The sequence below is a fragment of the Protobothrops mucrosquamatus genome, unplaced genomic scaffold (assembly GCF_001527695.2).
Source record: "Protobothrops mucrosquamatus isolate PMUCROS unplaced genomic scaffold, P.Mucros_1.0 scaffold778, whole genome shotgun sequence".
In the NCBI taxonomy this organism is placed as follows: Eukaryota; Metazoa; Chordata; class Lepidosauria; order Squamata; family Viperidae; genus Protobothrops; species Protobothrops mucrosquamatus.
This window is the reverse complement of record NW_015387046.1, coordinates 363372-424319: the sequence shown is the minus strand read 5'-3', so window position 1 is coordinate 424319 and position 60948 is coordinate 363372. Positions and strand designations below refer to the sequence as shown.

General features: G+C 40.1%; 1 protein-coding gene across 1 annotated transcript; it reads left to right on the top strand.

Annotated features, from left to right (window-relative positions):
- Positions 1 to 1336: 1336 nt before the first annotated feature.
- COG6 (component of oligomeric golgi complex 6) lies at positions 1337 to 36786 on the top strand. The gene is made up of 18 exons (XM_015818696.1): positions 1337 to 1524; positions 5718 to 5861; positions 7678 to 7749; positions 8207 to 8265; positions 11151 to 11285; positions 13048 to 13118; positions 14475 to 14568; positions 19101 to 19229; positions 19320 to 19411; positions 20537 to 20601; positions 20917 to 21008; positions 22301 to 22418; positions 23247 to 23378; positions 25536 to 25703; positions 28498 to 28605; positions 33337 to 33390; positions 34928 to 35007; positions 36621 to 36786. The coding sequence occupies exons 1-18, from the start codon at positions 1351 to 1353 to the stop codon at positions 36766 to 36768; spliced, it is 1935 nt and encodes a 644-aa protein (XP_015674182.1). The 5' UTR covers positions 1337 to 1350; the 3' UTR covers positions 36769 to 36786.
- The last annotated feature ends 24162 nt before the right edge of the window (positions 36787 to 60948 follow it).

Genomic DNA, 60948 nt, shown 5'->3' with positions numbered 1-60948 from the left:
CATTTCAAATAATCTATGCATTTCCAATTAACCAAAATAGCATTGCTTTTGTATAAGAGACTGGGTTTTAGATTTCTAAAACCAGTGTTTATTTATTTATTCCTTCTTCTGCGCAACTGTCCCAGTTGTACAATTTGTATAACTGAACTTAGTTTTGCAATTTTGGAGACTGTTTATCTTCATCAAATAATATAATCTTCTCACAAACATAGCTCGTAACCTACCATAGATAAGATAGATATAGCTCATCTTTCTCCATCTCCCACAAAGTTTTTGGCGTTGAGAAGTCATGTATCTTCTTTGAGTAAAAAGATCCTGAGAACTTGAAAAATTGTGGCTGGCCCAAAAAAGGCATTGCAAAAATATAGATCCCATTATAAGTCACTAAGTCACTGCAGAATTAAGTGTTATGACAAATTATTGCTATAAAATTGCTTGCCAGAGCACAGCAGATGGCAGCACCTGGCCAACTTTAGTTAAGCAGGAAAAAAGAACTACTAATAAAGGAGAATATTTGTAGCTCAGGGTTGACATAAGGGGTCCTTGGTGCTCTCTGAGCTTGCTTTTTTTCCTGCAGACGTTTCATTACCCAAACTAGGTAACAACCTCAGTGCACTGATATGATGTTACCTAGTTTGGGTAATGAAACGCCTGCAAAAAACGACAACCAAGTTCAGAGTACCAAGGACACCTCAGAAAAAAAAAAGCTAAACATCATTTGGTCTACATCTACACGGGAAACTACCAGGAAATTTCAGAGCTATATACTGGGGAACGAAAAAGCATCCCAGAAAATTATGACAAACCGCAAGAAAATTACATGCGGCCATTGAATCACCGGGAATTCCGATCAACTCGGAATGTTGTCAACTAGAAGTCACATTTCTCAGTTGTGTCACACATTTCTGTTTTAAGAGTTAATTGTTTTATGCATGTAATCTAATTACCGAATTTTGAAGAAGACAGCGAGAAAATCACACAAAGGAGGAAAAACTGAGTCCAGTCTCACCAAAAATTAAAGCTAAATATCTCCTGCATGCAAGACCCCTATTAAGGTAATAATTCATTATTGCGATTAAAGTTAGAAGCGTGAGTTGCGCTTTAATTGTCGCAATCGCGAAAAAGCAAAGCCTCCCTCCGACTCCTATGAGGCGCCTCATCGGAATCTGCCGGTCTTGCAGAGACAAAAGGCTTTCAGATCCGAGGGAGGGTCTCGCGCTCGGGGAGAACGAAAACAGGCGGAACTACAGTTCTCGGGAAGAGGAGAGAAGGGAATCTGTGCGCCGACGCACCTTGTCCGGGGCCCGGCGCTGCGTTTGCCACCACGGCAGTTTCGGGACAGGGAAGAAAATGGCGGCAATATCCGAAGAACACCTGCCGCAGCGCCCATTTACGGCTGGGGCTGCTACTTCGGCTACCCCGACGACGGGGAGTTTATCTCAGGGGCCGTCCGGCGGGGCCGGGGCCAACCCGCTGTCACGCAAGCTCCGCAAAGTGCTAGATACGCGGTTGGAGGCGGACAAAGTAAGTCAGGTTGATTCGTCGCCTCCCTCTTCTCCTTATCCTTCCACTTTTCTGCAAAATAGCGCCTAGTCATGTCTGAGGCCGGCTCTGCCTCGGCTAGACTAGAAGACAAGAGGACAGAAAACAGCACCCAGCCGGCTATATTGAGCTTCCATCATCCCCAGCGACTTAGCTGCAGGGCATGATGGGTGCTGTAACTGAACACACTGGAAAGGGCAAGTTGGCGAAGGATTCCCTATGATTCATCCCGGATGAAGGTAGAAATGTAAGATTTTCACTCCAAAAACCATGATGGATCCCCCCTCAACCCTGTAATTTGACACCCGGAAATTGCTACCTAAATGCCCTGTATCCAGTTTCTGAAAGGACTAGATGTGAGAATTGAATCTCAGAGTGATTTTAAATTTGTGACTTTGTTCATGGCATAGCTGCAGTTTAAACACAGCATCATGTGTTGGGAAAGTGAAATGTGCAGGTGAGGAACCTGCTGTTCTTAAAAACATGTTCTGAAAGTGATATTTCCATTGGATTATATCTATGATAACATATTCACAGGATGTGTAGTTAAAATTTGATGTTGCATTTATCAAGTGCTTTTCTCAGGACCACTGTGCAATGTATTAATAAGTCAAATGCAATATGCAGAATTAGTAGTCATATGATAATATATGAGATGGTCAGATTGTTATTGTAAAGTAATACTGAGGTTCTTGCTTACTGAAAATTTGGGCAGTCTGTTCCCCAGATTGATATTTACCTTCCATAGAACATTTCCTCTCAGATTACATTGCAAAATTTGTTACTAAAATGCTGAAATATGGATATGTGCTTCCTGAGTTGGGTGAGGAAGGACTGAAGAAGCTAAATCTATATGTTATGTTTCTAGAAGGTTTGACATACTTTTTAAAAGTTTAGATCATCCTACAAATTAGAAATTTCCATCTCACTTCCTCACATAACTGCCACATCAGCTGTAGCCTGAAGAATGATTAAAAAAAATTCAATAAATGTGGTTGTTTGGTCTAGTACAGTGGTGGTGAACCTATGGCACACGTGCCAGAGGCAGCACTCACAGCCCTCTCTGTGGGCACACAGGCCATGCCCCCACAGCCGCCCGCTGACTCGCCAAGGTCCCACATGGCCGGATGCATCCCAGCACCCATGTGCTCGCTGGCCTCTGTGTGCAGAGGTCGATGGTGTCAGGCAGCCGCCGCCCCTGCCCCTACTTGCCCTGTGACAATGGCACCCCCGCCCTGCCTCGCCTTGCTTCGCCTCACCCCGCAGGATGAGCCTCCTGCCCACCGCCCCACCTGGCAGAGACCCCCTGGATCTCCCCCAACCCTGCCCAGCCCCCACAGCCGTCCCTCCCCACGAGCAACATCGAGGTGATCACGCCCACCTTGGCCACTCCCACCCAATCTGCCATGACCACCACAGCCACGCCCACCCAGCGGGCCATGCCCAACTGGCACCCGGCGATAAATAAGTGGGTTTTGGGTTGCAGTTTGGGCACTCGGTCTCTAAAAGGTTCGCCATCACTGGTCTAGTAGTTGAAGTACCAAGCTAGAAACCTGGAGACTATGAGTTCTAGTCCCGCTTTAGCCATGAAAGTCATCTGGGTGATCTTGGACCAGTCACTCTCTTTCAGCCCAAGTCACCTTTCAGAATTGTTATTGTGGGAAAAATAGGAGGAAGGAGTATTATACAGGTAGTCCTTAACTTACAACAGTTCATTAGTGACCATTCAAAGTTACAACAACACTGAAAAAAGTTACGATAGTTTTTCAACTTACAACTATTGCAACATCCCCACAGTCACATGATCAAAATTCAGACCTTGGCAACTAACTCATATTTATGATGGTTGCAGTGTTCCAGTGTCATGTGATCACCTTTTGTGACGTTCTGACAAGCAAAGTCAATGGGGAAGCCAGATTCACTTAACAACCATGTTACTAGCTTAGCTGTAGTGATTCACTTAACTGTGGCAAGAAAAGTCATAAAATGGGGCAAAACTCACTTAACAAATGTCTCATGTAGCAACAGAATTTTTGAGCTCAATTGTCATAAGTTGAGGACTAGCTGTATATGTTTGCCACCTTGAGTTGTATAAAAAAATAATAAGGGTAGAATATGAATTAAATAAAATTGCCCACAAAACTCTAACCTATCTCTTTTATATTGTGAGGACATTGAAGCATTAGATTCATGGTGTTTATAATGTAATGTTCTGGCAAAATTTGTTTGTGGGCTTGTATCACATTGGATATCAGAGAATCACTGTTACATATTGCTCTCCAAAAATAATTGCAAATAGATGGATATGAATTAAGTCTATCCTCCACTCACAGCTCTTCTGTGTGATATGTGTACAGTATAACAAAAATGAACTATCTGTTTCATGGTGTTGTTTTGATAAATCCAAGGCACAAATCCTTAACAGATCCCAATGTTTTTATATATAAATTCTGTAGTGCTGTAAAGTTTATGTTAATGGTTGTTATAAAATCCTCAATGTAGTGTTTTGAGTAGCAAAATTATGGATCTAAGGCACAGGTGTCAAACTCGACCTCATCATGTGACATATCGTGATGTATTGCCACTTTTTTGCCTTTGCAGAGCTGGGGGTGGGCATGGCCTGTGCGTGATGCATCCGGTCACCAGTTTGACACCCCTGATTTAAGGCATGCATTATGGATTGGGGGGGGGGAGTTAACATAGACACTCGTAGTTTATAACCAAAGTTTGTGGCATCAGATTACAGTGAGAAAAGTTCCCTGGGTCTACTATAGAGCCAAAACCACACATTTAAGGCATGAATCTCATAATATGTACCCCTAGGCTTTAAAATTCCATTCTTTGTTTACAGTTCTTATTAAACATATTATAGAATAATAGATTTTTTTTCTTAATACTGACCAAAAAAAACACCCTCAAATTTATTTCAACATCGGCTGATTAGTGCAAAAATATAAAGAAGAAAAATCTTTAGGTATTCTTAAATGTATACAGATATTTTACAAAAGAAACTCACCTCTCTACAAACAGGTGGCATTATCAGCCTTGAATTTGCTTCATAAAAGATGTACAAAAAGCTGTATTTTGTGAGGCATGGATTCTCACAATTGGTATGCACAGTCACAAAAATATTTCCAACTGCTGGTCTATTTCATGCTCACAGACTTATTGATGCTGCTGTGCTACCAGAATTAGGTGTGAAGCATACACCCAGTATTTATAGCAACAGATAAGAAATCTATTATTTAATCATAACTCACATGTGTGAGTACAAACTGCATTGTGAAATCACAGATCTTGTGATGTATATGGTTTCTTAGCAAGAGAGATCTATATGAGAGAGCAGGTTTTAAGTTATGAAACTGCCTTCGTATCAGATTTGTATCATTGTAACAGAATAATAGAGTTGGAAGGGATCTTGGAGGTCTTCTAGTCCAACTCCCTGCTCAGGCAGGAATCCCATTTCAGACAAATGGCTGTCCAATCCCTTCTTAAGAACCTCCAGTGATGGAGCACCCACAATTCTGGAGGCAAGTTATTCCACTGATTAATTGTTCTCACTGTCAGGAAATGTCTCCTTAGTTCTAGATTGCTTCTCCCCTTGATTAGTTTCCATCCATTACTTTTTGTCTTGCTCTCAGGACAATTCTGTGTGTACTCTTTGTGTGCTTCTAAGTGCTTCTTTTGAAATAGAAAGGAATGGGTGCTGTTATCTGCCACTTGAGGGGCACTAAAGCTTTTCTCTACAGCAAAGTTTCCCCTGTATAATCCATGGAACCAGAAGGCCTGCAGATATTGCCTCAGTGCGTACCATAGATTTCTGTCATACCTGATATTTTTTTGTGTGTGACAGGTTAGAGCCATGTTTCAAATGACCAAAAATTGCTACCATGGCAAATATAATGCCTACAACATGCTCTGTTAATTAAGATGTGTTAACAAGCCAAACTATTTTAATACTAATACTGTACACTATGCTACACTACACTATACTAAATAGTCTATGGTTAGAAGTGATTGAATATGGGATAACGGGTGCATTTTATATTTATATTAAATATTTTGCATCATTTAACATGAACAAGTGCAGTGACTGAAAACCCAGAACTAGGTATCTCTTAGGGTACTTTTTATGCCTGAATTGTCAACATTGTCTTTATTACATTTTTTTGTAGGAAATGTTAGAAGCGCTCAAGACTCTTTCCGACTTTTTTGTGGAAAACAGCTTGCGCACTAGAAGAAATCTCCGTGGGGATATTGAGCATCGTAGTTTAGCTATCAATGAAGAATTTGTCTACATTTTCAAACAAGTGAAAGAGGTATAGAAAAAATGGAAAAAAAATGAATCGTTCTCCAGATAAACTCATCTGGTAGCTGCTGTGCTGCAGGTTGTTATACAATCTACTGTTTTTCTTATGCATAATTTAATATTTTCGTCAAGTTTTTTTTATTGTTTGTTTAGAAAATACAGTTTAATGAAACAATGTGTACATTATTTGACATATTTATTCATATAATCAAATTAAAAGATATAAGATGAAATTATGTTTGAGCAGGAGCTCTCTTTTCTCTAATAGGACACCCATCTCTTTTTCTCCTCCCATAATTTCTCCCACTTGTTCTGGAGGTTCCCCAACTTTCTGGAGCAAGTTTCAAGGGCTTTAGATGGCAAGGGAAACTTCAATTCTGCTGACAGAAGTAATCTGGGATTTGTGGAGAGAAATAGTTAATGCACCGAAAATAGTACTGAGTTGAATCCAAAATACTAATGGCTCTTATTATTTATTGATTTAAACAAATGTATTATATTTTTTCTAAAATCTTGTTTTAAGGTATAAAAGGAAAATTTCTCTCAGTAACTAATCCCAGTATATGTTATATGAACAGATAGTAGGGAGGATAAAGCAGCCAGGATCTTTGGTCTTACTATCTGGGAAATAAGAGGCTGATGGCTGCCACACATCTGGAATGTATCAGGTTGGGGAAATCTGGCTTCAGATTAACTGTGGCACTAGCCTAAACTTTTAGGCTGATAGCTCATAGCCCAACACTTACAACTCGTATGCTGACATACAAAAATCCAAATAAAGAGGACACCAGGAGAATAAATTATAGAGAGAGTTGTACTAATAATTCATATTCTAAAATAGAAAAAATGTGCCAGTGAAACAGAAAATTGCTAGTATGATCCCACACATTCATGGATGGGGAGAATGAAAATGGTTAGAGAGAATAAAAAAAGTAGAGAGTAAGAAAGGGACAGGCTGATAGAGTTCTGAAATCTAAAGAACACCAGAAAAATATTTAGTATTCTTTTTTCATTGGACAGTTTTATTTTGTTCAGCTTCCATTAACATTATTACAATGTCCACCAAAAGCTGCATTTTCAAAGATTTTTGAAGCCTGCAGTGTTCTTATTTCAGGCTGCAAAGTCTGTATAAGATAGAAAAACATTTCTACAGTTATATATTTGAATATCCAGGGGTTGTTGCACCAACATGGGAATCCAAAAGTCATACTTCATTGGGAAAAAATTAAGCAAACTGCTGATTGCTGATTATTGTTTCTTATTAACGTACAGTAGAACTGTAGGAAATGTGCTGGTTGAAAAAACTGTCAAAATAATTTGAGGAGATGGGTTCAGGAAAAAGTATGCAAAATCCAAATATAATATTGGCCCATCCCACTCATTCTGGCAGATGGGACCCCATCAGCCAAGGAATTTTGGCTGGAGGAGTCCAGGAGAAGAGGCTTTTTTTGCCACGACCCCTGCCCTTTGGAACATCTTGCCACTTGAGGTGAGATCCGGCCCTACTTTTCTGGCCTTCAGGAAGAGCCTTAAAACCTGGCCATGCCGGTTGGCATGGGGCTCTGATGGAGAAGCTGTAGGCGGTTGGTGCAGTGTCAAAGGAGGCCTTGTTGCTGCTCTGTTCAAAACCCATGGTCTTTTATTCTGTATTTAATCTTTAGTTATTTTAATCTGTTTTTTACATTCATAATTTTTCATATCTTTATATTTTATTATATTGCAAGCTGCCTAGAGTCACCTCAAATGGGTGAAATGGGCGGCATATAAATTTAATAAATAAATATTTTAGGCCACCTGTTATAATGTCTATTTCCATGCAATTTCAGGAGCTTGAAAACATAAATGAAGATGTGCAGTTCATGAGCAATTGCTGCCAGGATATGACTAATCACTTGAAGGTATTGTGCATGTGATGGGGAAAGTGCAGATTTTTTCTTCTGGAAATGTTACTTACTTACAAGCAATACGACACCACACAGCATTTTTTTTATGGCACTGTAAAGGTTGTTCATGAACAGAGGTGCTAAAACATTTGCGTGAAAAGAAATATTGATGAATTTTTTGAAGCAGATCTGCAATGTATCTGGGTCTGTCCCAGAGTAGTCCTCTCTTTAGCCTGGCAATATTGAATTTGTTCCCAGTTCAAATGTTAAGAAAGCAATATACGTGCAATAATTGTTTTTTTTAAAAATGCTGCAGCCTGTGTCCCAGTCAGTGAGAAGAAACAGGAAATTTTAGACTCTTTAAATTGCTCTTCTATTCATTCTTACGTATTTAAGTAATATATAGTATATTTAAGAGTAAAACTATGTCCTTAATAGCAACTCATTTTAATTATCCATATATGTCTTCCAGGCCACTAAGGAGCAAACTCAGGATTTAATTGTCAAAACGACAAAGCTTCAAGCAGAGAGGTAAACGTTTTCCCCTTAAGATAAATGAGAATTGTTTTGTGGATTCCATCGTTCACTTTTATTCTGAATAATAATCTTAGAGCTACTTTACTGTGCTTTATTAGGTACAGCTTTCTCTATTCCTAGAAAAATAATTTCCACTGTATGCTTTGGTAAGAAGTTAGTGCATCCTGAAAATCTACTAGCTCTGTTTTTATATCTGATATTTAGGTAATAGGTTTAAAAATGGATGTCATATGAGAAGGAAATAAAAAGAACAGATTGGTTTCAAAATTTCATTTACTAACTGCATTTCAAAATTGCACAGAAGATGAACCTGCGTGAAGAATAGAGAAAAATTAATAAAATACAAGGATGTCAAATTCTAAAATTTAAAACTGGCATTAAAGCAATTCTGGAATAAACCCAAAATATAAGCCAGCAATTATGCAGTTATATAAAATATGATTTATAGCAGTGTTATTGTATATTGCAGAAGTGGCAAACCTATGGCACGGGTGCCAGAGGCGGCACTCAGAGCCCTCTCTGTGGGCACGTGCGCGGTTGCCCCAGTCCTAGGCCTTCAGCTGGGTTTTATAAAACCTTTTCGTTTTAGGCCTCCGCTGCCGTGTGCAAAAAAAAAAGGTTCACTCAATCAGTCAATTTCAACTTCTCGCGGGAAAAAAAAAGACCTTGCAAAATTGGAATTGATTGATTGAACTTTTTAGTCCCACCCAGTCTGCCATTACCACCACAGCCCCGCCCAGCCAATGGGCCACACCCCCAAAATTGGCCACACCCAGCCAATGGGTCACACCCACCCGGCATCCAACGATGCATAAGTGGGTTTTGGGTTGCAGTTTGGGCATTCGGTCTCTAAAAGGTTCGCCATCACTGGTATATAGAAAGAATAAAAATAATTTAATATTCAATGAAAAGGCCACAATGCAAGTTTCAAGTAGGCTTTTCTGGGAGAGGAATTTGATTCTATTCTGCTATAGAGTATATATAAATTGTGCTTTACTGGATTTTTTAAATCTGAAAATAATGTACAAAGTATGTTCTGATACAAAGTCCTCCATTTATTGGCCCTGACCCTTCCAATAACATGGCTTTTGCACTTTTAAGTACAAATACACGTGGTAAATGCTTGTTGTGAGTGGTTCAAAAATTGTGATTTTTTTTTAATGAAACCAGTAATTAGATATAAACTTGAGGCTGGTTGAACAATCACAAACTGTCAAGTATTTCCAGACATTTAGTTTATTAATCAGCTGCTTTCTCCTGTTTGTTCATGGATTCCTTCCTTGTTGTTCATGTGTGCTGTTCTAAGAGACATATATGTATATTCTGAATTGCTGTATACCATTTTTAAGTGGATAAAATGTCCGTATTCTGGATGCCTATGTCTCTTTTAACAAATGATAACATTAAAAGTTTTTTGGGGGGAACTTATTTCATGTTAAAAAACACTTTCGAAAACAGAAGCCATCATTTGACATCAGACCCTGATGATTTGAACTCTGCTTCTGAACCCTTGGAAGAGTTCTCTTCCGAGCCCAGAGGAGAGGTGACAGGCTCTCGTGGGGTGCAAAAATGGAGCTCGGTTCCGGATGAATTTAAATCCTGTTTCTGCACCCCTTGGGAGAAATTCCCTTCCGTACGCAAAGGAGAGGTGACATCCTTCTGCGGATTGCAGAACTCAGGCTCACATTCTGATGAGTTCTGTTTCTGTACCCCACTGTCAAGGAGAGTTCCCTCCCATAAACAATAAAGGCAGCATGATAGGTAGAGCTGCAAAAGTAAGCAGCGCAGTGTGCCTTGGGGCGGGGGAGGCCCGGTGAGGCCTGGCACAGGCCACATAAAAGTATCTCTTCCCCCACAGAAGCTAAAAAATCAGAAGCTGGGCCTCCCCTCCCCTCCCCCCCTCCCCAAGGCAGTGCATGCTTCTTATTTGGGACTTGCGCTTAACAACCTAAGGATCATTTAACAACCACAGATGGGACTGCTGGATTTGAAGTCACTGAGTGAAGCAGCCACACGGGCAGTTAAGGGAGATGACACAGACTACTTGTGTCATCTCGCTTAACAACCACTTGGCTCAACAACCAAGATTTTGGGTTCAGTTTTGGTTTCAAGTCAAAGACTACCCGTATAACCTCCTACTCTCCCTTATGTCCATCTCCTTTTTCTTCCTCTGTTCCGAAGAAGAAAGTGCACTGTCTAAGACAGGGGTAGGCAACCTTGGCTCTTTTATGACTCGTGGACTTCAACTCCCAGAATTCCTGAGCCAGCCATGCTGAGGGGAAAGGGAGAGGTTTCCAAGCTGAGCCATGGCTGACTCAGGAATTCTGGGAGTTGAAGTCCACGAGTCACAAAAGAGCCAAGGTTGCCTACCCCTGGTCTAAGACTTTCCTGCTTGAATGGCTGCCACCTCCTAAGCCAGTGGTTCTCAACCTTTTTAATGCCGCGACCCCAACTGGTCGTAAGTCGAGGACTAAACCGGTTGTAAGTCGAGGACTAAACCGGTCGTAAGTCGAGGACTAAACCGGTCGTAAGTCGAGGACTACCCAACCGGTCGTAAGTCGAGGACTTTCCCTGCCCAGGAGCGCCGCGCATGCGTGGTTCCGCCCCCTGCGCCGGCCGAGGCGTAGGTGGCAAGCGGCAGAGACGGAGCAGGCCGACCACCAGCTGGCCCAGCCCAAGGGAGGTAAGGCACCCGCCGGAAAAGGGGGGAAAAATGGCGGACAAAAAAAATGGCGGACAGCCTTGCTTGGCGACCCCCATGAAATGGTCGATCGACCCCAAATGGGGTCCCGACCCACAGGTTGAGAACCACTGTCCTAAGCCTATGCGAAATAAATTATAATGATCATGAACTGAATCAATTTTTTTTTATATTGCAGCCAAAGGTTAGAATTAAAAGCACACATAGCAGATGCCTTCATAGCAGAATTCCAACTTTCTCCAGAGGAGATGAACGTCCTTCGAAGCACCAGAGATCGGCCAGTTACTGAAGTAAGCACTCTAAAATACATACGGTGACCTCCTTTGGTATATTGAATAAAAAGACTTCCTTTTCTGATCACCATTTTCGCTTTGGATAATAGGAATAATTGTGCTACTTGCAGTAAAACGTTCCATAGCAGACATATAAGGGCGGAATTTTTTTTTTTTTTAAATCTATCCTTTACAAAGATTCTGGCTAGAAGAGCCTACATAAAAGAATCTTCTGTAATCCAGAGATGGGAGTAGTTAGGAGACAAAGAAATGTTCATAACATGAGAACTGATTATAATCATTTGTGAACAGGAGGGCCATGACTGATATTCGCAATGTCCAGTGTGGAAGTGGTGAAAATAGCTTGATACTATATAATACTGTTTAGTTGTATCCTTGGAAATCATTGTTTAGATTGTAATTGCCTACTGTGTAATTGCCCACCTGAGTGATATTGTTCCATGTTTCTTCTCTTTCCTGTTGCTAGTCCATTGTATCTAATAAAATAATCAGCTTCAAACAGAGACTGTTATCAAAACAAAGGGAAACAGCAATAAAATGCTATTGGGATGCTTAACCTTTAGTCACAGCAGCAAATGATAAGGCACAAAACAAGTATGCTGTACAGCAATCTTTATTTCACACTACAAAACTCTGGCTCCGTATAGCCTATTTTGGAATACAACACTGAATAAGTTTGGAATGGGTGAAGTCAGTTTACTTTGGTTTCTAAATTGTATGTTTTTGAATGATAGTTCTGAATTCACAGTCATCCAATATACAATGAGATGGTGTCTTCCTTAGTCCCTCATGTTTGAAGAGCCTGTTTCCAAAGGGAGCAAAACCAATGAAGACCTAATGGCATTTGCCACTCATGAGCAGATTACACTTACAGAATTTGTATAGACAATTATAATGAAATATGGGACTCTCTCATACAGAATATAATTTTTTTAAAAAATAATCATATACAGTAAATATATTAGAAACATTTACATACTTGAATATTTGCATTAGACAAATATGGATAGAATTGTAACTATTATTATATTGACATACCAATATAACAATTTTTTCTTATATTTCTTTTCCTCTTTTTGTTAAGGTTTTATTGTTCTTTATTTTCTTCCCTAATATATATATTGTCATCACTATTTTAAAAAAGAGAGCAAAACCAATATATTTTTATCACCATCTAAAGTAACATACATTAAACACAGTTCAGATCCTCTGTGTACGAAGCTGCTTCTCTCTATGCTATAAATGTACAAAATGTTTCAAGTTTAAACCCATTTTATTTTGTAATACCCTATTTTGAGTTTTATTTTATTTTTTTTTAATATTTTTTATTATTTAAACCGACAAACAAAACAAAACAAAACATAATACACATATACACACAATATATATTTTAACATCAACTTCGTGACAGTATTCTTCTATTTTTTACATTTTCCCCCTTATTCTTTTTTAAAGTATTTATCCTTATTGCCCCATTATTTCTTATTTGCATTTTTCTTCCTTCATACATTATTTTATACACATTTTCCACGTTTAACTTTTCCACAATTATTCCCTCTTATTTCTACTTTCTAGCCAGACATACCACTTGCTCCATATTAAATAATATTCTGTGTCTTCTTTTTCTTTTATCTCTTTTGTTAATTTGTCCATCTCGGCACAGTCCAGGATTTTCTTTATCACTTCTTCCTCTGATGGTATATTCTCATTTTTCNGGGCTTAGATGTTTTTGCTTCTTTTATTCACTTTTTGGTAAAGACTTTAAACATGTTAAACCTGCAGTTTGGAGATTATGGAACAGATGGCACTCCTCCAGGAGACGTCTTATGAACAGCTGTATCGTTGGGCACAAGGTATCATAATTATTTTATTTTTTTCATTTGAATATTCTTTCTTGTAGATCAGCGGCTCCCAACCTTTTCTATATCCCGCTCCCCTAAAATGCTTCTGATATATTCTCGCACCCCGTACAAAAGTTTGAAATAACTGCAACGAATTATGCATATACACTATAATTTTGAAAACCCAAGTTTTTGCACCCCCTGGAATATTATTTCACACCCCCAGGGGGTGCGAGCACCCCTGGTTGAGAACCCCTGTTGTAGATGGAGATAGGTGGCTTTTAGAAGTCTGTATAGCATGAGTAAAGGTAGCTCCTGCTTCTGCTCTATGCTCAATTACAGCAATCTCAATAGTACATTTTCTTCAAAATGGATTATTAAGGCAGTTTCTGGCAAATCAGTTCCTACTTGCTCCAAATATATGCTGAATCTGAAATCTATTTAGGAATCTCGGAAGCTACTTTTCTGTACTTAATAATCTACCTAGGTTTCAGAGTTAATCAAAGTTTAGAAACATATATTGTGTAACTTAAAAAAGATAGCAATAGCATTTAAACATGTACTGCTTCATAGTGCTTTACAGCACTCTCTGGGCAGTTTACAATGTCAGCATGTTTCCCCCCAACAATCTGGGTCCTCATTTTACCGACTTCGGAAGGATGGAAGACTGAGTCAAGCTTGAGCCAGACAGGATCGAACTGCTGGCAGTTGGCAGAGTTAGCCTACAATCCTGCATTCTAATCACTGTGCCACCGGGGCTTATTTAAAGAAGATAACATTTTGATACGCAGGGATGATTTTCTTGTTTTTAAATAACAGTAGAATTTAAAGCTGCTTTATTAGTCATGTAGTTCTTACTTTTCTGCTTTGTCAGTCATACAGTTCTCTCATCCTAAAATTGGTGGTTTTTATATTGATGGTTTGTTACTATTGCTTTTCCGCTTGAAGACAATTTGCACATGTTCTTCCCCTCTGTCTTTCTAGACATGAACAACCACTACCATTGTCTTTCCCTAAAAGTCTGATTTTGTTGCCTGTTTTTAGACAGAAAATGTCTGCATCCCCGCCTTGCTTGTTTTATATAGCCATGGCGTTTTCCACAGCTACTTTGTGGCTGTCGCTGTATTTCCCATAATAAGTACCTACGTGAAGGGTAGACAGCTACTCCTAAATATACAGAGGGCTTCTGCCAGAGTGGCAAAGTACAGTTGTATCTAACCAGACTTCACCAGGGCAGCTGAATTCAGACGTTGGCGTCTATAAAAATGCAATTTTTTTCTCTAGGGTTCAATGTCGTCGATGAAATGAGGAGAGAAACGTTGTCGAATCCTTAGTAATACTGACACGAGACTGTTGGCTTGTTTACAGGTGAATGCAGGGCTTTAACACAAGAAACCTGTGATGTTTCTCCAGTCCTAGCTCAGGGAATGGAAGCTTTGCAAGACAGGCCTGTTCTGTACAAGTAAGTTCCTGCTATAGTTAAGCACACAGTGGAGAAAATTCATACGAATATGGTCGGGATGTATGTGTTCGTTATAAAGTTGGTCTCTATTCTAAGTGACCATTTTAGATAGAATTTCTCCAGAATTAAGAAACAAGGGCTGCCCATCAAGAGTGAAAACTTGGCAGCTACGTGCCTTTATTGTTTTCCTCTTGTCATTAGCCTAAGGGAGAGGAGAGGAGGCTTCGAATGGGTTAGTTAGAGAAACGAAAGCTCTCCAGTTCTGCAGATGTTTGTTGAAACACAGATGTATGGAAGCTTTTTGAGGACATTCTAACTGCTGGGAAGAAGATAACAGAAAGGTCCTCAAAACAACGAGAAGGTGTTTGCATGAACTACATGGACATTTGGGAGGTTTGGCTGGGAATGTCATTGGTATATGCTTTGGTTAGATATCCTAGGATTTTAGAGTTAGTTTAGAGCAGGGGTAGGCAACCTTGGCTCTTTTATGACTCGTGGACTTCAACTCCCAGAATTCCTGAGCCAGCATGGCTCAGCTTGGAAACCTCTCTTTCCCCTCAGCAGGGCTGGCTCAAGGAATTCTGGGAGTTGAAGTGCACGAGTCATAAAAGAGCCAAGGTTGCCTACCCCTGGTTTAGAGTGAGAAAATGCATGAATTTGCCATAGAGCACTGGTAAATGATTTGAAAGTGGCTCAGGCAAATCACCAAAGTCAGTGGGGAAGCCAGCAGGAAATTGCAAGTCCCAGATTGGCAAGGAGGGTAGTGGCTGCTGCTAGATAGGGAGGGGAACTACCGGGTGTGTGAGGGGTGGGGATCGGGAAGGATAAGTGAGGTTGCGCAGGAGGTGCAGGTCGGAAATGCACATGAGGGTGTTGGGATGTGCGAGAAGTTTGGTCAGGGCGGGTGCACAAGGGGTGCACAAGAGGCATGGGTTGGGGAGGGTGCAGGTTGGGAAGAATGCATGGGTGTGCAAAGAGGGTATGAGGGAGGTGCAGTGAGAATCGGGGAGGACTTATTCCAAGTGACTTGGAACTTTCCCTGTCCCATTGACTATCCGGAAAAGTTGCAAGAGGAGCTCAACGTGATTGCAGGGTGCTGCATCCAGTTGCAACTGTGAACCTGTTGCCAAGTGGCCAGATTGCAATCCCATGGCTGTGGGCACGCCGAGACAGCCAGAAATCCCTAGACTGGTTGTAACCTTTGTTTGTTCAGTTCTCACTCAGTGGCTGAGTGAGTGAGTGACTGGTCATAGGTCGAAAACTATCTTTACTGTTAAAGTTGAGGAAAGACTTGAGTTTGTGGGTATTTTGTAAAATGTTTGATATTAGTCGGCATAACTTCACTAATTCCTTCAAACTTTTGAGTGCCTTGAATCTGTCTGTCTGTCTGTCTGTCTGTCTGTCTGAAAAGGGTATGAACTTTTGGCACAGGTTAGCTTTTTTTAAAAAGTAATTTTGATTGAATTTTTCCAACAAAAATAAAAGATAATAAAAAAATTAAATTAAAAGAAAAAAGATAGAGAAAAGAAAAATAGAAAATACATAAAATTTTTAAAAATAGATAATAGAAAGATATTTAAATAAGTGATTTCTAAGCTTTAGAGCTGTTACTAACAAACAAAATTCCTCCCCTTTGAAATTACATTGCATACTGTAGATCGCTTCTTCCCATCTCCAACCCTTTTCTATTGGCAAATCCAAATCATTAACTCAGTCGTTAATCCATTTTCAGCAGAAAGTCCATGAAAGGTTTCCAATATTTTATAAAAATACTTAACCTGGTCAGACAAGTTAATTTTGAATTCATTTTTCTTAGGCGGTATTCTGATATTATCAGTTCTTGATATTAAGAGGTCATAGGATAGAGATAGAGATTAGGTCCTATGACCTCTTAATATCAAGTTAAGGATTGATAATATCAGAATGATCTTTAGACCACAATAATGCTCTCTTTACAGTTTTCACCAAGTTGATCTCTAGGTACCCCTGGTCTCAAACAAGATTCTATATTTCCTAAATCCAGTAATAGTCCATTGCCTATTTTTCATCTCTTGACTTGATATTTGTATTCTCTTGCCATTATTGCTGCTTTGTTTTCCAAAATTTCCACCTTGAATTTAATTTGTTTCGCCTCTCTACTCAGTTGTCCTGCCGATTCTTCGGAATTATTTTTCGTTTCTTCTTTCAGATCTCTTCTAAATGATACAGTTATTGATACTATTATTTTGTAGCTGTAACTTTGTGTCCCAGTTCCTCAGAGATCCTTTGGAATGTCTCACGTGTAATACCTTGTTCTCTCATCTCTGTAAGTTTCACTACTTTTCTACTAGGAGCCATTCCAATTGAGAAAGGGGAAATAGAAGTAAAGTCGTTTTCTTTTCTCCTTTCTCCCTCTTTCTCCAGATCATTAAATCTTAGTCCTATTCAACGTTCCATAGTTTCATAGTCAGATGGGCTTTAGCAACTTTCCTTATCTTTTGTTTTGCAAAGCTAACCTATTCAAATAAAACTCTTTCCCAGAGAAATACATAATTCATTGTTTAATTGTTTCAAAAATACTTTGGTCAATAATTCCAGATTCAACTCTCCCCTTAGTTTTAAACTTTCTTAGTTTAAACTCTTGGCAGGCTTTTCATTTTTAATTATTTCTTATTTTATTAAAGTAATTATTTTAATTATTTTTAAATCCTTTAAACTGTTTCTTTGTTCTTATCTTTAATCCACGATAAAGGAACATTCACCTAGTAGTTTGATTACTCTGCTACTCCAAAGATACTTTAAACTTAAAAAGACAATTGTCTTCCAAATGGGTTTAAGAAAATTGTGGAGGGTACAAACCCATGTTTTTATGTAGGCGGACCTGTGGCTGTCTATCCCACAATGCCTCCTGGCAATCAAATTCATGGGATGCCTGTGGGCTTCCTTGTTGAGGAACAGTCTTTTGGGACACAAATGAGCAGTCTCCTGGATTTAATGCCAGGCTACTGGTATTTGCCATAACATTGACTCCACTGTTCATAGGGCCACGTCAATCTGCCATTTCCTCTCCCCACCACACTCTGGAAGCTGGGATGAATTAAGATTTTTTTTAATCTGGGGATCACATACCAAAGGTGACATTCCCAAAAATAGAAATGGAAGAAGAAAGAAGTGTAAAAGTCAAGAATAATTAATTTAATTTGTATTAAAATCCAACTCGTTAATTAACAATCAAATGCAGTTAATATTACTTCCCTAGTTATTTCATTCGGTTCCTCTTTGTAACCTTACTTTTTGCATTAGTGATAATTTTTAGGGGTCTTTAGGGGTCACAACGAAGGCCGTTCGTAGAAGTGGCCCAGAAGTCTAATGATGTGCTTTGCATTGCTTATTATTTAGATATTACGAGTAACACAATTGATCTTTTTCTTTTTGACATCTTGTGAGAAGAATATAGATATATTTCAGATTTACCACAAGGTGGCAATATTGTAATGTCTGTCATGTCCAGGGCAGCAGCTACCTTATCTTGATACAGTGTACCTCACTAAAATGCATAACTCACTCAACATGATATGTATATTCCTTAGGCAACTTAGAAATGAAGGTAATTTTTCCTCAAATATATTCCTTTACTTTTGTGCCCAGTTGACATTTCTTCCTGTGAAAATCTTCACTTTTAATACTGGAAAAGGATCTTGGTATTCAGGATTACAAAGGATTCCAAAGTGGTAACAAGTGCCTCACCAAAATTACAGTCACTTCTCCTTGGGTTCTCCTCATCCATTTGGCAAGAACAATAAAGCATCAGGCAATATTCACATACAACATACAGTGCAGCCATTCAAAATGATTATGCTATTTTTAAAAACTTAGAATTTTGATATTGAATCAAAGTGTAGACTGGGTTTTCCCCCCCCCCTCCAATAGATGCTTTCTGCAGAATTATAATTACAATTGGAATTATGGAATTGATACGGAATTAAAAGTGGAATTGTGTTGTTTATTAATGTAAATATTAATATTAATATATAAGAAAAGTCCTTTCTCTTTTTATAGCATACTTTCTTTTAAATGTTTCTTCTAGAATTGTCCTGGCTATTGCTAGAACAAACAACAGTTACAACTTGTTCCAGTGGGCTTATTATCCACTGCTTGAAAGCAAGTAAACAAATCATTTTACTTGTTTTCAGGCAGTTTGATAGTGACCTGAATGCCTATGTTTTTTAGTTTGTGTAATTTCTGTTACCGGTATTTCCCGTCTTACATTGAATCCTAATGAAAATGATAGTTTGAACAAAATAAATCATTTGTTTTCTTATGTTGTAAAACATAAGCCTCTGTTTGCATGCTGAAGTATGACCACAAAGTTTTCACATGATGATTTGGTGGCCATTAAAAATATGTTGGTGTTGGGCATCTGCTGGTAAATTATTTAGGAAATTGAATTTTATGCATAATCTTGCATTTCCATTCAACAAGGCATTTTGATCACTAAGGAGGGCAACTAAAATGTCCACAATTTGTAAGTGCATATTTTTTCCCCATTGTAGATACACCCTTGATGAATTTGGAACAGCCAGAAGAAGTGCTGTGGTCCGGGGCTTTATAGATGCTCTTACTAGAGGCGGTCCAGGAGGAACACCTCGACCTATTGAAATGCATTCCCATGATCCTTTGAGGTACATTACTTATGGCAATGCATATTGTGTAGCATTAATTACTACGAATAGGAAGATTTATTCTTAATAGAGTATTTTTTTTGGCTTTAGATATGTGGGAGACATGTTGGCTTGGCTGCATCAAGCTACTGCTTCCGAAAAAGAGCACCTGGAGGCTTTTTTGAAACACATAACCACAGAAGGTATTGTACAAAGCTAAGAACTCTGGGTTTGAGATTTTCTGAACCAAGATTCCAAGGAAGGGAATTTCATCTGGGAGTTTTCTATCCTATAGATCAGGGCTTTTCAACCTTTTCACCTATTGTACCACTTTTAGGATATGGCAATATCCGAGTACCACCAGTCGCCTAGCAAGGTGTCAAAAACCTGATGACTAAAAAAAAAAAAAAGGAAAAAAGTGATAAATTACAGGTAGTACTCGACTTACAACAGTTCGCTTAGTGACGGTTCAAAGTTACAATGGCACTGAAAAAAGTGCCCCCCAAGCCACAGCCGAGCAAGACACCTGCCTGCCCGCCCGCCCGGCAGCGCTCTTCCTCCTGTCTGAGGTTTTCATTGTTGTGAGCATTTCTGTTGAGGATTGGCAGCGGGGGTGGGGTGGGGGGGTGTTTGGTTTTTATTCCCCCCGTCTGCTGGGTGGTTGCAGCAGATTTTGGTCACTTCACATGACCCTGGGACACTGTGATCGTCATAAATATGATTCAGTTCCCAAGCATCTGAATGTAAATCACAAGACCCTGGAGATGCTGCAACGTTCCAGCTGATCAGCGCTTCTTCTGGGCTCAGCAGAAGCAGTAGGATCAGTGCTGCTTTCCAGCTGATTGGTACTTCTTCAGGGCTCAGCAGAAGCACCAGGATCAGCGCCGAACTCCAGCTGGAGCCTGGCGCTGATCCTGGCGCTTCCACTAAGCCCTGACAGCCCCGAAGAAGCACCGATCAGCTGGAAAGCGGCACTGATCCTGGCGCTTCCGCTGAGCCCTGACAGCCCTGCAGCTCCAGCCATCTCTCACTCAGGCTTGTGCGGTGCTGCCACCGGTTCAGTTCATTCCCCTCCCCCGCTACTTTTCTAGGATGGTCGCGTACCACCTGCCAGGTGCCAATGTACCACAGGTGGTACCCGTACCACTGGTTGAAAAGCCCTGCTATAGATTACATACGGGGTGAAGCCAAGTGCTGCAGGAGAATGGAATTTTAAGCCATTTTAGGAGAAGCACTGTTTTGGGGGAAAAGACCGTGGCTGAATTTCTTCTGTCTAAACGACAGGAACTAACATTCCTATTTTTAATATACATTGTTTTTATTTTCAGGAGTGGAAGAAAATATGCAAGAAATAGTTGGGCACATCACAGAAGGTGTTTGCCGGCCACTCAAGGTGAAATGTTTGGTTTTATGAAAGCCCTTGGTATTAAAACTGGAAAAACTGAAAAAGTAGTTTACAAATAGTAACACATATAGCATAATTACTTGCATAAAAGAGAACCTTGTGGATTGCTTATTTTCCAAGGAGATTGCATTTCTCATTATTATATGAAACAAAATTGAATCATGAATGTGCAGTATTTAAAATATATCCCTGCAGAGGTTGCTAGCCTAAAAAAGGAATACAATAATTTTAAAATCGTATATTGTTATTTTCTCGAAGATGAAGTGTGCATTTGAACAGCGTGTTCTTAAAATGTTTTCTCAGGTTCGAATTGAACAGGTGATCATAGCTGAACCCGGAGCAGTCCTTTTGTATAAAATTTCTAATCTTCTCAAATTTTATCATCACACCATTAGGTAAGCAAACGTAAAAAAAAATAAATATATGTTTTGAGAAGAACTGGTTGTGTTCAAGCGTTACATTGTAGCATAATATAGTGTCACTGTACTGCTTTGCAATGTAATATCTGGCGTTGAGAAAAGATATTCATTTGTTACATGGCGTGATGCCATCGGCACTTAGCAGCTGTTTCTGATCAGGTTGAAACAGCCAACTGTGACAATATTGAACTTTATGGAACCTCACTGGATAATTCCCATTAGCTACTGTTCACTGTTCCATATACTTCCATCTCTCATTGAACTAGAGGTAGGAATATGTGATTTGGGAAGAGGTAGCTGCTCCGTGGCCTTCTAGGAGAGGTCCCTAAGAGGAGAGCGGTGAGCCTCAGTTGATACCTTTAGCAAACGGTATAAAATGTATTCCTGTATTATTGAACAAGGCAGACTTTTAGGAAGGAGTTTTAGAGATATGTTTGACTTAGTGGTTAAGGCACCAGGCGAGAAACTAGGAGACCGTGAGTTCAAGTCCTGCCTTAGGCATGAAAGCCAGCTGAGTGACTTTGGGCCAGTCTCTCTCTCTCTCTTTCTCTCTCTCTCTCTCTCCCTCCCTCCCTCCCTCCCTCCCTCCCTCTCTCTCTCTCTCTTTCTCTCTCTCTCTCTCTCTCTCTTTCTCTCATATCCTATTATATAAGGCTTGGGTGACAAGCCAGTTGGTTAATTCCTATCACAAACAGTGGGTCAGCACTTGAAACAGCAGATCAAGATTCAGAGGAAAAAAAGAAATAAACTGCACTTCGAGGAAAATGCTAAGAAAAAAAAATTGGTCTGCCTTTTGGTACAGCTCTGAAATTCCACCCTGATTATATCCCGCTTTTCTGTTTCTGAGGAGAAAAGGAACTTTGTTTTTTACCTAATGAATTTCTGAGACGGTGGTCATTTGTCTCAGTGTCCTTTAAATCTGTTCAGTTGTGAGCAGATTTTCTTTACCTTGGAATGGAGAGGGTGCTGCTTATTGTGTTTTATCCCCCCTACAACTTTCTCCCAGCTTCAGTCACGGTCTTGCTTCATGATGAGATAGTAGTTTTCCCAGGGTGAACTTCCTTCTGGCTCTTGAGAAACATAGGAAGGAAGGACTTAGGGGAAAGACATTTTTTTTTTATTGCAAGGCATGGACATTTTTAAAATATAAATTCCCTTTTGTTTTAAAGCCTCTTCCTAAGTGGAATAGTTGCACCTGCTAATCCCTGAATCCAATAAGATCTCTTTATTTCCTCTCTCACATCCATACTTTTTATTTTCAATTTCAGTAATATTATAGGAAACAGTGCAGCCATGCTGTTAACTACGATAGAAGAGATGCACCTTTTGAGCAAAAAGATATTCTTCAATAGTTTGAGTCTCCATGCGAATAAACTGCTGGATAAGGTCTGTTTGAAAAACAGTTTACATACGTACTCTTCTGCTAAATATATAGGGCTACCAAAGGCTGACTTTAGGGCTGCATTTCTCATTTTTTAATCAGCAACAGATCCTTTGCACAATAATTTGGGAAACCTGATCTGTGCTTTGCCGGGAAGTGATCTCCAAACTTATTTATTTTGCATTACATACCTCTGTTTCTTGTGTCAATCAGCATGCTTGTCAGTCACAAATCTTATCTATCCTGTTCTCCAATTCGTTTCTACACTGTAGTCGCCACTTTTACAGAGGTGGCACCCAAAGCAAAAGCAGCTTGGGGGGGTGGGCTGTTTGAAGGCATGACAGAACCTGATTGACTGACATTGGCAACATGGCTTCCTTTTTTCCACTTTTTTCTTTCTTTCAAGGAAGGTGGGAGTGGAAGGATTGTTGTTTATATATTAAAAGTTGTACCGTAATTTCTTTTCCCCAATCTGGAGCCTTCTAGATTTCATGTTTGCTTAAAGATTTCATATTAGCTTGTCTAGGTGATGCCAGATTCTTTGGATTGGAGTAGATTACAAAAATTGTAAACAGACAAGTATACAGTATGTAACCATTTTCAGGTTGTATTACCCCATTATCTTCCCAAACTGAAAGGCGACATTAGCTGGAAATTATTAAGAGTTGAAGGCCAAATCTTTTAAAGGACACCAGATTGGAGAACATTGTTCTAATAATCCATATACTGTATATTTATTCGTGGCGTTTTTGATTACCGTTGTATTCCTCTGTGTACCTAGGCTTCAGTATAAACACATCTTCTGAGCTCAGAAATTCTGGCTTCTTTTGTAGGTTGAACTGCCACCTGCAGATCTTGGTCCAGGTCCTGCACTGAATCAAACACTTGCTCTGCTGCGTGAAGTACTAGCATCCCACGACTCTTGTGTTATTCCTTTGGATAATCGTCAAACAGACTTTGGACAAGTAAATTAATTTCATTGTAGACTATGTGTATGAATGTAATCCTGCCAATTGCCAGCGGTTTTACTGAGGATGCGGAGAAGATGGCGGTGTTTGCTTCCGTATTTCAAATTTTACATTTTACTTTTCTCTCCTCCTCTCTGGCTACAAAAGCAGGCTACTCCGATGCTCTGGAATTCTTTCTCCGTTCTCTAAACTCAGGAAGAGAGCTGTCAGCCTCTTCTCTCCTGTAACCCAGAAGATCAGGCTCCATTCCGTCTCTTAGTAGAATAATACACGCGTTTGTTGGCGGATACTAACTTCTCTGAGCTCATTTTTAAAGCTAAATTACAGAATCTCCAGAAGAAATAATGTACTTAACCTTTCTCTAGCAATAGCCTTTCTTCCAATTGGTTGAAGTACATTTTGTAGGTTTGGTTTAACGCTGTCATTTTCTAAAATTTAAGTTGTGTAAATTGGGCTCCAGGTAGTCCTTGACATACGACCAGTCCCTTAGCGACTGTTCAAAGTTACAATGAATCCTCCCCCAAAGGTACTTAAAATCCAGTTCCAAAGTTCCAACCTCCCTCCCCTCAGACATGTGACCACATTTTGGGTGCTTGACAACTGGCCTACATGTAATAATAGGTCTTTGCAGCATCCCGCTGTCAACAGCACTGTGATTTATTAGGTTTTTGCCCAAAATTGGCATTTCTATTTTTTGGCTAAAATACCCCATAGCAAACAATAGGTCTGCTTAACAACCTCAGTATTTGCTCAATGACCACAGATTCACTTAATGACTATGGTGGTTTGTTTAACACCTCAAAAAAAAAGGTTGTCTGGTTTAACGAAGAGAAGGACGAGGGGGGACATGATAGCAGTATTCCAATATCTCAGGGGCTGCCACAAAGAAGAGGGAGTCAAGCTATTCCCCAAGGCGCCTGAAGGCAGGACAAGAAGCAACGGGTGGAAACTAACCAAAGAGAGAAGCAACCTAGAACTAAGGAGAAACTTCCTGACAGTTAGAACAATTAACCAGTGGAACAACCTGCCTCCAGAAGCGGTGAATGCTTCAACACTGGAAGTTTTTAAGAAGAAACTGGACAGCCATTTGTCTGAAATGGTATAGGGTTTCCTGCCTGAGCAGGGGGTTGGACTAGATGACCTCCAAGGTCCCTTCCAACTTTATCATTATTATTATTATTATTATTATGGATCATCGCACAGTCAGCCTGGTGTTCAGACTGGATTTGGCATTTTGTCTACCTATGGAGTCCTTACCAAAGACCTGGGATAGGCAGATGTGGTATTACAGATATTATTTGATGGTATTACAGATATCGTCACAGGATGGAAGCAGTTCCTAGTAAGGCTGCCTTTTGCAATTGACTAATGGCGAATTTGTCAATGCCAATGGTGTTCAAGTGGTGCTCAAGTTGTTTTGGGATTGCACCCAAGGCACCTATTACTATTGGTACTACCTATGATGATGATGATGATGATGACCTTTATGGTCATGCGTCAAGGACTACCTGCACTCTAGCTTTTTTTTTCTTAACACTAGAAATCAAGTTTTGGAATAAGCATACTGACTCCATTGACAGTGGGAAAGCCCACTCTCTTAAAAAGGCAACCTTGGTGGATGCTTGTTGAGTTTTCCAAGGGGGAAGAGGATCCCCACCTTTGCCAAGCAGCCTGTGTTGTTGCTATGCTGAACGAGTCGGTAGCTGTTTTGAACATTTACATTAAAACTGCATTCTTGCAATCTGAAACTTCCCTCAAGCTCCACCCCTCCACCCCCCTTCCCGCCCCCAGAATAGCTTGGACACTACAAGCCTCATCAGCTATCTATGTTTGTATCACTTCTGCTTTGGACCGGCTATGCCTACGCAACTTTCCTATGCAACATCCTTTTTCTGGCATTAACAAATAAGCATGACCAACTAAATGTAGAAGTGGTTGCATAAGCAGCTGGCAACACACTGGACTGAAATGTGAAATTAGAAGAGCAAGCGGCTGGTAGTGCTTTATTTATAACATCTGAAATTGTGCTCAAAGGCCAGCAGACTCTTCTTTTTTTTTCTTCAGCATTAACTTCCTTCTTTGGGGAGTAATAGAATGGGAAAATACCCAAGAGTTGCTCTGAGTCAGTATATTGCTCTTCCTGCTTTCTTCTAGGTCCTGTCTTGTGTGCTGGATCCCCTGTTGCAGATGTGCACTGTGTCTGCCAGTAACTTGGGGTCTGCTGACATGGCAACCTTCATGGTGAATTCACTTCATATGATGAAGACAATGCTGGCTCTGTTTGAATTCACAGATAAAAGGCTAGAAATGTTACAATACCAGGTAAACGTCCAAAGTCAATCTTCTGATGTTTTCTTTGCCATTAACCATTAACAGGGAATAAATACAACACAATCTTCTTAAATGTGTGTATCCTCACAGCTTTATATTTAAAGTAAACACTCTGGTGCATGCAGCCACAAAAAAAATCATTAATGGGGGTTAAGAACCCCGATGCAGCAAAGCAGTGAAACGTAAAAAGCTGAGCCATATTTGCAAGCTGGTTTTGTTTTTTTTTTAAATGACAGCGCACATAAATTGCAGTTGCCATCCAGTGGATAATTTACGAGATGGAAGTATCATTTTTAAACAATTTTACATTGAAATGAGATGAAATTCTTAGATTTTTCTAGATCAAGCTATAAGGTAGCTGGGAGGAGCAGGTATCATTGAGTTGTGTTTGGCAATAGATGGTTGAATTACAGGGGTTATCTGGTTATATCTATCCTACAATTAACTTTATTAAATGACATTTATAGCAGCTTATTAAGCCAAGATGCAAACAAGTTTGTGGCTTGCAGCTCCATGGTTTCTTCCTTTGTTTTAGTCATGATTAAACCCGGTTGTATCTAATTAGGAGTCTGTGCAAAACAGAAAACAGGTTTTGCTTCTAACTCCAAAAAGAAACCACTATGTCCCAAAAGTTCTGATTAAATGTTTTGTCGTCAGAAACAAAAAAAATGGAGATTTGATTTTGATTGAAATAAAACCTAGAAGGATCCTAGTGTTATTTCTCTTGTGTTAGTAGCACAAGATTAGGGCACATCTTCCACTTTCTCCCCCCCTTCCTCCAAGTGATTTATCTTCAGTCTCCTGCATTCCAGGCTTCCCAGTGCTTTCCCTCCTGTCAACCCATTGAGGTAGGCAAGGTCAGAAAGCAGACACCATATGAGCAATTGGCACCTTGCTTTACTTTTAAGATGTCAGCCCTTGGGGTAGATCAGATTCCAAAGGGAAAGTAAGGCTATATTTTATTGAGATAAACTATAGCAACACAATCTTAAAAACCTGATTATGCTTTATCCTGATTATGCTTTATTCTCCTTGTTGTAGCCCAATGAATCACGAAGGAGTCTGCCCGAGACTCTTCCATCTTGTTTCCTGGGACTTAAAGAATATTCCTACAGTTTTTGCTAATATAACAGTTCTTGCCTATTTTCCTTACGGCAGGGGTCTTCAAACTTCTGGGAGTTGAAGTCCATGAGTCATAAAAGGGCCGAGTTTGAAGACCCCTGCCTTACGGTCATGGCCCTGATTCTTTACACTAAAGTACAATAACGTTCTCTTAAAAGCTTGACAAGGATTCTCTCCCCTCTTAAGCTAAAGAGAATTTAGGGCAGTGATGGCGAACCTTTTAGAGACCGAGTGCCCAAAAACTGCCCCGCCCATACTCCGCCCCCCCACTCTGCCCCGTCCACCCATAGGGCCACCCACCGCCTCCATGGCCCACCGCAGATTGCCCAGCCCTGCAGCACCATGGCAGCCACGCCCTCCGCCCGCGCCCTGCAGCATCATCTGCACGCAATGCGGCGTGAGGGCAGAGTATTGTCCCTGTTGCCCAGCTGCCATGTCCTTGGCTGTGCTGCCCCACGTGGACCGTGCCCGGCGGCGACTGTCCTCCGGGGGGCTGCTGGTGAGGAGGGGGGAAGTGGGGCTGGGGCAATAGCGCGTGTGCCCACAGAGAGGGCTCTGAGTGCCACTTCTGGCATGCGTGCCATAGGTTCACCACTGATCTAGGGGGTAATCTTGAAGGTTTTTTTCTTAACCCCATGGACTCTTAAAGAGCTAAGCTGATATTTATGTAATGGTGGTCAACTCCATACAAATATACTTCCTTGTCTTCTCTCAACTACTAATGATATCTGGGCACAGAAAATCCCACCAGCCTATTTACATCCCAATTTTCCCAATATTATTTTTGTCTCCCTCCCCGATGTTGTCTGCAAGGAAACTTTGGGCCTTGGCTTTGTCCTAATCCACCACCACCCCGCAAAGTAATTTATCAGTTTTTACCTGGAACAAAACACCCACGTTTGTCCTATATATTGTCTGAAATATGCATATTTCAATCTGGGCATGGGTTATTGCAAAACAGCTGTTTGATGCACAGAAGAATTTGCCCTTCTCCAACTTTTATTGTTGTTTCTAAGGCCAGAGAAAATGCAAAGATAGGGAGCTACCTATGTAGACAATAGAATCAGCTAACTAAACTAAGATACTATCTGAACAGAGCCTGTTGTGATACTAAAAATAATAAATAGATATGATGAATTGTTCTCAATATTGAATCTAAAGCATACTTCTCATCCATTTTGGAGAATAGCAGTCATTTACAAGTAAGGTTACTTTGCTGACCATACATGGGTTTTGATAAAGATTATGTCCATTAGTGAAAAATACAATTTATCATTTATGTATTCCTCCTATTTCATCTTTGGCAGTTAATTTAACAATATTGTTGGATTTTTTTTAAATTTAAAAAATGTGCACTCTTCATTGATGCTTTCTCCATCTCCAGACACAGGTCCCCAAAAACTTTTCGCTATGGAATTAACTTTGTGGCTAGTCAGTTTGTGCAAATTGCCACTGTAACACTTATAGGATGATTGTGAAAAATGGTACAATTCAAAACTTCATAAAAATCTAGCTGGGAGATTGAATTTACATATCCATAGACTCGTAACATGTAATTTATAGAAACTCATTGCCAGTTTATTTTTTTTTAATTGTGCCAAATAAATTAAATATGATAATTCTAAATACTTCGCAGTAAGTGAAAATTCACTGTTTATTTTAGATTGAAGCACATTTGGATACCCTTATAAACGAACAAGCGTCTTACGTATTAACTAGAGTGGGTCTAAATTATATTTATAACATGGTACAGCAACACAAGACGGAGCAGGTGAGCAATAATTTTGGAAACTTTCAATATCAATACCCATTTCTGACAAGTCTCTGTTGATGTGTTTTGCCCAGCATTTATGCTTTTCATGTGAACAACTTTAGGCTGCGAAATATACTCATGGTTAAGAAACCTGCTACAATTCCCACCATTCTACATTTGAGTAACATGTTCAACCATTGGGAATGGTTTATAAGCCTCGGTGGAAGATACACCATTCTGCCTGTTCCTGGAAGGAGCCCATGGGAATATACAACACACTAGCCAAATGGCTCTGTTACTTAGCTATTTCATAGACAATTATGAGATGCAAATACTGTCACAGTACTGAGTAAGTGCTACTGAATTGCTTATTTTTGATTGCATATTTGTGTTACTTGGAGACTCCTATAGCTGTTCAGCCAATATTTCCATCCAGTTGGATAACCTGAACTGCAAATGTAAGTCTACTATATTGAGTTGTAATCTAAATAGATACTTCAGAATTCCTGGTGTTTTTTTTCTTTAGCAGGAAGGACAATTATTTCTGAGAGCTTTAGTTTCAAAAAGGAGTTGTTATGTGCATGGCTATCATTACCTACATGCAAACCCATCATACTATTTCCTTTCATGGCAAGCAATATTTTGCAAAACCCAGAAAGAGAGTAAGAGATAGTAAGCCCCCCCAAAATTAAAGGCATGAGATAAGAATAAAAAAATAGAGCTAAATTTGATTTACACCCACACAATTCATTATATATCTCCACGCGTTTTTACAGCTGCCAATTATTCTTGCTTGCAGCATATTCATCCACATAGTAATACATTGCCCTTTCATTAATCTCTCTTCCCTCTTTTTGAGGAACTCACCAGTGCCATCCAACAATAATTTGCATGATCTCCTTTCGGTCATGGCAGTCCCACATAGCCATTTTTGCTTCTTTTTGATAAACATTCATTCCTTACATCGGGGCACATACTGTCTACTATCTTTCTGCTACAATTCATACATAGTACAATTTTTCTGTCTGTTTTTCCATTCTCATAATAAACATTTCCCCAGGTTTGTTACAAATACAATTTTGAGTCCTCAGCTAACACTGTGGTTGCATACAAAAGTGCACTTATATTCATGCCCCAACAAACACATTTTTCCATTGCTACAAGCATATCCATAAATATCTTAATCAATCAAAGGGACATCCTCGCTTCTTGTGTACACCTTGCTGTATGTTAAACCACTCATTAAACATTCCATTTATGTTCATAGATACTTTATTTCCATCGTGGAAGTTTAACGACCAGCCTTCAACTCCACACTCACACAAAACTCTCCATAATTCAAGCCTGTTGCTTTTTCTATAATAAAATAAAAATAAACTCCTTTTTTTTATATTCACACTCATTAACCTGAGGCACTCTGTAGCATAACATTTTTCTGTCTGTTCTAAACAGCATTCCGTAACCACTCTCCTTGTACTAATTTGAGATTATTTTATTTGCTTGTTTATTTATTTAAAACAATATAGCTGCCCATCTTCTGGGTGGCTTCCAATCTTATAATCCAGGGCTTTTCATGGCAATATCCGAGTACCACCAGTTGCCTAGCAAGGTGTCAAAAACTTGATGACACCCCCCCCAAAAGGAAAAAAGTGATAAAAAGGTAGTCCTCGACTTACAACAGTTTGCTTAGTGACTGTTCGAAGTTACAGTGACACTGAAAAAAGTGCCCCCCAAGGCACAGCCGAGCAAGACACCTGCCTGCCTGCCCGGCGGCGCTCTCATTCCCCTCCCCCGCTACCACTTTTCTAGGATGGTCGCGTACCACCTGCCAGGTGCCAATGTACCACAGGTGGTACCCGTACCACTGGTTGAAAAGCCCTGCTCTAATTCATTTTCATACATGGCTTGTACTTTCTCTTACTGCAGTCTTCTACTTTCACGCTTGTTTCATTCACTTCTTTTCTTCTCTCATCCTTCACTAATATGTCCAAATATATTTGCATTTGTAAGCTAGTGAAATCATTGCTTTCAATTTGGCTTAGAATCCTTGCTTGTTGGAGCCCATTCATCATAATTGAAAGGGTGGCCTAATGGGAGGCTATCTATTTCTGGCTACTTTATTTATAATGGAGTCAAGCGCAATCAAGCACATTGCATTGTAACGATCAGCCCTTCAAGGTAGGCCAGGTGAGGAAAGCATACAGAGTAAAGATTTCAGGAATGTTACTTTTCTTTACTGTTGCAGGCCGTAATGACAGAATCTTGAAAGCCCCCAGGAATTTCCCTCACCCTCTTCTTACACCAAACAAAACAGTTAAGACAGGGTTAACTTGCATTTGTTTTTTACGCTTTTCCTGTTCTAGAACTGAGTTGTTATTTATTTCCTCTTAACATTTCTTGCATTCCTTCATCAATGAGTTATCTTCATGCTCCTTCACAGGAACAATATATGATAGAGCATTTTGCTCTACATCAGGCATGTCAAACTGCCGGCCCATGGGCCGGATGCGTCAGGATGAAACCGTGCCCACCCCATTGCCCGCAATGGGGGGGAAAGTCCTGATACGTCACGTGACGTCGCAAGTTTGACATGCCTGTTCTACATTGGCATAAGCATAAGCATGGGTGTGAAACAGGAGATATTAAGGTTACACTTTCACTGAGGCAAAGTTTATCATATTGAGATAAATATAATTCAGAATTTCAGAATCAATAACCAAGTAAGTTCTTGTTGGAACAGAAATATCTTAAGACTTTTAAGATTTTGGTGAGAGACAAGACCCAGTTTCATATTATCAAAATTAGTTATGGTAATATCATTTCCATTTTAATACATTTAAAGTTGTTCTTCAGCCAAATGAAATCAGACTTGCAGATAGAATTATTTAATAAAAAATAACTCCAAGGGGACCCAATCTAAACACACTGGGAGGAAGATAGATTATTCATAAGATTTTAGGAGGCCTCAAAAGGATGTCAACAAGTATGTTTTTAAGGCAATCATGAGACCCTGACCTATCTGAAAAAGACACAGAAGAATAGATTGGATTTCAGTGGTTGGAATTTTATTTAAAGTTTTAACTTGTATTAGATAGAGTTGTCTCTGTTTGGTTACCCACACATGACCAGGAATTTGCTTTGTTTGTAATTTTATATTAGGTTTTTTTAACCTTCCATTCAAAAAGATAAGCAGTGGTTACTGGTGTCCTTGGCAGTTTTTGAATAATGAAAAGAAATGCATTATTTTAGTTTTGAGTGCACCAAGCCATCTTGTGAAAAACAGTGTAACTTTCTAATTCATAAGCTGATAGAGTTTTTTGATTGTGATATACTCAATTTTGCTTTTGCTGGTTTGTTTAATAAGTCGTACTACAGAATTCTATAACACACGCTCTAGTTTTGTGCTATAAAGTGATCCAGACTACTGTAAGTAATGTTGTTTTTCTCTGACCTTCTTAAAACTGGGGGATTAAGAGATCTGCCTGATCTCCCAGTTTTGATCATCTAGAACAGGGCTTTTCAACCTTTTCACCCATTGTACCACTTTTAGGATATGGCAACATCCACCAGGCGCCTAGAAAGGTGTCAAAAATTTGATGACCCCCCCAAAAAAGGAAAAAAGTGATAAAGTACAGGTAGTCCTCGACTTACAACAGTTCGCTTAGTGACTGTTCGAAGTTACAATGGCACTGAAAAAAGTGCCCCTCAAGCCACAGCCAAGCAAGACACCTGCCTGCCCAACTGGCGGCGCTCTTCCTCCTGTCCGAGGTTTCCATTGTTGTGAGCATTTCTGTTGAGGATTGGCAGCAGGGGTGGGGTGGGGGGGTGTTTGGTTTTTATCCCCCCCGTCTGCTGGGTGGTTGCAGCAGGTTTTGGTCACTTCACATGACCCTGGGACACTGTGACCGTCATAAATATGAATCAGTTGCCAGGCATCTGAATGTAAATCACAAGACCCTGGAGATGCTGCAACAGTCCAGCTGATCGGCGCTTCTTCAGGGCTCAGCAGAAGCGCCAGGATCAGCGCCCAGCTCCAGCTGGAGCCTGGCGCTGATCCTGGCGCTTCCGCTGAGCCCTGACAGCCCTGCAGCTCCAGCCGTCTCTCGCTCAGGCTTGTACGTTGCTGCCACCGGTTCAGCTCATTCCCCTCCCCCGCTACCACTTTTCTAGGATGGTGGCGTACCACCTGCCAGGTGCCAATGTACCACAGGTGGTACCCGTACCACTGGTTGAAAAGCCCTGATCTAGAATTTTGATCACATGTCCTACATTCTAAATTCTCACAAATGGCCTGAATGATCATCTTTCCCCTCTCTCTTTTAGATTGTGCTTTCTTTCTATTTAAAGTTTCCTTAATTCACATTTTATTTTGCTTTAGGAACTTAGAAAAAAAAACCATACTCTTTTCCTTTTCACGAGACAATTCTTCATGAAGAGACCCACAAAAACATGATTAGTCAGTGGATTTGTGTCAGTTGTCCTCCATAAAGTCAATAGGCTGTCTGTTTAGTGCTCTTAATTTGGTTTTCTTTCACCAGATAAGTAAGTTATTAACTTCAAATTTTGATCTAGAGATTTGTGGCACCTGCGGTCTCCAGAATTCAGTCACTATAATCATTGCATGATTCCATAAATATCCATAGCATGCTACAGTTTTAGGGCTTTGTTGCAAAATAGTTTTTGACTTGATTTTATTAAAACACTGATTCTGAGTAATTATTCATTTATTTATCTCTCCTTTAATTTTAGGGTCCCTTGGCTAATGTACCCAGTATGGATTCTATGTCATTAAAAGCTGCAATGGTGAGATAAATCATTTTCAGCTGTCTTGTACAGGGGAAGAGAGGAAAACTGTGATAGGATTTTGAGAGTGGATGTTTTAGTTTCTTTGTCATTGCATTATGACTGTTTATAAGATACTCCTCTAGATATTAGAGGGCTAATTTGTATTCCAAGGCATTTTCAATCTAAAAGTTTAGAAATAAGAGAAAGGAAAAAAAAGCAAAAAGGAAGCCAGGTGTTCTTAAAGTTCAGTTCCTGTTTTTTGGGGGGGGGTCTGTGGGTTTAATAAATCATGGAAACTCAGAGGTGTGTAACATTTCACTGTAATGTAAAGGAATTTTAGAATTTAATTCTAAATCAATCTAAATTAATTAATTCTAGTCAACCCACTACAGAGCCATAAATTTTCCTGTAATGTGAAGGAAGACATAACATTGATTCAGATTTCATGTTCATTTTCATATCAGGTTTTTTCAAATACGTTATTTTGATATAGTACATTTGGTATTGTTTTATAACACAAGAGACTTCAGAAATTGCATTCTAAGGCAAAAGTTGGACTGTGTCACTTCAAGATATGTCTTAAGTTTGACAGTTGTTGATAATTTAATTCAAATTGGAAAAAATAATAATAATTGATATCTATAGACTTTAAGGATTACAATTAAAGATGTTGAGACTCTAGAAAGAGTACAGAGAAGAGCAACGAAGATGATTAGGGGACTGGAGGCTAAAGCATATAAGGAACGGTTGCTGGAATTGGGTATGTCTAGTTTAATGAAGAGAAGGACGAGGGGGGACATGATAGCAGTGTTCCAATATCTCAGGGGCTGCCACAAAGAAGAGGGAGTCAAGCTATTCTCCAAAGCAACTGAGGGCAGGACAAGAAGCAACGGGTGGAAACTAACCAAAGAGAGAACAAACCTAGAACTGAGGAGAAACTTCCTGACAGTTAGAACAATTAACCAGTGGAACAACCTGCCTCCAGAAGCAGTGAATGCTCCAACACTGGAAGTTTTTAAGAAGAAACTGGACAGCCATTTGTCCGAAATGGTATAGGGTTTCCTGCCTGAGCAGGGGGTTGGACTAAATGACCTCCAAGGTCCCTTCCAACTTTATCATCATCATCATCATCATCATCATCATCATCATCATTATTATTATTATTATTATTATTATTATTATTAAGGACCAGGGATTTTTTTTTCCTGTGAGGGTAATCTAACCCATATAAGAAGGAGCAGTGATTAGAATGAGGCAAATGAGAAGAGAGCAGAAAGAACAAGAATAGATAGGCTGGACTGACCCTCTTTCCTCATACAAATGATTGACACCTAGTGCAAGTGCTGGGCTAGGGTGAAGCATCTCCATGCTACAGCTTAGTTTTGGTTGAAGTATATTGGGTGTCAGCAGTCTTTTTGTGTTTCCAGATCCTTTCCTCCCTGGAGCATTGGAATACATTTGGAGAAGGTTTGGGTCCAATTCTTGCCTCCTGAGCAGTGGGCCTGTTTTTTGAGGACAACACATTGACTAACATCTGCCCTTCTCTGTGTGACAGGTCCAGTTTGATCGTTATTTGTCTGCCCCTGATGGTCTGTTAATGCCACAGATAAACTTTCTCCTGAGCACAACTGTTAAGTAAGTAAAGTGTTTCTTTTTCCTGCCTTTGATAGGATCAGGATTCATTGTTTTCCTTTGCGTGTGAGTCATGTAAGAATCACGGTCAAAGGCTCAAACATAAGAGGGCTGATTTGGGGACTAAGCATGTTTATGGTGCTCCACCCTTGACTGGCCGATACACTAGAGGATGACAGCTTACTGATTCATAGTCTGTTCTTATTATGTGAGGCAGGCAGCAGGACCCATTTTGGAAACAGGTTGTTTGGCTGAAAAACTCTTCTTTTCAATGGGTATCCTGCACTAATTTTGCCAGGAAGTTGGTTGTGGCCATTTTTTTTATTTTTGCTTGCATAGCTATTTTACATCTAACCAGTTGTTTGAGGGCTGCATCCACCTGTTTAGCTGCGAATTGTATACTGTACCTATATAGAAAAGGGACATTCGGGGGGGGGAGGCAATCCCAGAAGAATGATTAAACTGATCACGGCAGTTTATTTCCATCATCATCATCATTAATAGGGATGGGTGTATAAAAATTCATTAAAAAAAGACTTTACCTTGTGGCTGTTTCAGAGGTGACGACACAACCCTTGCACTGCTGCTGAATAATTGGGGGAAGAAGTTGGGCCCAGAAGTCACATAACTTTGCATTGTGTAGAGCAGGGCTTTTCAACCAGTGGTACGGGTACCACCTGTGGTACATTGCCACCTGGCAGGTGGTACGTGACCATCCTAGAAAAGTGGTAGCGGGGGAGGGAAATGAGCTGAACTAGTGGCAGCACCGCACAAGCCTGAGCGAGAGATGGCTGGAGCTGCAGGGCTGTCAGGGCTCAGCAGAAGAGCCAGGATCAGTGCCAGGTTCCAGCTGGAGCTCGGCGCTGATCCTGGTGCTTCTGCTGAGCCCAGAAGAAGTGCCGATCAGCTGGAATGTTGCAGCATCTCCAGGGTCTTGTGATTTACATTCAGATGCTTGGCAACTGATTCATATTTATGACGGTCACAGTGTCCCAGGGTCATATGAAGTGACCAAAACGTGCTGCAACCACCCAGCAGACAAGGGGAATAAAAACCAAACACCCCCCACCCCACCCCCGCTGCCAATCCTCAGCAGAAATGCTCACAACAATGGAAACCTCAGACAGGAGGAAGAGCGCCGCCGGGTGGGCAGGCAGGTGTCTTGTTCGGCTGTGTCTTGGGGGGCACTTTTTTCAGTGCCATTGTAACTTTGAACAGTCACTAAGCAAACTGTTGTAAGTTGAGGACTACCTGTACTTTATCACTTTTTTTCCTTTTGGGGGGGGGTCATCAAGTTTTTGACACCTTGCTAGGCGGCTGGTGGTACTCGGATGTTGCCATATCCTAAAAGTGGTACAATGGGTGAAAAGGTTGAAAAGCCCTGTACAGTGTAGAGTAGACCCTCAGGCCCTCCAGCCATTGCTGCCCAAGAGCATCTGTCCTCTGTCTACTGCAAGAGGTTGTATTCATTTATAGTGAGTAGAGGCAGGAGGCTATTAGGATGGCCTACATTTTTTCTTCCTGCAAAGAAAGGGGACATCAAGACACTTTCTATCATCAAGACACTTTCTGTCATCAGTTGTATGTTTATATGTCTAACCTTGGTTGTGTTTTAGGCAACAGATAATAAAACAATCCACAGAATTGATCTGCAGAGCTTACAGTGAACTGTATGCAGCTGTGATGAATCCTGATAATGCTTATAAAGACCCGGAAACTATATTATATAGATCTCCTCATCAAGTTCAGTCGCTGCTCTCCTAATCTTATAGCCAAAAAAAAGAGAGACTTTTAATACGTTGACTCCGTTACACAAGCCCGGACATATACAACTTTGAAAAAGGCAAGGACAACTGAGTTTTTGTCCTGCGGAAGACTGCTTGGGTTGCAATTATATGTGTAGTTAGTCAAAATCCCATGGATGGGGGTTTTTTTTTTTTTGAGGGTGTGTGTGTTAAATTGTATTGCTGGATGACAGCTTTGCTGCATGACAGCATTTAAAGTAATTTATTACAACTTGGGAAAGCTTTGTCATAATTCAGATTACTTTTTATTACGATGGTTAAAATAAATGGTGGAACCAAAGCATTTTCTTATTTTGATGATTTAACCAGTATTGGTATTGCCCTATTTTTTCCTCAAGAGTTTTTAGTAAGTTATATTGAGCCTATGCACAAGCCACACTTTGGTTTATTTGATTAAAATCTCAGTGCTAATACTCCCAGATTTTTTTTAAAAAAAAATATTTTCTTATTGAGTTATTGAGTTAAAAAAAAAACGCAAAAATTTAGAAAACTCTGGTGGGAGTAAATTTTTTGGAAGAAGGACTGGATTCCACGAGTTTTGTCTTTTTAATGGCATGGATTGGGATAGCTTTTCGGAAATTTTATTTTAAAAAATCATACAGGTTGTATCCTTTCTACAATCAAGTATTCAAAATGCTACCAATGAAGAATTTTAAACAACCACTTAAAATTTAAAACCATTAATACTATTAAAATAACTAATAAGGTGCAGCTGAAGAGAAAGGTCCCAAGTTCTTTCCTGAAAGCCGGAAGAGAAGGTTGAAGATGTGCATTCCATAGCTTAGGAGTGACACTGAACAGGGTTTCACAAATGTTATATGCTGTGCTTGAAAAGCAGATTTTGATAGTTATTTGAGTACCTCAAAATACGGAGAAATTGAACACTTCTGAAAACACATGATTCCTTTTTCACTCCAAGTCAAATGCAAATTTTTCTCTTTGTTAAATCCTCCCTTGATACCTACTAGACTAGGGGTAGGCAACCTTGGCTCTTTTATGACTTGTGGACTTCAATACCCAGAATTCCTGAACCAGCCATGCTGACTCAAGAACTCTGGGAGTTGAAGTCCACAAGTCATAAAAGAGCCAAGGTTGCCTACCCCTGTAAACCAGACCCTCTGCTCCCTTTCACTTTTTAATCTGTAAAGGATTATTTTATTGTCAAAATCAGTAAGGAAGCTGGCATGCTTCAAATTAAAACAGAATTCAGTCTCTATCAGCATTTTTAGTAAATAGAAATGAGGAATGGATACCTGTGAGGGCTCTGTTTGGGAATATGCTTACATAGTCAAAAGAAAAAAAGGCACAGGTAGATTCAACTGAGCATTGATAATACACACCTAGGGCTTTAGAAAGGATGGAAAGAAATATTTTTGCTAGCTTGCATTCTGGTAAGTAAATATTAATGGGTAAGCCCACATAACACTAGTTTCTTTGCTCATGGCTTGCTCTACCAAGGTGCCAATTCGTCCCCCAAATATTGGAGAATTTAATGCCTTCCTGGAAAGCCTGTTCCCCTCCTTGTAGACCCGTTGTGTAATTCTGTGCTGCCCAGCTTGAAAATGCTGGGATACATTTCCAAGTGCAACAGATTCCCCAGTGTAGATCTGTAACCTCCTTTGAACAGANTTTCTTTGCTCATGGCTTGCTCTACCAAGGTGCCAATTCGTCCCCCAAATATTGGAGAATTTAATGCCTTCCTGGAAAGCCTGTTCCCCTCCTTGTAGACCCGTTGTGTAATTCTGTGCTGCCCAGCTTGAAAATGCTGGGATACATTTCCAAGTGCAACAGATTCCCCAGTGTAGATCTGTAACCTCCTTTGAACAGAGGAGTGAGGGAGACAAGAAGGATGGTCTGGTTAATGCAACTAGCCTTCCCCTTCCTGGCACAAATGGAATTGTAGAAAAAAAAAGATTGCACAGAGAGGCCTATCTCTTCTCTGGAATAAAATGTGGACTGTTTTGGGATTACGCTTCTCAGCAAAATTGGTTAAAGAGCACCAGAATAAATGTCCTTTAATATCATTTGGGATGTGATGAAGAATTTTATAGAGCTAAAAAAAAAAAGAGCACCATCGTGTAAATGTCCTTTAATATCATTTGGGATGCGATGAAGAATTTTATAGAGCTAAAAAAAAAAACAATTTTAGATGTCGCTCTAAATTTCGTTTAACAGCTGAAATACCTTTTTAAAGTATTCTGTGCCATCTGCTAAAGTGCATTTAGTTATGTAAGGACCTCTGATTCATCTGATCCCCATTAGGGTGATTTTCTGCTTCATTTCACAGTGTTTGCCTGCAGCAGAGAAGATTGGGCTAAAGAAAAGCAGAAGAGTTAGTATAAGGGTGAAAGGGTATAAGATGCAAAACTGACACCCAGAGTAGCACTTCCCAATATATAACTTTAAGAGTATAACTATAGCAGAATAACAAAATTGGAAGGGACCTTTAAAATCTTCAAGGTTATTCTAACATTTGAACTTCTACATAAATTGAGAAAAAATGACGATATATATTTCATACTAAAATAATATACCATTTTTTTTGCCATGCCCAAAAATAAACCCAGGAAGATCAAAATATGTCCTGGGAATATTATTGATGTAGAATGCCACGTTGAGTGTAGATAGGAAGAGGCAAAGATTCTCAACCTGTGTGGTCTCATAATCCCTGAAAATGATAAATGTATGAGAGTCCCTTGAATAAAATGAATCATTGAAGTTAGGGTTGGGCAAAAAAATAATAATAACTATCGCTTACTTTAATTATTGAATGCTATTTTATGTATCGTATGTATTCTCTGACTTTGCGGCACTACAGTTGAGCACAGGTCAAATAAAGACCAAGGCTTAGAGAAAATTTTTATTCTGCCTATTCTGCTCTTAAAAAAAAAGCATGGACCACTATCGCCCCAATTTCTTGGAAGCCCCAACCAAGTTTGAGACTGGTAGAAGCATTTTTCTTAAAATGCTTTCAAAGCTAAAAGATGCTAAATCCCAAGTAAGGCCCTATAACACACAACCATAGTCTGCTAGATAAATAACGAAAATAGCTTAGCCAGTTTATGTCTGAGTTATACTGTTATACCTGGATGAATACAGTTCATATAGCTGCTACTTTGCAAAGACTTGGGATCCCCCTTTTAAATAACAAAATCCAGAAAGGGGTGGATTTTGATCCCAGCTGTGGCGAGAGATCCCTGGGCATGATATTTCCAGCCTTCATTTTCCTTTGACACAAACATAGCCTTGCACAACCTCGAGAGCTTTAGGAGCGGAGTTTCAATTCCATGTACAGGTACAGTCCTCGACGTACGACCACAGTTGAACCCATATTTACGTTGCTAAGTGAGACGTTTGCTCTGAGCTTTGCCCCATTTTATGACATTTCTTGCCCCAGTTGTTAAGTGAATCACTGCAGTTGTTAGTAACCCGGCTGTTAAGTGAATCTGGCTTTGCTTATCAGAAGGTCGCAAAAGGGGATCACATGACCCCCCCCCAGGACACGGCAGCCATCATAAATATGAGTCAGTTGCCAAGCGTCTGTATTTTGATCATGTAACCATGGGGATGCGGCAACGGTCATAAGTGTGAAAAATGCTCATCATTTTTTTCCAGTGAATGGTCACTAAACGACCATTATCAGTCGAGGACTACCTGTATAAGAAGAAGCTACCACAATTATATAAGGATTTATGATCCAGAAAAGTTGTTAGTGCGCCTGTGAATCTCCTTCCTGTGTGTGGTGGCGCTGGACAGTAAAAAATGCTCAGTTGACTCCAGCGCACATTAGATTTAGCAGGAAGAAATTAGGAACCTGCTGCTGTTTATAGTGTTTGAACAGACACCAAGTCTAATCAGCCAAAGACAGTACCAGCTGGTGATTCCCCCCCCCCCAAACAAGACATTTGAACTGGATTGCACCATGTGGCATCCCCAAATACCTTTCTGGGAAAATAAAGGCCTCTGACTCAGAAATAGAATAGAAAGTTTAGAATATAAATAGAATAGAAAGCAAGTGCTGATTCTTCCTATCCCAGGCATCGCCAGTCTGCTACCTTCTGTGTTCTGAGGAAAAATACCTGCCCCATCCCACCAAAATGAATTTTATTCACACCTGTTTTTAAAGAGTTCTTAAAAGTATTTAATAGTCTTTGATTTTCCTGAATAAAAAGTCTTGAAATCAATACTATCAACCAGGTCCAATTCAAACTTTACTAAGTCAATACCATGCAGTGAATATTATTCAGCAGCATTATTCTTAACAGTCAGCTTGGGTGTATTAGCTACGGTTCTCTGACACAAAATGCAAAATACCAACTAAGGAGATTCTATATAAACTTTAACAAAGTGTATATCCATCCATCCATCCAATCAGCTCTGTGTATTAAGTGCTTCGAATTCTCTAACACAAAACTTGGTACAGTCCTGCTGAAACTTCTTGATATTTCTACAAAATGCATTTGTACATTTTTGTTGGAATTCTTGCATGTTTATTCTCAATTCATAATGCCCAGTTGTGATTTTGATAAAGCCCTATGGGTTTTTAAACCCAATCTCTTCCCAACATCAGGACTCATGTAGGCTTTTTCCAGACAACTTCTTGTCCATGTCCATGTAGTTTATCTTTGATGAGGTTTTTAAATTGATTATGGGCAGGTATTTCATCAGTTGTGTATTGACCTACAATCTCAGAGGATTCCACTCAAGAAACAAGCTCAGCCATCTTGTTTAAGTACTATGCCAAAGCTGAAATATGCTGGCAATTTGAAAAAAACAAAAACAAAAAAATAAATTTCCCATTCCCCGCCATCCAGTCAGAGCTGAAGAAGTTTCTTGGATGAGAAGCGAAATGTCTTCAAAGAAAAACAAAGTCCAGTTTTTGCCTCATGAAAAAACATCTTTGGGATAACTATGACCTGGATGACAGAGAATCTTCATAGACAAAAAATAAACTTTAAAAAATCAGGGGGGGGGGGAATCAAAGAGATTTTTAAAGTGCATTTTTTATTGTTAATACAAATATGTTTCTACCTCAGTACTCACTCTGTTTAAAAGGTAAATAATGATACATAACAAAAGCATATTGCAAAATAATATTGCATTTGTTTTACTCATTAATTTTAGTGACCCCTGAACGAAGTAACAAACGTCTGTGACTTCAAAAACTAAAAACATTTAAACCAAATCTTTGAAGTGTCAGTTTTTTTGTAATAAAAGTTAGTCATCTTAATTAGTGACTTCATTAATTTATTCATGTTAATAAACTAAAATCTATGTAAATACATTGTACTTGTTAAAGTCTTGAACTTTTTCTTTTATAGAGGGAAGGTTTTACAAAGAAAATATATTTTCTCACAATTTTGAAAGACAAGGTGAACTGTCTCACATACTGGAGCCCATTCCATTATGAGATGGGGTAAAGACATCCATGGGGGAAAGCAAGTGAAATTAATGATATCACATACATCATGATGCCTTTGCCTGTGAGCAGGATTACTGTAGATCACAAAGCAATGAGAAGCAGATGTACAACTTGCCCTAAATGACCAAAACATCCAATATCAATGAGATTGTGAAAGAGATCAGTGATGCTTACTAACGTCTATGGGTTACTAAGGGACATCAGTTGTAAGGTCACAGTTTTTTACTGGAGCCTTGTAATATTAACTGTAGGCTATAGGAGAATCTACTAAACACCACCTGTGGACAGGCATGATAGTTAATTTTGTTTCGGTCATGATCAACTTTATTTCTCTAAGATTGTGCATTGCTTTTCAACTAAAGATGATGATGATTATGCTAACAATAAACTGCCTAAAATCTAGTAATACTGTCTCTTCAGAATATTCTTTTACTCTCTGTGACAGCTTTTTTCAACTTGATTATCTCCAGAGGCCTTGGATTAGAGCAGTCATGGCAAACCTTTTGGGCTTGGCACCTCAAAAATTTGGAATATGCCTGACTTGACTCTGCTGATGTGTTACACATCTTCCCACTCAGCAAAAGAAAAACAATTATATTCTCTCTCTCTCTCTCTCTCTCTCTCTCTCTCTCTCTCTCTCTCTCTCTCTCTCTCTCTCNCTTGGCAATGCTGAGCTAGCTTCAACTTAGCAACACTGCTACCATTCAAAAAGGCTGATTTACGGTATTCTCCAAAGCATACAAACCTTGGGGAACAGCACGATTGCCCCCACAGTCCGGCACTCCCTAGAATCTGCCACATACCACTTGCCTTCAAGTGATGTTCTCTTTCTGTTGACATACCCCAGGGGCCTACCCGAAGCTGGTCCAGAGCAAACAAAGCCTTCGTTCTTGAAGCAGTTTCAAAGAATGCTCTTCCGTGGCTTCTGCAGCCTCCAAAAACCACATGAAAGCACACACCGTTTTTGCACAATTTTCAGAGGCTCTGGAGGCCACATGAGAGCATGAATAGAATAGAATAGAGCTGGAAGGGACCTTGGAGGTCTTCTAGTCCAGCCCCCTGCTCAAGCAGGAGAACCTATACCATCTCAGACAAGTGACTGTCTAGTCTCTTCTTAAAAATCTCCAGTGATGGAATGCCCACGATTTCTGGAGGCAAGCTGTTCCACTGGTTGATTGTCCTCACTGTCAGGAAGTTTCTCCTTAATTCCAGGTTGCTTCTCTCTTTGGTCAGTTTCCAACCATTGTTCTCGTCCATCCCTCTGGTGCTTTGGAAAATAACGTGACCCCCTCTTCTTTGTGGCAGCTCCTCAAATACTGGAATACTGCTATCATGTCTCTCCTATTTCTTCTTTTCTTTAGACTAGCCAAACCCAACTCCCGCAGCCGTTCTTCGTATGTTTTAGTCTCCAGGCCTTTGATCATCTTAGTTGCTCTTCTCTGAATTTTTTCTAAACTCTCAACATCTGTTTTGTGATATGGTGACCAAAATTGGCTGCACTATTCTTAGTAGGGTTTTATAAAGTGGTACTAATACTTCATATGATCTTGATTCTATGCCTCTGTTTATACAACCCAGGATTGTATTAGCTTTTTTGGCTGCTGCTGCACACTGCTGGCTCATGGTCAAGTGATTGTCCACTAGGACTCCAAGGTCCCTCTCACAGTTACTGTTTTTAAGCCAGGTCTCGCCCAGTCTGTACTTGTACCTTTGATTTTTCCTGCCTAAATGTAAAACTTTGCTTTTCTCCACATTGAAACTCATTTTGTTGGACAGGGCCCATTGTTCAAGTTTGTCAAGATCTTTTTGGATTCTGAGTTTGTCTTCTTGGGTGTTGGCTATTCCTGCCAGTTTGGTGTCACCTGCAAATTTGATGAGTTCCCCTTCAATTCCCTCATCTAAGTCATTAATGAAGATATTGAAGAGTACTGGGCCTAAGACGGAGCCTTGTGGTACCCCACTGCTTACTTCTCTCCATGTGGCTGTAGTGCCATTGAGGACTAGCCATTAAGTATGGTTTGTCAGCCAGCTACAAATCCATCTGGTGGTGATGTTGTCTATTCCACCTTTTTCTAGCTTACCAAGGAATAGGTTGTGGTCTACCTTATCAAATGCCTCACTGAAGTCTAAGTATACTACGTCCACAGTATTTCACTGGTCTATTAGTTTAGTCACTTTATCGAAGAATGAAATAAGATTGGTTTGGCATGATTTTGACAAACCCGTGCTGGCTACTAATTATAACTTTGTTTGCTTCTAGTTGTTCGTAGATCTGTTTTTTGATTATCTTTCCCAGGATCTTCCCAGGTATTGATGTTAGACTGATTGGTCAGTAGTTTCCTGGGTCTGTTTTTTTCCCCTTTCTTGAAAATGGGAACCACATCAGCCCTTTTCCAACCCTCAGCTATTTTCCCGGTGCTCCAGGTTCTCTTGCTTGAATTCTGGAGGGTCCAAAGGCTGCGCGAGAGCACACCTCATTCTCATGCGGCCTCTGGCCTCCAAAAATCACATGAGAACAGGCCATGCTTTCAAGAATAGTTGTTGGGTGTTGCTGAATGTTGGCATGTCACCCAAAACATGGCATGTCGCCATTGACACATGTCATAGGTTCGCCATCACTGGACTACAGACTTTGTTATCTCTACCAAACATAGCTATTGGGGGAAGGAGGCACCAGATTAGGGAAAGCTGTTCTCCATTCTAAACAGGTTTCTGTAAAGCAGTTGGGTTTTGTCTACACGAGGAGATTGTAAAGGTAGTGTTTTCCTGAACTTTGAATGCCAGCAGTAGGCACAACTTCTCCTAAAGAGCCTATGACGTTATTGGAGACGACTTGGCTGGACCAGTACAAAGCTTATCAGCATTTGAGGGGGCCTCTAAAAGTACATTTGTAAAGGACTACCATGAAAGCGAACAATTTCCTGTAAATCAATGTACTTTGCTTTAGACTTCAGCATCACAACATGCCTGTCCTTGAAAAATAAATGGCACAATAATTATTTTTTACCTCAGGATGATACGTTGCATGTCAGTCATTTTCCCCTTCTGCTAGGAGGTAATTTGTATTCCTAATAAACTCCTATTAGACTAAATAAATGGCTAAAGTGAAATGCCTATAAAGATGGCCGCTGGACAAAACAAAATAGTTCTTTGGATGCTTTATTAGAAGGATAGCCTTAATTAATAACTAAAGAGCAAATGCTTTTAAGGTAAGTTAGAAATTAAGAGCAGCTGCGCTTGCCCTTCTATTTTAATGGTCATCTATTCAATCTATTAGAGCAAAGTAGATGCGGTCAGCCGACTGCTCCAGAGAACAAACATCTGACTGCCAGCCACACAGGGAAGAGCAAAAACCTATGAACTTTGCTGACATCAGGTTTTGGCTTCACTCCCCAAACAGAATCAATATGTTCAGGAAGTCACTGCAGTTACGTCAACAAGGGGCGTTCAAATAGCGTCTTCAGTAGTTTGTTTGTTTGCCATTGCCCAGAGACTTAGGGAGTGGGGAGCTAATGAATGGGAGAAAGACGTGAGCGAAACAAACAAACAAACAAATTGTCCAAACATCACATTGCATTCCAACCCACAGTTCTTTGCTCTTTATCCCCGATTTCTACAAGCTAATCCAGAGAAACTAGCCTTAGGGTGAATCTCGAGATTGGAAACAGTTTTGGAGGATGTTCCCTAAATTAAAAAGACCTTTCAATGCAGGGTTGAACTGGATTCCCTGGCAGTCAGTTATCTGAACCGCAGTGTCTCTTAACGGCATGGAAGATTTGGAATGTTTGAAAACTGTTCCGAGTCCTCAAAGCCGGTGTTTCTCACCTGAGCAATGTCAAGTTGTGTGGTCCTCAACTCGCAGAATTCCCCAGCTAGTTTAACATTGTTGAAGATGGGAAATCCTGCTCTAAGCAATGCACCAAGGGCATCTGCTGGCACACTGGTAATTTGCTCCCACAGCCTCCTACAGAAGTAACTGTTCTACTAGGCATCAGCTTTTTGTCCTTAAGCACTCTTTAAGGAAAGCTTCCTATGTTACCAGCTGGAGGTACTGTAGACACACATCTAGCAAAAGGCAAATTGTAAGCGATGTGCTTCTACAATAGAAGGCGGATTTTTGCTCCCAGAAGGGAAATGGTCCATTTGGATTAGGGCTGCAGCAGGAGGTAAAAAGTACATGCTCTTTTCCTAGGCTGGGTTGGAAAGTTATGTGTGGTACAATCAGAGTTGACGGAAGGAAATCATTTGCACAGAAAAGCAGAGCAGTGGGAATTGATCATTTGCCCCACAGGAAGATCCCCTTCTGTAGCCATACAGGCTTGGCATTCCACTTACTACCATTGGTGTAGGAACTGCTTGAGACTATGAGCTAGAGCAGAAATGTCAAACTCGCAATGTCACGTGACGTCGTGCGACGTATCAGAGCTTTTTCTCCATTGCCGGCAATGGGGTGGGCGTGGTTTCCTGGTGATGCATCTGGCCCATGGGCCGGCAGTTTGACACCCCTGAGCTAGAGTAGCTCAATGTAGCAGAGCCCAGCCACATTCACACATATACACATACATGTTGCTGACCGATTCATGACTTCAAGTCTGCAAATATCTGATGTCCAGCTTCTAATGTTGAATAGCCAGCCAGTTGAGCATGTGGTTTCTGCTGCATTAATTTAAGTGGCAACATTTAATTTAAGTGGCAACATTTAATTTAAGTGGCAACATTTAATTTAAGTGGCAACATTTAAACAGATGCCAACTCTATTTGTTTTATGTCTTGGAGGTGCTATTTGTACAATATGCTATAAACTGTGATTACTAAGCTACAATAGCTAAATTCAAAGCAAACGAACCTGATCTCGTATCTGAGTTGTATATCATAATGGCTTATATCTTATTAAGCCAAAAGATGGTTTCTTTGCTTTGATTTATCCTGTTGTATGAAAGGCAACAAGTTGTGCTTTATGAGTTAGCATATTGTGTGAACATAGCCTGATGGTTCATTGATTCATCCATTCACTGATTGTTGACTAATAAAGTAAGTCAATCTTAGGGCTGGCTGATAGAGCCTTTCAGCAAGGCATATTATATACATAGTAAAATCTCTCTATTTGAAGAACTACCCTATATGCCTTTCACACTGCTACTTGGTAGAGTTTGAAGCTACCTTTAATCCAGGAGCTAAGAGGAAGAAGTTTATTCATTTGCTATTTCAATTCATTTTTGTACCTCAGTTTCAATTTCCGGTATCTGATGGTACTGCAAGAAAATGCAAGGCTGAGCATGTATGCTCTCTGTTCTGTCCTTTGGTCTTGAAACCGCACAAGCAGCAAAGCAGAAATAATAGTAAACATTACTTTGAATCTCTGGCTGTCTTTGTATGTCATACTAACCTTAAAAATAGTTGACAAGCATGGGTGCCCTCTTATCCTGTCATAGGCATTGGACCTTAAAACAGTTTTCAAATGCTCAAACTGATGGGCTGTTTCAGGATCATATGATACAATAAGTTATAAAGCTTAGTGAAAGTAAAGCTACCAGCTTTACTTTATTGCAAACATCTGGATGACAGTCAGATAGCAAAAAGAAAAAAAAAACCCTCTAAATGTTGCTGCCATCCAGATGTTTGCAACCTAGATCTAGTAGCCCTAAAATAAAGAGTAGCAAGTGGCAGGAATTAAGGGGGGAAATGTGTTTTTATTAACCAAGTACTTTTTCATTTTGTATGTTGTGTGGATTTATCTGCTGAGGGTTTTTTCCCTCTGGTAAGACTCAAGGACTTCGTCAGTCCATCCCAAATCTCTCATTTCAACTATATTGCAGTGGAAGACACGCATCCTAAAATAGGAACAGATTTGATCCATATTCTTTGCAAGACAGAGAATGTTTAAAGTAGGGAAAAAACCACAAAGTAAGATTCTTCTGCTACCCTTTAGATGTTCTCTGTCTCTAATCTTACTAGTCAGTGTTACTGTTTGATCCCTCTGCAAGAAACATAAATGTGCTGATATCACTATTTGCAGCAGAAATAGTAAGAGATTTCTTAGCTAAATATGTGCTCCCCCGTTTTTTTCAAACTTTAATTAGCTTTTCTGTCATAGCCATCCAGACTTTCTCCAATTTGTGAAGCATAATTAAATTACATTATCCATATTTCATCTGTCCACGGAAACCCCCAGACATTAATAGAAACATTAATACTTTTCTTCAAGATTTATATGCTATCATTTTTTAAAAATCTAGAATAGGCTTCTAATAAAATTGAAATGAGTGAGAAACTCTTAAATTATTAAATTAAATTTAAGAGTTCCTCATGGAGGACTCCAATACTTGCAGCTATTTGGGTACAGAGAAGCAATGCTTCAAGATAACTTTTCTGTCTTCAAATGCCAACATCAATGGCTCTTCTCAACTTAATTTTTCTCCACTGCTGAGTTGCAGTGCTCTCCCATCCATCCCTGAGTTAGTTTTGCTGTTCCCATTATTGATTGATATCCCACTTTTGTTTCCAAGCCACTGCAGGCAAGTCACTTGAGGTGGCCTTCCAAAAACATTCGAATAAAAGGGACAATACTAATCTGGTACATTTGAGAATGACTTTCCGAAAGTCTGGAAACCAGATGAAAACAAAATCATCCGGATTTGGCAGAAAAACAATATTGCCACTGTACAAGTGGCAAGAGGCAAGTGAGGGAAGGTCTTCATCAGTGCAAACATGAGTCCACAACTGTGACTTCTCCTTTGGAAGGCTGTATGGTGATATAATGGAGCAGCATGGCAAAGAATCTTGGTAACCAAAGTAATACAATTCAAGCTACAGTTGAAACCTTTGAAGCAAGCTAGGTTTGTGTCCCTGTGTATCTTTAGATTTGAAATGATGCTTTTCTAATGCTTAAGGCAGGATGGTCAATTTAAACCTGAGGGAGTGTTGAGCAACTTAGATGGGGACCATTTTTTTTTAAACTGATAAGCTTATACAGACTAAGCAGGAATGTTACTGATGTGGCCTTGTATAGGGAGAGTGAGGAATAAAACCTGCAGCAAGATTTGAGTGATCTTTAAACCCGTAAGTATATCTACAGGGGGAAGTCAGAGCCCCAGAGAAGGAAATATTAAAAGGGCAGAAAAATATATTTTTCCTCAAAAGGATTTTTAAAAGCAGGAGCCAACTATCCCAAACAGGAGCCAGCCTGTTTACAAATGCAAATGTAAAACCATCAGAAAGTTTGTCATGACAAAGAGACTTAAAATCTGCATACCCCACCCAAACTCTAGGAGTCATTAGCCCCATCACCAGGGAAGCAGGATATGATAATAGGATTAAACCACAGATATCAAGGCCTAGAAAAACACTCAGAAATATCCTCAAAGTTCATGCCACAGGAACAGGAAACTATTCCAAACAAAAGGCTAGAGGGGGTATAAAAACCTACTACCCATGTGCTCAGCCCCCTCTCTCCTCTGCTCTTTCCTGCAAGAACCATCTTTCTGCTTCTTCAATAAACTGTAACCATCTTCCCAAAGCAGTCGCCATGTTGCTTATTTATCCCCGGCTTGGATGAACCAGGATGAAGACTTACTTCTAACAACTGTATTAATGGAGTTCAGTATTCAGTGGCCACTCCACCAGTAGTGCTGATAACAATGAGCTGGAATCATGAAAATGATTAAAAGTTATGTATCTTTTAAGAAGCGGTGCATTGTTTGCCCATTCCTAATCCCAATGAAATCCAATTAATTTGTGAGGTGGCGGTGTGTGTGTGTCACTTGAATATCACTTGAAGCCAAGATCACCAAACAAAGACTACCATATTTTGGCCACATCGTGTCAGCTAACTCACTTGGGAGTGATCAACAGAAAAAGGAGAAGGGGCCGCCCTAGTATGTATTGGCTGAACGGTATAAAGGATGACACTGGGATGACCATGGAGGATCTGAAGGAGGCAGTGTGAGGGGCATGGAAAGTGCTGATCCATAGAGCGGCTGAGGGTTGGACATGACTGAATGGCTGATGGTGATGATAGGGGGAGGGTGTATTACGAAGATTCATTTATTGCCCTGGAGGGTGCCATAGTACAGTGATAGCAAATCTATGACATATGTGTTAAAGGTGACATGCCACTACATTTAGGGTGACACACTAGTGTTCATCAACCCCAACAATTTTTCTTGAAAGCACGCCCCATTCTCGTGCAACTTTTAAAGGCTGCATAGGATGCGTGAGAATGGGAGTGTGCTCTTGTGCGGCCTCCAGACCTTCTATTGCATGGCCTCTGAAAACTGAGAACAGAGCGTGCTTTTGCATGATTTTTGGAGGCTGCAGAGGCCACAGAAGGCTGGCTCAGAAATTCTGGGAGTTGAAGTCCACGAGTCATAAAAAAGCCAAGGTTGCCTACCCCTGCCCTAGTGCAAAGTTAGAGAACCCTGGCTTAAAGAATAGTGCTTATTTTAGAGTTTGCCACTAGATGGTGACAAAAATCTGTGTGTATTTAATACTAAACAAACCAGAGGCCTACTGGATAGGATAGGCCGATAGGGCTTCAAGGTTGGCCACATACACACCCTTCTTCAGACACATAACCCAGGAATAGAAATTAAGATTTCCTCAATTAGGAATCCTCTAAATAATGAAGAACTCAGAATTTGCAATCAGCGGAGTCAAATCAAAATGTAATCTAACACACACGGAAGTCAACAGGTTAGGGAAGTCTAGTATGGGACAAAAATCATTATTTCTTGTGACAGAATCACTTCTTTCATTTTGGAGGGAGAATCCATACAGAGAGAAATACTTTTAAGCCCAAACAACTTTAAATTGTTAAGTTTGAAAAACACTGATCTACAGCATGTGGGCTACCAGTGTATATCACAGACACTCTCATTATCTGCTAGCCAGCCTTACTAATAAGAGTGTTTGGAGTTGGAGGAAATATTTAATGTAATAATTACTATTCTGATGTTTAAGTACAAAAGGCAGTAGAGCAAACTATTATTCAAAATTATAAAGTATGCAAAACTAATATAAAAAAATAAAATAAAATTGACTTATGTAATGTTTTAATAACATTTTATTTTTTAAAATAATCAGGTAGACATTAAAGATGGGATCACAAAACAATGGCATGCAGGTGGATGCAGTGGTGGGATTCAAATATGTGAACAACCGGTTCTCTGTGTGGATGCCGCTTCCGGAAATCCATTCTGGGCCTGGGCAACAAAAAATTAGCTACCAGTTCTACCGAACTGGTGCGAACTGGCTGAATCCCACCACTAGGTGGATGGGAATTATGGGACATATAGCCCAATGCAGCTTGAAAATTTCAATCAGCAACAAGAGCTCTTGTTTAAGTAGAGCATAAGAACACAGCCTTAATCTGGCCTGTGTCATCCAATAAAGGGGACTGGTTTAGAAGAACAGGACTGCCGTATAATGATTTCCCAGCCTGCTCATGTCCTTCTAATATGACTTAGTTCTTCAGATAATCTAATAGACGAACAAGAAGCAAGTGACCTACATAGCCTAAGCATAAGCAAACTTTCAGGGAAGTTGAGGCGGACAAACAAATGTCATATTTAAACAAGAATTCCATGGGCAGCAATGCTAGCCTTTGATCTGGTAAGGTTGAGCAATGTTGCTCTGGAACACCCCCCCTCCTCATTTTCTAGCCCATTTCACTTAGGTTCCAACAGGAATCTTCTCCAAGGTGCCCAAATTTCCATCGCTTTCTGCCTACTTTCAGTTTTTCTGGAGAAAAACATCCTAAGGAGAGAAAAAACGAATTATCTTTTGGCTGGCAGAATTAAGAGCTGATAGGAAGCACCTAAAGGTTGGTGAGAAATGCAACAATTGTAAATTTAAGTCACTGATGGGTTGGTTTCTTAGTACATAACTCTTTGCCAGGTCAGCTCATATACTGGTAGATGGCCTAATCCAAAGCTCTAAACTTGCTTAAGCTCTTTTGTGGCCCTCGTGTGTTGTGTGAGGTTAGTTTATAGTTCAAAGGGTTGTGCAAATTCAGAAAATGTGTTATCTCAGGAACCAACCAGGATAAACATTTTGTGGGATGCAGCTATGATATCCAACCGACTCAGATCCAAGTGCTCAGAAGCACAAGTGGAAGATGCTGTTGTGCTCACATCTGGTTTGTGGGATTTCATGGTCGGTTCAGTAGGACCATGGAAACAGAACGCTGGACTTGATGGGTGTTTCTTCCAATCAGTTTTTTTTCTGTTCACTTGCCATTTTCCAAAGACAATTTACACATAGCTTTGTCAGAAAAGAGTTCAGTGCTGGTGCTAGAGAATTCCATACACAAGAAAAGCATCAAGTTGGACTAGAAGTTCCCTCCACATCCCCCCGTAGGAACTTCAGAGCAGCAGATTTAATTGGTCCCAATACAGAATATAAAACTGAATATCAGGACAGAATTATATTTACTGTTAATTGCATAAAAATTATCACTTTTGAACATATTGTTGAAAGGACAACATACTGTGTTCAGTTCAAAGCCTTTTCAGCATTGATATTAAGTTGTAGAGTTTCCTTCCTTCCTTCCTTCCTTCCTTCCTTCCTTCCTTCCTTCCTTCCTTCCTTCCTTCCTTCCGCTCCTTTTCCCAAGATTCTAAATAGCTTATAAGCTTACAAGGTACAATCCCCCAGTAACTATCCAACTGACCAATAGGGTTAAAAGAAAATAGATAAGCACCTGATGCATTGTTATTCAATCATTCCCAAATGCCAAATTCATACAGCTCTTCTAAAAAATAACAGGGAGAGAGTGCTCTAGGGTATCTGGGTTAAAAGGGTTTTATGTTGAGTTCCTTTATTCAAGCAAAAGGGTTTAAGTTGCTCCAAAGGACATTGGCAAGGGTAAGTTGCTATGCATTGCCCCAATATTTCTCCTGGCTTTGGCATCTTTGCATTGTTACGCAGTTTGCATGTATCTACCGGATAGCTGGTATTTGGTTGAATTATTGTTGTTTTTAATTTTGGTTAATTAGCGTAGGGAAGAACAGTTGAAAACGCAGAATATAAATGGATATGTTAACCCAAATAGCGGCATTCTTTCTGTTTGATGGGGGACGTTAAAGATTGGAAGACATGAGCTGATGTCTCAGTGGTGTTCCACTTCATGTTCTGTTTAGCTTTCATCTGTGAATCTTAAAATCTGTTTTCAGTCTTGCAGCTTGAGTCTGAAATAGGCGGAAGGACATAACTGCGCCCAGGAGCAGAGCATTATCTATCCATTATCTAGTCGCTTTCTGAACAGATTCCTGTTGAAAAGTAACCTGAAGTACTAATGATCTTTTCATTAAGCTCAGGCCACTTGACCTCATTTTAGGAATGAACTGTACAAATTACATCACGTCACATAACAAATATTCCTTCCAATGAACTCATGACCTTCCTGACCTTGGCAGCCTGAGGTTCTCTTTGATCCTGTGCTTGAAATGGCGAAAGAAATACCTGATGGACAATGGAAATGTTTCTGACACATTCTAAATTCCAGGGTCATGGTAAATGTTGCTAACTGCACAGGATTGAGTTGGTGTGATAGTTCAGCCTCATATCCCAGTTTGTCTGGCTTGGCTACTTGAGGTTAGCCAACCAGTTCTTTCACATTTCAGCTGTAGTATGCCTATAGTAGCCTTTCTCAAACTCTAGGTCTTATCCTTAGCCCTGCAGGAAGCTTAGCACAGAATTTTATCTAATAAAAAGAAGCCAAGATGCAACACATCTCTCTCTCACTTGTTGTCCTCTGGATCTGTTTGATTTTCCCAGCTAATATGACTGGAATGCCTCATATTTGGGAAGACCTGCCTGTTTTATTAGCAGGACCAGGTCATTTAAGACCCTTCCTCTTCTCCAATTATGTGCAGATGTTGCTTAATTAGGGATTCTTTGGATCTAAGTAAATTAGTTTTCAAGAGTGATGCAGAAAGTTGTTGAGTGAAGGATAATGGCAGACCAGAGGAGAATAAAAACAGGAGTGAATAAGTGGGTGGGACAATAGGGTGGCCATCTGTATCTCATCAGAAAAGATCGTGACCTTCTTCATCACAGCCAGAAAAGATGCATGACCTTCCTCACAACAAACATGGACAAAAACAGTAATAAAAACACAGATTTGGACAACATTGGCATTTATTAGTTAATCACAATTTATCAGTTAAACAGAAATTATACATCAGCATAGCAGGAAAGACGGGCACAAACGACTTATGGGTCTGCTCTCGCTTCTGGAGATGGGCAAGTCAGTGATCTGCTTGCTCTCCCTTGGGCCCTTGTCTCTCCCTTGGGCCCTTGTCTTTAAACCTCAGTTGGATAGGAAATTGGTCACCTCAAGAAGTCTCCTCCTTAAGGTTAGGTAGTGTACATGGCTACACTAAGCATCTTAGACAAACAAAACCAGATGTGTTGCATGATACAGTTCAGAGTGCATATTGGGCTCTTTTAATGAGTGGCCTTCAACTTCCCCAATCATTGAGTCATTGACATAAGGATGGGAAGGGACTAGATCCTCTAGTTGCGATGCCTGGCCAGTGCAAAGAGCAGGCACAATGTGAGTGTGGGTGTTGGTGCTGCAGAAGAGAGAAAAGTGGGTGAATTATTATAATTTTGTGGATCTTTTAGATATGCCGGATAGCAGCGTGCTTAAGACAGGATTAGCTATCAGAGGAGATGTGTTGATGTCTAACCTATAGGGGTCTAATGTCTCTTCTTGCCTCCATTCAGCTACTCTTTAAGACCAGACTTATCAGTTGGATAAGAGAGGGGCCAAAGATGCCACTCAACAGAATCTCTTAGACCAGCATCTTAGCTGGAGTCTATCCCAGTTGGAGAGTATAAGGACTTGCTTATCTGGGGGTGTTGGAATGGAACCCGGATCCCTTTTTTTTATAACAAATAATGAGCCTGTGTTATTTCACAGCACTGCTATTCTAGAATAGCACTAAACCGGGCCCAGAAGGGGATGAACACAATCATGAAAAACGTGTGTACAAAACCAAAGCAAATGTTGACACATAGCAAAACCCACTACAGGTAGTCCTCGACTTATGACCACAATTGAGCCCCAAATTTCTTAGCAAGAGAGACATTTGTTAAGTTTTGCCCCATTTTACAACCCTTCTTGCCACAGTTGTTAAGTGAGTCACTGCAGCTGAAATGTTAGTAACCCGGTTGTTAAGTGAATCTGGCTTCCCCATTGGACTTTGCTTGTCAGAAGGTCGCAAAAGAGGATCTCACAACCTTGGGACACAGCAATAGTCATAAATATGAAGGAGTTCCCAAGCATCTGAATTTTGATCACATAATCATGGGGGAATGCTGGAAAGGTCGTAACTGTGAAAAATGGTCATAACTCAGATTTTTCAGTGCCATTGTAACTTTGAACTGTCACTAAACAAACTGTTGTAAATCAGGGACTACTGTAATTTAGCTCTCTGTCAGAATCTCCTTCCCATGTTAACAGTGCAATTGATGGCTGCTTTTCTCACCAGCTGGAGATGTTTGGTGGGAGGCGGATAAAATCAGGGAAATCCACCAGTCGCTCTTTGTCTCCAGTAACATTGTAAAGACAGGGTCAATTCCTAACTCAGGCAGAAAAGGGTGCCTGGTGCAGTAATTAAGATACTGGATTAAAACCAGGAGACTAGGAGTTCTGGGCCGCCCTTAGGCAAGAAAGCCAGCTGGATGACTTAGTCATTCTCTCTCAGCCCGATTTACCTCACAGGATTGCTGTTGTGGGAAAAATAGGAGGAGGGGCCATTTTGCATGCCACTTTGAGTTGCATAAAATAAAGGCAGGATATTAATAATAACAATCAAACTATCCAAGGTCCTTGGAAAGAACTCAGTAGGTGGATAAAAATACCAAACCCAGTCCAAAAATCTGGCTGACTGTGTGACCAATAATAATAATAATTGCCAGAATTGAAAAATCGTTAAATGATTCAAAGTGCAGATTGTGCAAGGAGGCAGAAGAAACAGATCATATATTCAACTCGTGCAAAATTGCATAAACTTGTTATAAACAACATAACACAGTCACCTAAATGATTCACTGGAACATGTATAGGATTTATCATGTACCAGCAATGAAAAATTGGTGGAAACATAGAGTTGAAATAGTAACCAAAAATGATCAGGTTAAAATATTGTGGGATTTCTGAATACAAAGTCTTGGCTCATAACACACCCAATTTAATTGTGGTTGAAAAGAAGAAAATGTGAATAACAATGTGGCAATACCTTGAGATAGTGGAATAGAAGATAAAGCACTGAAGAAGATCACAAAGCATCAAGATCTGAAAATTGAAGTCGAAAGATTATGGATAAACTGATTGTATAGTCCAGGGGTAGGCAACCTTGGCTCTTTTATGACTTGTGGACTTCAACTCCCAGAATTCCTGGGCCAGCCAAGCTGGCTCAGGAATTCTGGGAGTTGAAGTCCACGAGTTATAGAAGAGCCAAGGTTGCCTACCCCTGGTATAGTCCCACTGGTTAATCAGCACATTGGATGCCATACCAAAAAAATCTTGAACGGCACTTAAAAAATCTGCACATTGATAAAATTTCCTTCTGTCATTTCAGAAAGGCTAGAATGCTTGGATCCTCACATATACTGCACTGATATGTTATGACATCCCAGATTCATGGAAAGAACTCAATGTGGATGGAGGCCAACACAGTTAAAGAACTGGTAGCTGTGATTTCACATTTTCTTTTAATAATATTAATGCCAAATCCAGTCTTAACATCTGTCTGTGTGACAAACCATAATAGTAATGATGATGATGATGATGGTGATGATGATGATGATGATGATGATGATATAATGAGGGCAGTTCAAAGTTTGCTAGTGTATTTTTCTGCTATCTCCAGACCTGGAGGAAGTCACATAAATTTAATGGGGCAATGAGTAACCCGCTCTTAGTCTCAACAACCTTAACTGTAATCTAAAACCTAATACAACTTAATGACATTAATAGCACAGTCTTATTTAAAATAACTTAAAAGCAAATGCTAGTAAGCTCAGTGGACCTTTTCCATGATGATGTGGGTATTTGTCTCTTCCTCTGTACTTTGGTCATCCTTTAAGGCATGGAATCTACATTCAACGAGAATTTGAAAGTTTGTTTGCTATTTTGTGGCATTCTAGTTGAATGTAATACAGATTTGTTTATTTGAGGTATTGGTATCCCACCTCTCATGCAAGAGCACAGCATGCTGTCCATAGCACTGGGCCATCCCTGTGAGGCAGCTATGACTGAGAATGATTGTCGTCCCCTCATGCCAGAAATGAGGATTCTGACTGTGGGATTTGGAATATTCAGAAGTATAATTTTCTTGTACAGGAAGGAGATTGTGGATGGAGTGGGGAAAGGGGCCCATGACAACCACACAAAAGTACACACACTTCCGAGGACTAGCACTTGATCAAGAGAGATTTGTCCTGTTTTTTTTAGCAGGCACTTATATAATACTTAATATGCAAATGTTGGTCAGGCTCAGCATCATGTGGGTAGGTTTCTCTGCGGACTCCAGGTGTCTTGTCTTTTGCCTTGCAGGACAAGCCAAAATAGCCATGGAAGACCAGTGGAAGGAAAGAGGCTTCTTGGCACCAGTGAAAGTGACCAATAGGAATTGGGCCAATTTCAATTTCTTGTCCCCATTGGCAATAATGCATTGTAGATTATTCACAAAGCGAGATTTGTGTCAGGAGAAGAAGGAAATCCCTCAAACTAGAACCACTAAAGATGAAGTAAAATTGCTTCTACAGCAGGCTGGCGATGAGATAAAGGAAATGTCCTAAGGAGCTGTCCTTTAAGAAAGGTTAGTGAATCAACTTTGCCTCTTGATTAGAGGGATGTGAGGATGACCCCAGAGAAAGATAAGGGCTGATTTATCCATGTAAAAATGATTAGATAGATAGATAGATAGACAGACAGACAGGTTTCTCAATAGTGAGAAAGTTGAAATACAGCAATTTTTATAGTGGCAATGTTAAAAATGAATATATATGGGGTCAGGAAACAGCATTTTTTAAATATGAATGAGGCAGCTCCAATTTTATGGTTGTTTGTGTCTTTAAATGATTGTAAACTGCCCAGAGTTGCCTCTCGTAAGATGGTCGGCCAATAAATTTAATAAAGAAACAAACAAATATTCCCATTAGATTATGGAAGTGTGCATATTTCAATTTTTCTTGTATTTTATAGCATTCTCCTCTTTTCCTCACCCTTAGTGTTTTATTCTTTTATGGTGGTTTTACTGCAGGGGGCAGCACGTTCTCTTTGACATCCAGGCAGATCATGACCAAAAGTTTGGACTGTTTTAATGGAGTGGGTGTTGAAAGTTTCAAGTTGTGGCATTGGCATCCTGTAACCCTTTTTGCCCTTTAACCTTTTTTTCCCAAACCAAGAAACCCTACTCCACTTTGGGGGTCAGTGTATATGTGGGGGTAGGGATGAAACAGGCTCTGTAGAATTTTGCAAGAAAAGCACTATTTTACCTCATAACTCAAAACTGTCAGAATAAAAAAGTGATGTGCCACGGTGGCTGGGAGTCTCTGGAGCCACACATGGGGACTGGAAGACCATATGGTCTCCAGATGTGATGCAATGTAGTAAGGAGGTGGATTGCCAGGAGGGAGGGGTTGCATTCCAGAGGAGTAAGAGGCAATTCAGTCCAGCTATGTGTAAGAGAAAGACAGCATCTCCCTCATAGTTCACAGAATATGCTATAAATGCAGATAATAGAGTCTTTAGTCTGGCGAGATTTTGTCTATAGGTGTTAAAACAATAAAGAACTTAGCTTGGAAGAATCACCAGATGCCATTCTTTGTTTTGGGCCTTATAACAGGCCCAGTCCTAGGTTTATAATATACAATACTTTGCTCCCTTCCCAGAACAAGTGAGGTTAGAACTTGAGAGTTGGAGACTAAAAAACTATCCCTGACTCAGATTCTTCATCACACAAGGTCCCCTTCTGCCTGTCTCCTTTTTTTGCCAGCTATCTTCTTCATGTCATAAAGTCCAGGAGAAAGTAGTCTAGAATTCGGGGAATATACACAACATCACACTGTGTATCTTTTGGTTCACAGATATGTTTGGAATGGAGTGAATGCAATTTTGGGATCAAAGGAAATAGCTCCTAGTTAACAGCTTTTGTCACCATTTCCTTTGGAGCCCATCCCAACACTACATTCTCATGGGGTTAAGCTGAATGATATCTGTTGCTGACTTGGATGGGCTCCAGTGACAAAATGATTCCTCCACATGTGGACTGCTGAGATGCCTCTAGAACATACTGGATGTGCCAAACAGAAAACAGAAGGGGCTTTACATTTCATATTACTTATTGAGAAGTAGCTAAACCATTTAAGCTGTCAGGTATGAGATTGTGGAGGAAGATCGTAGCTCAATGGTAGAGTACCTATTCTGCATGTAGAAGATATTAAGTTCAATTCCAAGAACCTCTGATACCATGGAGAGTTGCTACTAATCACTGTCAAGAAGACTAACTAATCAAACTGACTTATTACAAAACAGGTTTCTCAGTTCCTGAGTTCAGAGATCCCTGTTTTCTCTGAAATGCACCCACATACATTGGTTTCCAACAATCCATGTTTGCTGGCATCAACATGCAAGCAGATTGAGAGGAAACCCAGGATAGAGAGAAGATTTAGACTAAACATCTCAGATAATCACTCTTGACACCAATGCATTGAAAATTCTATGACCCTGTGGCAGAAATTATCTGCTGGCAGGAAATGTTGACATATATATTTGAAAGAGTGAATACCTGAGAAGAGCCGCAAGGCCTAGCTAGTTAAATCAAGCAATATCAGGAGCAGTTATTTATTGACATAATATATCTGCCAGCAGTTTACATGACTTATTCATTTTGGCAGCAGGCCCACAATGACAGCTGAGATGGCTGCAATCATTGTGGAGCTTTTGAAAAACTTAACAGGCAGGGCCGAGACGTACATAAAAATGGAGAACCTTAAAGAAGAAAAAGAAATATTCCTTTCTGCCCAGCAAGATATACCAATCCAAAATATTTCAGGATATTACGCCAGCCACACAACAGCAGCAAGTTCAAGGGATCGCATAATAAACCCTGATTGTAGCATATTGTTGGCACTGGCAGGGATTTCCCCTCCACTTGATGATTCAAGGAGGAGACAGATATCCTTCAGGGAGCTACACAGAAGGTCCCTGCAAGCTCTTGATTTCCTGGAGCTTCACCTTCAGCACAGTGCAGACAATCGCTGCTTCTCCAGATCATATTTGCAGAAAGCAAATCAGATCCAAAGAGGTCTGTCTGCATTCTCTTCAGACTTACATGGAGAAATAGCAGAGGAATAATTTTGTTTGAACAGGTGTTATGGGTTTGAGGGCTAAATTGAGATGATCCTATTGCAACTTTCCCCAATGGAGACTATCTCCAAACGGTAGTGAAAGAGCTGGTACATTCTGGGAATGGAAGTTCACACATTCGGTTATGGAGGGAACCAAACTGGGCATTCTTTTTAGTTCTGTAATTTAGCTCCCCTCAGTCCAATCCAGAAGATTTATGGGCAGTAGGATCCTGATGAGAAGATAGAAATAATGGGAAGAGGTAATACATAGTTCTTCCTTCCATTTGACCAGAGATGGAGATGTAGGTGACATAACACAATGCACAAACCAGAAGATCAGACAGTGTTCAAGAT

Excerpts from the sequence above, each read along its gene's own strand:
- COG6 (XM_015818696.1), top strand. The coding sequence starts at position 1,351 with ATGGCGGCAATATCCGAAGAACACCTGCCGCAGCGCCCATTTACGGCT. Across the intron at positions 13,119-14,474 it reads GCTGTATCGTTGGGCACAAG|GTGAATGCAGGGCTTTAACA; the intron begins GTATCATAATTA and ends GCTTGTTTACAG. Across the intron at positions 25,704-28,497 it reads TAGAAATGTTACAATACCAG|ATTGAAGCACATTTGGATAC; the intron begins GTAAACGTCCAA and ends TGTTTATTTTAG.